Below are 69503 nucleotides of genomic sequence, written 5' to 3' on the forward strand. Positions count from 1 at the left end.
GAGAGAGAGAGAGAGAGAGAGAGAGACGCGATCGAACAGTGGAAACATAAAACATACTCCCTCATTTTGTTCATAGAGGTTATCATTCAACTGCAAAGTGTTTACTTATATTTGTGTAACTTACACTCGCAATAAAACACAACATTGTGCTTTTGTCACACTCTAAACTCTTGTCAAGCTGTAACATACAACTGTCACCCAACCAAACAGTTTTAAAAGCAACATCCAACCCCATTTCAAAACAGTCTGTGGGTTACATCTTTTGGACATTAATCATATCGCATTGGTTTTCATTTCTTTTCTTCAGAGCAGTTACATATTCTACATTGATAAAAAAAAATCAGATGTGTTTTTAATGGTAGTATAATTTTATACGAAAATCAATTATTTACCATTCAGATGAGAATAAAGTTAGGGTTCATTAAAATTAAGGAAAACAAATATATTGATCCGTTCTTAACGGATAATTAAGGTATTTAGCACTTTGAGTCTATTTTCTAGTTTGTTTTGGATGAACTAAGTTAAAGTAGTGGGTAGAATTTTGACGATGGGTCCTGTCTCGACTTTTTTAATCTTTTAGAATCGCCTCTGACCGCTTCAGAGTGAGTGTCTACGAGCATACACAAACATGTCCTTAAAACAACCCGTAATGTTCGTTTTCAAAACTGTACAAGAAGGACTATTGCAGTTTATAACACAGCAGGTAGACGGCATCTTGAACACTGCGTTCTTCCCTCCATGCAATCAAGTCTGGCGCCTTCTGTTTGTGCCGCGGATTCCCAAAATGCTTTGCGTTCACCACTGGTAATACGTCACGATGACGTCACATTAGCAATCTCTATTGGAGTCTATGGAGCTAGAGGGCTAAATATGTCTTTCACCTGATTGCCATTGAGAAATCTCATATGTAGATTTTGCAAGTTCAACATGGGTTATAGGTCGAAAGTTGATTGAATGAGTATTTATGTCCTTTCTATCTTACAGGTTGAGTTGTTGTTGCCCATTACACAGCATTCTGCTAATGAACGCTGATTGGTCAGTGAAGGACTGATTACATCCAGAGATACCGCTTGATTGCATTTGCATCGTGGCATCTGAAGCAGGACCAGAATGTGTGTGTGTGTGTGTGTGTGTATTTTCGGCGTCGTCTTTTAAAACAACAAAACAAAAACTCTTCTAGCACGTGTATTTACCTGTGTCGGCTGTGTTGTCGATGAAAAGAAAGTGCAGAGCACGAAAGCACCAAAGTGACAGAAGGATTGCTGTAAAGCAGCATCTCTGGTGGAACGATGTGTATGACGTCATTGGCATTTTAAAAGACTTTTTAAAGCAAATGAGTGACTCTAAAAAATCTAACACCCATCAATGAGTAATTTCTTTGCATCTCCTTTCGAATACTACATTCAAATTACTAGACAAAAAATTATATCCTGAGAAAAGTGGATTTTGTGGGGTATAGCTCCATTGACCTCCATTCATTCTGCACTCGTCCTGTGAGCGCCTTCATTTGGAACCTGAGTTGAACTGCAACCAGTTCATAAGCCGGAAGTTTACTGAGTGAACCTTCTCTCTCATTATCTTCTATTCGTGAGTTACATATTTGAGTGGTGGGTATTTGTAAACATAACGTTTTATTTAGAAAAAGGTTAAGAAAGTAACTTAAAATCGATACAATAAAGAGTCTGTGGTTTGTTTTAACGATTGTTTTTTTTTCTTTCACTTTCAGCATTGCACGCAATTAAATGGCCACTTCTGACCGATTAATAGGCCTGTGATTAACGTTACTTACATTCAATGAAATAAAATTCGGAGCAAGATCTTGAAACCGGACAGGTGTGTAAATTATATATATGGAGGTGCTTGTATTTGTCTTCTAAACATATTCTGTATTACCAATTGTTTTAACAGCTATAGGCCCTTTGAATACTTATATTTAACTGGTGCCTTAAAAATAAAAAAAACAATTAAAGTTAATTAAAGCAAAAAGTTAATCAAAGCAATTCCAAAGAAAAAACTTTATTTTTACAAACTTTTATATTTACAATTTATATTATATTATATGTTATAATTTATAAGTATGTATTAATATATCTATGTATTAGGTAGTTAAATTGTATTAATATTTGCTTTCAGTAATCTTTAATCTCTCTGTTTTAATACTCATAAAAACATAAGCATGATGTTGAAACTGTGTAAGACACAAATGAATGACTGGAAGTGCTTCCTCAGTCTATCACCCTTTTTGTGGTTAAATAAATTGAATTCTTTTATCTAAATTAAGTCTTATTCTTGTTTTCCCTCGTAGATGCTCCAGTTTAAGAGTCAAACCATGATGCCATTTTTTTATGTACCAGCCCGGAACCCATCAGGCATCCACAGTTATTGTCTTCTATTTCTCTTTGGTAAGATGCCAATTTCTATTCTTTTGTGAAATAATATATCGTGATTTCTCTTGTTGATAACTTTTTAAATAAGTAATGTGGTCTGTCTCCACCTTATTGAGCTCTGTTCAACTTTGTTGCATTGCATCATTACTGATTTTTATAATGAAACGCCAATCTAAAATTAATTTTTAATTCTGTCTTTCCTGCTAGCCTTAGATGTCTGTCTTGGTGGAAAAGTCCCAGATGCGGTGAAAGTTAGGGATACTGCGATTATCCCTTGTAACGAGACATGCAATGGCAATCTTTTATGGGAATTAAAAACAAAAAATGAAAAGTTGGATGTCTTGCAATGTGGGCAAGGGACTTGCACAGAAGGAGACAGCTTTAAGAACAGAGCAAGCTTCTCTGAAAAGTTCAAAGCTGGAAACCTGTCTCTAAAACTGGATCCTGTTCTATACAATGATGAAGGCTGGTACAAGGTCTCGTGTGATTCAAAGTTTCTTTGTAGATTTCACTTGGAAGTTTTTGGTAAGTTCTGTCTTTATAAGATCATTTATTTAATTGTAAAGTTTATCATCCTGGTTTGCTTGCCTCTGTTCGCTGTGATATGCATTGTTTTGTGTCTTTTCATTGTGTAGTCCCCACTACTGTGAATGCCACAATCAGAAGTAACGTCACACTACCCTGCTACGCACGTACAGAGAAACAGCTCGCTGATGATGCTGTGAACGTCTTATGGAAAAAAGATGACCAAACTGTGTTACAAGTTCAAAAAGGAATTACAAGTTATGGTTCAAGTTTCACTGGCAGGGCAACAGTTTCACTACATCACTATAAGGACGGAGATCTATCGCTTACCATATTCTGGGTCACCCCGGCAGATAAGGGATTATACCGGTGCTATCACAATACAGAAGAGGAACATGGGCATCCTGGTGCTGTCACTCTTAATGTTATAGGTTGTTCAATGTTACTTTTTTTTTTCAGTGTTTCTTTTTCTACAAAAAAAGAAAGGCTTATTTTACTAAAATGTGAAATTTTTTCTTCAGCTCATCAAAAGTTCTATGCAAAGAAGTTTGGCGACAATCTCACCCTTGACCTGTTCGGCTCAGACCTTGTGACGGTAACTTTCAGTGGTTCAACTGAGAACCTGGTTTGCCGTGTGAGTGGAAACGATCCTGAGTGTTCACCTGAATACACTAACAGAGTATCTGTCGTGAATTACTCCCTTGTGCTGGGCATGTTGACATCTTCTGATAGAGGGACGTTTACTGTGAAAGACAAAATGGGTGAAGTCATTAGTACCAACACTGTCACTGTGGAGGGTAAGTTTTAAATCAAAGTTTTATCGTTAAAAAAATGTGAAAAATGAAAAATTTGCTAAGATTTCGCATTCCCTTTTCTGTCGTCCACAGGTGTGACCCAGAGATATTACTACGTAGCTCCTCTGTCTGTACTTGCTGTTTTTGTTCTCAGTTGCATTTGTCTGTTCTTTGGGTGTCATAGAAAGTCACAAGCAAATGCAAATGAATCTACTGGGGTTACAGAGCCACTCAGAGAGCCTGCATACATTGGATTGTCCCAACAAGAAACTAGCCCAAATATTCCAGAGGAGTCTGACATTTGTACACACACACCTGTAGAGGAGACCATGCCTGTGATGGTGACCTCTGAGAAGCAGGACAACACTGAAGAGGAGGAATCTCTCTCGTAAGTATTACCTCTGGAATAAGACTAGGAGAAACAATATAGGATACTTTAAGGACTACTCTAAACTTTTAAGCTATGCTGTATGCTATGAGAAAGATGGTATATTTTTTAGGGTACTCTTGGGGTAATTGCATAACTGCTATTGAACAATATGTGAAACACAAAGAGAAAGGAATTATGTTTTTTTTTTTAAGCTCAGGGGTGCCTAATTCAGGGAAAACCTGAACTGCCTTCAAGACATTTGTTGGACCACTGGAATGACTGGGATTTCAGGATACTGATCTGACTGATAAATTCTATTGTACTTTTTTTTTTAAAGAACTGTTCTCTACACATTTCTTTGGGTAAAACATTTTTAATGGTAAATGTTACTAGAAACCATGCAAACAGGAAAGGGCACATGTTTTTAGGTTTTTGCAGTGGCTTCCAGTTATCCACAGAATGTACTGGGGATTCATTCATCTCTTCCAGTTGTCAGATGTGCCCTCACTGCATTAATCTGCACTTCTTCTTGTTGCGCTTTAATACATTGCACTTTTTCTCATATTTAAAAGCTTTATTTTTTTTTATGTCTTTGTTTTTTTGGAATTATTAAACTTTTTTTAACAAAATGTCAAGTGTTTTATTTATTTTACCAGACTTTCTGTAAATGTGCACATTGTTGATAATAATGTTTGTTTCTCTACAATTTGAGAAGATAAAATGATTGAACAATCTGATATTTTTCAGTTATGATCTCTTGTGACTTAAGTCCCAACAAACGTACACAAGCTTAAAAACAAGTACTTGTTCATGTAGGATATAAAAATTCACAATAAAGGTATAGGATTTGCCTATACTCATTTATTTTTTTATTGTTACTGTTTCCCACATTTTAAAATGATAGTAAAATTATCAAAACTGAAATGAAACCCAGTATAGGTGTTATGTCATGATTTAAAAAAAAATGGAAATCAAACGATTTTAGATTCTGCAAAGTAATCAAAAAATGAGGTATGATCATTTCATAAATGATATGTTTGACATGTTTTGCATAACTAATGTAATTAACCTATGGATTACAGCAACCTATGGATTTACAGCACTTATACATAAGTGAAAATCCGCAGCTAAAAACATGTTTTTTTCTTCCAATATTTATATATATATATACAAGTAGACATTGTTTTAAACCATCAGGTCACATTACAGGTTTTCGGTTAGGGCTGCTTTTGTGGTATGGTCTATAGGGCTGGCGTTTGTTGACTACATGACAATGTGAATGATCTAAGACATTGAGACCAGGTTTTCATATAGGTCAAGAGAAAAACTACAGCTGAGACCACATTTTTGTCTGTGCAGGTTACAGTGTATGTGATGTCATGTGACGTATGCACTTATGTACATCTGTGTACATTTAGTCACTCTGAGAACCCAAAATCCTTAAAAACTCAAATGACCACAAATTCTTCCAGAATCCTGGTGGTGAACTTAAAAACATATGAATAACAAAACCATGACTAATGCTTCCCAATACCCTAATGATAAACACATCTGGATTAGTGTTGAACTCTAATTGGTTGAACTAGACCATCCATCTCAATAAAAGACTGGAGATACTGTACTGTACATGACATAGCAAATCACTGCTGGAGGGACAAACAGGTGCCAGCAACATTTTTACCATTAAAATATGATTTGAATATCAAATTCAGACTGCGCAATTAAAAAAATTGCTGTTTGATGATATTTTTCAGATTGTAAGATGAATAACGTTGTTGTCATCTTTATGGTACTGGCCATAATGGCTGATGTGAGTACACTGATTCACTCTAATCCATTTTATCATGTTATATTCTTTTGGTCATTCATGACTGATCAATTCATCCATGCATGCTTTAATCACTCCGATACTTTCTTCTCTTTTAGATCTCCTCAGCCAAGGTAAGATCATTCATATCATCAATATTATCTCGTGTGAAGGTAATATCGACGCTTTAAGCTGCACTTATTTACAGAAGCTGCGTCTGATCAACGGTCTGAATGGTGGTCTGGTTACTGGTGTAAATGGAGTTAACCCTCAACTGGTGGGTGGTCTGAATCCACCCATGTTTTCTGGTGGTGCTGCTGTTATAGGACAGCCTCCGTTTACACAAGTAGGAACTGATGATTTACCACTTAAGCGCGTTGTATATCCCACTGGGATAATGTCCTAGGGGATTAAACTCTTTCATGTCTGACAGTTTCTGCCTGGAGCCGCTCTTTCTCCATATGTGCTTCAGCCGCCGCCTGTGGCCGCAGTTCCCTACGCTCCACCCAACATGGGACCTCAGTTGGCTTATCCTTTCGCTCCCTCTAACGGGGTATTCATTCATGTTCATTCACAATGTTTATGTGTAACAATATACATTTATTTCCAATCTAATCTGAGATGTTGTGTTTCGACCATGTTCTGATAAACAGGGGCTGCCGTATTACATTGGTGGGCCCCAGAATCAACCAGGGTTATTCCCTCCTCAGCAGCAAGTTGCGGTAAACAAAATTCTAGTTGCTAGTAATATGCTAATTCTAAAAATTCAAACATGGACTACAAATGATGTTTCTGGAACTGTAGGCTGGACAAGGCCCTATTGGAAACAATCAAGCTGCAGGCCTAATACCACCAGGTTCACTGACTAGATTTAAGGTAAGTTTTATCACGCGATTTCTCAGTCATAGCATCAAACCTCCGTCCATCATCAGGTATTTCCACAGATTTCAATCATGAGAAGGAAAGATTGCATTTTTTGTTATTATTAATAAAACATACAGGAGAAAAAAAAAACATCTTCTTTTTCAAAACCCTTGTTTTTTCAGGCACTGGTGGTCAATTTTGTAATTTTAATTTTTTATCTTAGACTTGTGGAAAGAAAACACCCAAAATGCATATTTAATTGTTTGTTTTATTACACTATATCTGTTTGTATCTGCTGATTTCAATTACAGTACATAACTTTAAAGGCTGTATTCTCAAAATGAGTTTTGTTTTTCTCATGTACGATAAGCTAGAAATCTCCTCTTCGGGAGCACTTACACCAAACTTTACAGTTTTATTCCTATAATATATTCTTAAGGTATTTATTGTTCATATGTAATTTACCTGATATATATTCAACATTTTAATCCTAAAAACATGCTGATTTATTTTATTTTTTTATTTTTTATTTGTTGACAGTAGTTTCTGATTTATGGAGTGATAAAAAGCGATACCCAAATCTTTAACTTTAATATAGCAAAATGAAACGAATTTTGAACCTGGCTTTTTCCAATATTCAGATTTCTGTGCTGTGCATTTATGCAAATGAGTGCATATTTATTTAGATAATGGCTCATTTGCATATTTTATCAACATTTCAGAAAACTTGTAATACAAAACAACTGTGATTATTCAATGGTTGATGACCACTATTTAGATCCTTTTTTTTTTCAAGTCAAATCATTTCTGTTCTATAAGTTCTTGGTACAAAGTGTACCTGTAACTTCATTGTTTAGCAGTGTTATTCAGCATTCAAAAGGCTGAATTCCTGTCATCCACCGTTCTAACCGTTAAATCATTCTTCATGTTTCTCAGCGCTCCTTCCTCAGAAGGACCACAAGACCGCCTGTCTCAATCACCCAGGCATGTAGAAAAAACATTTTGTATCTATCTGAAATCTAATGGGTTGTACATTGTAATATAATTCTGACTTTATCGTCTGCATACAGATCCCAGCTCAGGTCAGCCCAACTGTGTCTGGGAATTTGAGTGAATGACGTGTTTGAATCGCTGAGGTGTGTTTTACACTTTGCTAGACATATATTTTAATGCACATGAATCATTACCTTTGCTGAGAAGCTGTTTGTTTCTTTTTGCAGATACTTTCAAGATATCTCCAATTCGTTTCTACATTAAATGTCATTTTCTATTTACAATATTACACAATCATTGCTGATAAGTAAACTGTATTCCTTATGCACTTAAGCCATTCTAATTGTTTAACCCTTTGCTTTTTACTGACAAATTATCAGCAGGTGTAATACATGTTTATACCGAATACTTAATAAAAGTCACTAGTTTGTAGCAAGTGTGAATATTTTCTCTTTCGATTTTTACTCTTTTAAAAATATGATAATATAGTTACCACACTGAGTTTGTTTTTGTTATATTGCCATCTACTGTTTTCCTGTAGTTATTGTGAACATTTTTAAAGGGAAAAAAATAACATCATACAGTTAATACTACCAGATGATTATGATCGCCATCATCACTGTTTGAAGATTTTTGTTTTTTTTTAAATCCAGTTGTCTTTGGTTTTTCATTCTCAGTCACTAAATTGTCTCAGTCCCTCACAAAGCAAACATCTCTCCATTAAGGATGTGTATTCTTTGTACTCATTTCTGATGTGGGCACTGACTAGACTAAAGAAAACCATAACACTTATTATGGTTCAGACTAAAAGCATGCCGAAACTGTGGTTGTTTCAGAAAAGATTGTATTACCACAAAATAGCATCAGGACTGAAAAAGACGCAACTCTTCAAATGTTATACAGACATAATAAAGACAGTAAGCTGCTTAGATTTGTTGGTATTTGATCAAAATAATACATTTTGTGGTCAGTAGGCCTAAGATTCTTTTTTTTTTTGCGTTTTTTATTTATGCAACAATCAACAACTTACAGTACACAGTCACATATATATTCCACCACACAACTGATAACCCTACACATGTACAAACATAGAGATTAAAGATAAAAAAAACATGAATCATGGTAAACAATACACAAAGGGGTCAGTAAGATTTTTTTTTTTTTAATGGTTATACTTTGCTTTGGCATGAAATTGATAAAAAAAGGCAGTGAAGACTTATAAAATAAATTCTGTTCTTCTGAACTTTCTATTCATCAAAAAAATAAATATATATTTCCACAAAATATTAAGTGGCACAACTGTTTTCAAAATTAATAATAATAATTTCAGCAGTGTAGGGTGTGAATAAGTACACTCAGAAAAAAAAGGTACAAAAGCTGTCACTGGGACGGTAACCTTTAAAAGGCTACTAATATTATGTAGGCCAATATGTACCTTAGAGGTACTTTATGCACACTTTAGGTACAGAGGTGTAACTTTTGAAAGTGTACCGCCCCAGTGACAGCTTTTGTACCTTTTTTTCTGAGAGTGTAACGCAAGTTACTTTATTTTTCCATTTATTGTCTCACAGCTCTCCTGTCCCCATGTTGAGAGAAATCGTGAGTAATTGCAGAGGCGTTGTGTGTGCTGCGTGTAAACATGATGTTTGTTGTTTTGGAATAAATGTGATCTTTCATTTTACTTGCCCAAAACAGATTCAGTATTCTTCTCAAAATTAATAAAAACAGTGAAATGCAAACCAAGAATATTACACAAACCTGCAATAATTAAATATATTAAATTACACAAATATACTTTATATTTAATCTCACTTTATTAATCAATATCTTTGCTGCTGACCTTCAATGATCCAATTCAACCAGACCAATAAGCACAATGACTTTAGATCAACATCACGTTGTTTTGTAAAAACAAAAACAAATTTCATTTCACTTTTAGAGTGAAAGGGCCTTTACATTTGCCAAAAATAAAAAAATAAATTCCCAACCCAGGAGAGAAAAAGTAACGTGACGTATTACTTTCCATAAAAAGTAACTAAATAATGCAATAAGTTATTGTTTAGTGAGTAGGCTATATCTATTATATTGCAAATTGCAATACTGTAGCACATTCATTTTAAAAGTAACTTTCCCCAACACTGAATTTATGTATGTATGTATGCATATATGTATGCATGTATGTATGTATGCATGTATTCACTCAAAGCCACTTGAGGTTCTTTTTACGGATTTATAGAGAGGGTTTTCTACACTGAATAAACCACTTTTGTGAAGAATTAATTGACTAGACAACCTAGTATCGGCTGAAAAAGAAACAGGGATAAGCACTGATCTAAATATCATTCAATTCAATTACTTAAACCCCCACATGCATGATACTGTTATAGGAAAGACCAAATATCTTACATCCCTTTTTTTTGTTGTTTATTTATAAAGAATTGAGGCCACCCTGGACATTCAGATCGCAAGTGAAAGAAGACAAAGATAATTTTAAAAGATTACAACATGGAATTTTTGAAAGAAACTAAATCTAAATTGATTTGTACTCCCCATGAAATAATCTTTACCAAGTAAACAAATAATACAAAAAAAACAAAAAAAATACAAAAAACTGTGAGTGGGGGAGAAAATGGCTTTGGAATTACTTTTCAATGTTGTAGATGTTTTTTTGTTCTGGTCTTCATATGCACCACAGAAACCGCCAGTAACATTCCCAGTAGGCCAGAACACAACGCTGCTGCAAATACTTGGTAATGCAGAGAGAGTCCATTAAGACCTCCTGACAAATCTGTTTTTTTTTCTTCAGGAAATAAAGTGAATAAGTAATAAACAAGATACAAAAACATATATCAGTAAAAGGACTACAAGTGAGTGTTTCCAAATATATAGAAAGCAGCACTTTTACTCTTACCTTTTACACGATCAAAGGGTTTTTCTTTGCTTTGTTGGTTTGCTAAAAACAACACATAAAAGGTGAGCAGGAAAAAAAACACTAATAATTATAATGTTCACTTATATCTCAAGAAATCCAATGCCCTTGCTTACTGTATAGTTGCACTCCTTTGTCAAAATCCAAGTGTTTTTGATATAATGTTGCACAGTGGTATGTGGAAAGGTCGCTAGTGGAGATTTGGGAAATTCTTAGTCCAGTCAACTGCTCTTCCATAAAACCCTCAAAACGACTTTCATTATAGTTCCAGACAACAGACAGTTCTCCATTATGTTTTAGACTTGTGACCATCAGAGCCACTGGCCGCCCCTCACTTATCTTCAGCCAGTGGATGTCATTGTAGAAAGAGATGTTACACTTTAATACCACTGTGTCTCCAAGGTTAACTTCTTTCAATTGTACTGCTTCCAAATGTTTTAGAGGGAGAATTATGAGAACTGACAGAAAGAAAAGATAATCATGAAGAAACACAATTTCTATACATTTTGTCCTAACTTAATTGCATTGTGTTCAATCCACTCAATGTAAAATTGATGATTACTTAATCCATTTGTGTTGGGAGGACTACATGATTTTTTTTTTTTTGGAAATTAACTTAAATGAATTGTTGGATTGTTAGTTCTCAACATTCTCAGAGAGTAAATGTTGAAATTGTGTTATTTTATGTGTTTTTAATGTTCATTTATGTTTGACATTTAAAATGGTTTCTGTAATGATGACGTTTTTGGGGTTTCCGCAGTGCTGAAGAGTAGAGCTTATGGTTTGGTTCTGTGGCTGCATGTATAAAGACCATTTTGTAGCCTATATCGCTTCACTTTATCAGCGATATACTGCCTGTGCCAGAGTAGAAACAAGTTACTTCCTGGCACTGTTAACTACAGAAAGTCTTTCTAAAGCATAAATTGTGAGGCACTAACAGGACTTTTCCATTTACTCAAAAATCAGACTTGGATATGGGAATCTTCCTAATATAACTGAGCTGTTTTAACTAAAAACCATTGAAGTTTAACTAAAAATAAATGCTTAATGCACAAAAACAATTTGTGTAACCAAAAAAGTATAATCAAAAAGCCTTTATCCCTGTAACATACACTGAATCTTTTTTTTTTTAAATTGAAAAAAAAAACTGATTTAAAAAAACAAGGTATATTTAATTTTAAATCGTACCTGTTATTAAGCATGATAACACCATTGTTGTCAGTCCAGTGTGCGCTTGATTTCTGAAAGACTGCAAGATTTCCAGTCAAAGGAAGTAAAACCGTTCTCTGCCCACTCCAAGGGTTTTTTTTTTATGTTTCCATCCGTGTTGTTATTGGTATAGATTCTTAAATACAGTTAAAGGAAAATACTCAGTGATTTCCAACTAAAACATATTTAGCTTTTAAAGAAGCCAATTGAAGAAATATTTTTTGTTAAGCAGAAAGCAGTCATTTACTTTAGTCAAACAGAAATCAGTCATTTACTTCTTTAGTCAGTGTTAGATTTCTCTTTTACTTGCGATTCAGGTGAAATGAGACATTTCTCTGTTTTCCTTCTCGCTTTCAGTAAGTTCACTGCTAGCTGCTGTAATGGGATCAGTTTTGCCTGTTCACTGAAGGTTATTACCGACAGTTCAGACACCACTGCCTGTTCTGAGACCAGAATCCATACGCATTGCAACAATCTCTTGCAACAGGAAGTTGTTTGGCCAAAGGAAATAGGTTTACTCACACAAACATTGAGTTTCATAGGTGTGAAAGCCACAAGCTACCTACTTATTTGTTCTAAAATACCATATGGGACAAACAGAAAAAAAAAATTCTAAACATTATCGATCAATTTTAGCACCGTATTTTAGCATTGGTTTTTGAAGACTCAGAGGTAGCATTTAATTGTGGTTAGCAGGACAGTTCATGTATTTATTTACAATGCTGATTCTTCTTTTCCCATTTATGCATGTTAGTTTTTACTATTGTTACTATAAACATATCTTGTCTTCTATGATGAGATTTTTTTTCTAGAGTACAGAAACATACAGACAGAGAAATCCGACAGAAAATAGTGGCATGTCACGGATGGGTGAAGTTACAGAGCCTTGCTTAAAAATGGTTTATTCAATTTAATGGGCGTTTCAATACATCTACCACTTTATTTTGCCAGCCTGAAACAACTGTTGCAAAAACCAAACGAATGGCCACATTATAATTCTTTAGTATATCAAGAAGTCCAAAGCAGGTAGAGGAATACGTCTGGATAGGCCTGATAAACGGATATTTAGTGTTAAAAACACAAATCCACAACTATTTTAGTCAATTAATAGAATTTTAAAAAACGACTGCTGGGTATAAAAAGAATCCATCAATATAAGGCTCACCACAAACATCTAAAACACTGCGCAACACCTAACAAAAGGAACCAATCTTAACTACGGATTGCAGAGAGGTAAATATAAACATTCAACACTCAAATACGTCTGAAGTCAAACTAAATTATTAAACAATATGACAAGCTATAAAGCAAAGATTTTGATCTCAGGCACTTAAGACCATGTATTAAAAGTAATGTTACCTATTTAACTTGACTACTCATCTATCTAGGGTAACTGTGTGGAACTGGTTACAACCATAGTATATTGCAGGAAAAACATGGCGTGGAGGGAAAACATTCATTAAATTAACTGCATTGTAAAGCACACATGCTTAGTGTAAACAGAGAATTTCATAAAAGCATTCTGAACAATATACATCATTTCTGATCCTTTTTAGTCTTTCTTTGGCTCTTCATTCTTGTCATCCAAATAGCCTGGAAAGCTTTCAGCTGGTTCCCATGTGTTCTGAAACTTTGCCCCACTGAGAGAAAGGTAAATAAAAAATTAAATTTCAGGGATTTTTAAAAAAAGAAAAAGCTTTAAACCTGTCTGCAATCCAAATGTATTTGAAAATAATTCACTGAGTTTAGCTCTGGGAGCTGCCACCACACCAAAGTGTCTAAATTAAAGGGGTCATTATACTGGAAAACTAAATTCTTAGTCCATGTTAACTTATGTTATGTCCATGTTATGTTAACTTTAGGGCAGGTGTGGCATAATGAGCCTGAAACTAAGATGCCCTTGAGCAAGGCACTTAACCCCAATCGCTCCCCGGCGCCGCAACAAAAATTGCTTCCAAGTGCTCCGGGTGTGTGTTCATGGTGTGTATTCACTACTCACTGTGAACTTGGATGGGGGAAATGCAGAGCACCATACTTGGCTACACATCACGTCACTTTCACTAATGTAGTTAAAGGGTTAGTTCACACAAAAATGAAAATTCTGTCAGTATTTACTCACCCTCATGTTGTTCCAACCCCGTAAGACCTTCGTTCATCTTCGGAACACGAATTAAGATATTTTCGATTAAATCTGAGGGCTGGATCACTCCTCCAAGGCTTCTTAAGGGATTGAACTTGCAGGCCCCGAAAAGTTATTACAGACATCGTTAAAATAGTCCAAGTGACTACAGTGGCTAAATCTTAAGTTTATCAAACGACGAGAATACTTTTTGTGTGCAAAACCCCCCCAAAAATAACGACTTTATTTCAACTATTGATTTCCTTCTCTGTGGGCCTCTAGTCAGGTTACTAGTTTAACAGCTTATGATCTGACCAGCGTCGGCCAATAGTGAGCCTACGTGTGACGTAGCTCTACGCTATTACACTAAGTTAACTGACTAGAGGCCAACAGAGAAGGAAATGAATAGTTGAAATAAAGTCGTTATTTTTGTTTGTTTTTGCGCACAAAAAATATTCTCTTCACTTGATAAACTTAAGATTGAGCCACTGTAGTCACTTGGACTATTTTAAAGATGTCTTTAATAACTTTGAGGCCGGCAAGTTTCAATCCTTTTGAAGCCTATGGAGGAGTATGGAGGAGTGATCCAGATCTCAGATTTCATCAAAAATATCTTAATTCGTGTTCCGAAGATGAACGAAGGTCTTACGAGGTTCGAACAACATGAGGGTGAGTAAATACTGACAGAATTTTCATTTTTGGGTGAACTATCCCTTTAACTAAAGTTCAATAATGAAACCTCATTATTAGGACGTGTTACCTATATATCATAATGAACTCCAGTGACAAACTGACTTACACTTTTATGAACAGAACTAGGTTAAGCTGAATGCTACTGGTGGTTCTCTTTGGTGGTGTGATATCAGATGAGGAAGACTTACCACAGTGTGCAAGGCATCCACTTGACCCGAACTTCATTTCTTCCCTTTAAAAATGAAATGGTTTTCTTTAAGCATGACAACATTTTTTCTTTACAAAATGATTTAAGGGCTCATGGAATGATGCATAAAAGCACTTTATTCCTACCTTATTGTTTCTCCATCTCAGAATATTTTCAACAGGAAACACGCCATTGTATGCGTCATGAGAACAATCTACAGAAAAAAAAATCAGCAATGAGAATTTAACTAACAAATAAATCTGCACGAGAATACTAATAAAACAGTGAATCCAGTCAAGTTCAGCATGTCATTTAATCAACATGTTCTATTTTTGTAATATTACCTGCCATTTTCCGCTTTCGCGGCGGAGTACAGAGTCCAGACTCATCACTTGCACTGGGATTTTTTCCTTCATCTGTTACTTTTTCAGTTTCAAGTGCAGTTGCTGACTCCAATTCATTTGCATCTTCACTAATCTGAATTTGGCAAGAGGCAGATGACATGACGGCATATACTTTCCTGACACTTGACTGTCCAACACCAGAATCCGACATGTTTCCTGGTCTTAAATCGGGGTTTTCTGCTACACTTTGGGGTGACAGTTGTGACGTGCTGGTCTCAGGTACGTTCACCGTCGTGGATTCTGCATCGCGTTTGCATGCAGATCCAGGTGTTGTGCCTGCAGAAGCCGGATTCGGTTCACTCAAAAGATTCTGTTTTGAAGAGTTATTTCGCAAGGGAGAGCTATTTGTGGACAAAGCGGCCTCCAGCTGGGAGTCTGAGATTCTTTCGAGACGAATCTCGAACCTCTTAGCCTTAATTTCATTGGGAACAATAAGGTTGGTGTGGATCCTCTTGTGCACGGTCCAAGCACACTGAGTGGCAAACATTTGCTCACACTGACTACAGCTGAACTGAGGTTGAACTTCCTGACTGTGTGCGGTCAGCCCCTGAAGGGTAGTGAACATCTGCCCACACCTGTTGCAATTCTGAGGCATTGAGCACTTGTGACTCTTGAACAGGAGGTCCGTTTTAAATCTTCTCTCACATTTACGACAGATATACACACTGGGGACCTGGTGCTGGGCTCTAGAGGGGTTATCGCACTCATCCGATGAACAACACAGACATTGTCTCTGCATGCTGAGGTGCTGTCGGTCTCGAAGACCATGAACAACACTAATTTCACTAGCGTGATTCTGCTTTTTGATTATTTTTCTTTTTTTGAATTTTTCAGATGTGGGTTGTGATGTCTTGCTTGATGATGCTTTCTGCCCCTTCACTTGTGAAACCTTGGTGGGTTTTACCACAAACTGTTTGTATTTCGTCTCTTGCCCCTTTTCAGCAGTTGCAAAGCTTTTCTGAACCTTATGGCTTGATGAAGCTACAACAACAAAAAAGCAAAAATTAGGATTGCTAAAATTCAATGAGAGCATATTATTTATAAAAACAAGATGCAAAACGTGCATTGTATAATGGTGTTAATTTAGTATTATCTATATACAATTATAGTATTTAAGATTTTTAAGATTTTTTTTATATTTTCAGTTCTCCTTTAAATTTTTGTTTTAGTAATTTTGCTACATGATTAGCTCTATTTAGTTTTATTGTTATTGCTTCAACTTAAAATTGTATCGTTTCAATTAGTTGCAGAGTCAAGGCAACATTTCTACGTTTTTGTTTTTTTTGTTTTTCAATTAACAAAAAGTATATATTTTTATTAGTTTTAGTTAATACCAACACTGGTTTATACCCCAGCTTATGTGAATCAAAACTGAATTGAAAAAATGCTTTAAAATTTGGGCTGGGTATTGACACAAATTTCACGGTTCGATTTTGATTTCGATTCAATATTTGCAACACTATCCCGATTTTGATTACATTCGATATTGATTCATATCAGGTACAGTACAGTACATGACAAAGTGATTCAAGGAAAAAAAACTCAACCAATGCTGTAAACTTACAGGGAGTCAAACACACATTTAACACAAATAAATTACACACAAAGAAGTTTTTATAGTAATAACGTTATAATTACATGATTATGTTTCTAATATAATTCATTTTTTGTAATATAAACATTTAAATGGTGGCCGTCATAAAAACTTGTTTTCATGACTTGTTTTGAAGAACAGTAAAAAAAAATGACAGAACATTTTTACAGAAATGTAAAACTTTTTTTTTTTCAAAAAAAAAAGATTTTTACACACTTACAGAACACTGTACAGTTCTTTATGGAAGCTTGTTTCCGCCACTAAATAAATAAATAATAATAGCGACTTTATATCTCACAATTCTAACTTTTTTTCTCACAATTGCGAGTTTTCCTCTCGCAATTCTGACTTTATTTCTCAGAATTGCGAGATATAAAGTCAGAATTGCGAGATATAAAGTCAGAATTGCGTGATATAAAGTCGCAATTGCGTGTTACAAAGTCAGAATTGTGAGATATAAAGTCAGAATTGCGTGATATAAAGTCGCAATTGCGTGTTACAAAGTCAGAATTGCGAGATATAAAGTCAGAATTGCGTGATATAAAGTCGCAATTGCGTGTTACAAAGTCAGAATTGCGAGATATAAAGTCAGAATTACGTGATATAAAGTCGCAATTGCGTGTTACAAAGTCAGAATTGTGAGATATAAAGTCGCAATTGCGTGTTATAAAATCAGAATTGCGAGAGAGAAAACTAAGAATTCTTAAAAAAAAGACTTTTTCTCGTAATTCCGACTTTATATCATGCAATTCTGACAGCACATAATTGCGACTTTATATCTCGCAATTCTGACAAGACATAATTGCGACTTTATATCTCGCAATTCTGACATATTTTCACAGAATTGTGAGATGTTAACTCGCAATTGCGAGTTATAAAGTCCAATTCTATGGGGGGGACTGACTTTTTTCCTCTCAGAATAGTGTATATCTCACAATTCTGACTTTATAACACGCAATTGCGACTTTATATCATGCAATTCTGACTTTATAACACGCAATTGCGACTTTATAACATGCAATTCTGACTTTATAACACGCAATTGCGACTTTATAACATGCAATTCTGACTTTATAACACGCAATTGCGACTTTATATCATGCAATTCTGACTTTATAACACGCAATTGCGACTTTATAACATGCAATTCTGACTTTATAACACGCAATTGCAACTTTATAACTCACAATTCTGACTTTATAACACGCAATTGCGACTTTATATCACGCAATTCTGACTTTATATCTAGCAATTCTGACTTTATAACACGCAATTGCGACTTTATATCACGCAATTCTGACTTTATATCTCGCAATTCTGACTTTATATCTCCCAATTCTGACGTTATAACACGCAACTGCGACTTTATTTCACGCAATTCTGACTTTATATCTCGCAATTCTGACTTTATAACACGCAATTGCGACTTTATATCACGCAATTCTGACTTTATATCTCGCAAATCTGACGTTATAACACGCAACTGCGACTTTATTTCACGCAATTCTGACTTTATATCTCGCAATTCTGAGAAATAAAGTCAGAATTGTGGGATAAAATGTTGCAATTACCTTTTTTATTTTTCATTCTGTGGCGGAAACAAGCTTCCATAGTTCTTTATTTCCACTTTTTTTTATTTAGCATTCATTTATATTTTGTAGTGGATCTTTTCTGTAATTTGTTTATTGCTGTTCATTAACTTAAAAATGAGTACCTGATTTGATTGACCGTGCTGTCTTTGGTCCACTGGCTTTAGCATTCCCCAGACTGAGACCTCTCCTCCCAACTGAGACATTATCTGCTCTTTCTTCAGGTCCCTGCAACAGAATTTTTTTTTTATATATATTATATATATATATATATATATATATATATATATATATATATATCATCAAATGAGCATAAATGATTCAACAGAATAATCTACAAACAAAAACAAACAAACATTAAATAAGTAAATAAAATTTCAGTGAGGTGTCAGTAAAATGGCAAGATGGTGAGAGTGGCCAACAAGAAGCACTAACTTAACTAGGGCTGCAACTAACGATTATTTTGATAATCGATTAATCGGACGATTATTTTTTCGATTAATCGATTAATCGGATAGAAATTAAATTCGATTTTTTTTTTATTATAACTAAATAAAACCGTAAATCAGGGTATTTATGTGTAAAAGTGTACTTTAAAAAGTGCTAAAGCCACACATTGAGTTTTACTAATATCAATATTTGCATTGTTTTTAATGATAATTGCTGATGGCAAGTTGACAAACATGATTATTGTTAAAAAAATGATATCCAACATATTATGTTTTAACACAATTTTTGTTAACACAAATTTACACAGACATGTTGTTCAGATGTGAATATCTGAACTAAAAACAAACTTAAAACATCTAAAATATATAATTCATTTAATTTTTATTTAAAATTAATTATACATAAGGAATATAAGGATAAAGAATATAATATATATTATATATAATATATAAAAGAATAATATAAGGATAAATTGATTAAATAAATATAGAAACACTGAAAACAATTGTGTGAACGTAGAGCCGCAGTAGATCGCGTTTGAAAAACAATTAAAACTTAGTAGACAAATGCTATAAAAAGAGAACGGAATGGAGGTAACGTTACCCAGCAAGCTAACAGGCTTGAGTAAAGGACAGGAGAAATTATGCATTAGTGCACAAGCATTCGCTGAAAACCACCGAGTACAGTGACTAAAAAACAATATTTTACTGCTGCTGTTATTAACTGCCTTTATATTTAGTGCTTCGCTTTGTAAAGACCGTTTTAATTTAACCTATTTCTGCGGTAGCGCTATTTTAATCCATCACTTACGTTGCGAGCGAACTGATTGCGCAACCTGATGCTCGAGACAAAATACAGACATCCCAAGATCCCGGAAGTCCCGGGAGTCTCCCGCATATTGATTGCGGCTCCCTGATGCCCGCGGGCGCAAGCAAGAGCGCGCATGCGAGACATAAGAGACTGCTCCAAACCGTGTAGCGCGCGCGCTCGGCAGAGCCCCTGAGGGAGAGAGACCTTGCGTGTGTGTGCGCATAGATATCATATAGAGACTATATGCCCTATTGGTCGCTGAGCACCGAGAAATCCGGCCGCCATCTTGAACCGGTCATACTCCTAGTTTCGTTGCGTGGCAGCAGATAAGATGCCAGAGCATTGTGGAGCATTTTCCTGTTCTAATCGCCGGACCATCGAAAATAGGGCTTTTCACAAGTAAGTCTTAACATTACTGTACTATTGGTTGTATTTTGTGAATAGAATATTACCAGATAATCGAGAAGGAGCAAGGATATTTGCTATTACTGTACTGAAATCGTTGCGAAATGCTGTTTAACTTACTGCATCAGCCGGTGTTCACCCGGCATGGAGAGGTGGGGTAACGTTAACTGTTAAAGTAATAATCACAAGAGCTTCTAAGTTATCAGATAAGCATTCAACTGCCCTGTTGAATAGGTTATTTGTGTTTGCGCACAAGATATCAGGAAGCAATGTAATACACGCATGACAGCGATGCGCAAATTGAGTTAGCCCTCCAACTTCTAGTGTTATTGATAACCTATATCTTATCACAAGCGATTTGGCTATTGATATTACAGAAGTCCTGTGGTAAAATTACATTATTAACTTACTCCATCTACCCTTGTAAAATTAATCCGAATAGGGCTTTAGTCTCGACATTTTCCCCTCCCACATCCACATACAATAAAAAAGGTATAGGCTTAATGTTGTCCGAAATTAATTTTTAAAAATTTCTGATGCAAACACGTTGAAAATCTTCTTCTCAATTTTTATTACAGGTGGCTGCGTTCGGTGGATTCGGTGGCTGCGTTCTGTGTGAGAGAGAGAGAGAGAGAGAGAGAGAGAGAGAGAGAGAGAGAGAGAGAGAGAGAGAGAGAGAGAGAGAGAGAGAGAGAGAGAGAGAGAGAGAGAGAGAGTGTGTGTGTGTGTGTGTGTGTGTGTGTGTGTGTGTGTGTGTGTGTGTGTGTGTGTGTGTGTGTGTGTCTGTCTGTTCGTGTTTGTTTGTGTGTCTGTTCGTGTGTATGTGCGTGTCACAAATCATAAATTGTTTCTTCAACTTATTAAAATATCTTACTTTACTGCAACTATCTGTTTCTGCTTCTTTATTATATTTATAGTGTGTGATTTATAAAATACATTATATCCTTCATCACACATAATGTGTCTGGTCACTTATATCTTATATCAGAATATTATATTACTGTTAAGCCTACTATGGATATTAAAATACGCCGAACCATGTGCCCTGTATCATAGCTACATGAATGACCTTTGCAGCAAAAAAAAACGCGTGAAAATCAGTTCAGTATTCAGTGAGATATGATTAATTTAATGCGCTGACAGCTCATTTCACCTGCCATTCAGATTACACTGAGCGGAGCGGGTGACCGATTTAAGATGGCGGCTCCAATTCTCGTCCGTGCCAATAGGCAGTAGCGGTCGATAGGGCGTCTACCTATATGATGTCTATGGTGTGTGCGTACCAGTAAACGCTCCCCGTGACGTAAGCAGGCCAACTAATCGATAATGACATTCGTTGACAACGATTTTCATAATCGATTATAATCGATTTTATCGATTAGTTGTTGCAGCCCTAAACTTAACCAAAATTGGACAGATCTTAGCCAAAGAAATAAAATGCTTCTGTTTTGTTTCTTGGAAACACTGCATGAATCAATATAGACTCAGCGCAGATTTATACTGCACAAGTGGAAAAACTGACACACATGCCCACTCACCACATCCCCTGGCCTGAAAGTGTTTGAGCTCTGTATGTCAAGCAGAGAATTATGACGTGACACTTCCATCTCGTCATCTTCTCTTTTGAAGTCACCCCTCTGAACCCTGAAGATGGCCTCTGTCTTTTGCTGCTCACTTTCCTCCAAATGCTGCTTCAACAAGTCGATCTCCCTCCAGCTCCGGGTGATCTCCACTCTGGTCTCCAGCAGCACTTTGCTAAATATTTTGACTATCTCTGAGGTTGTCGTCACCATGAGTCCTTCAATAAGAGTCCTGAACTTGGCAGATAATGGATCTTCCACTTCCATTGTGTGTGGCTGGCTGGTGGTGGATTTCTTACACAGAGCTTCCCAAAACCCTTCTATTGTGCAACTATACAGAGTAAATTTGAGAAACAGCTGTCCAGGTTCAGGTTACCTTTCAACAGAGGAGATATATACAGATACAGAAGTTGTTTATGCCAGTAACACATACTAAATGTTCCTGTGTGACCTCTACTGATTTTAGTGTTATTTAATAGTATCTAGCTGCCTTCATTGTGAATATCTTGGAAGCATAAAAAAAACACAATTTTTTGCACAATATGCCATTTTGTATGTCAAAGTGTGTATGAAATCAGAGCTTTCAGTTTAAAATATTTACAGACAGATTTAGCGATAAAATAAAAGTTTTGTATCGTGTTTAGATGCTTCTGTTTCTATAATTTTCTCACATATATTATTATTGCCAGATAGAAACACATAATACATATAGAATATTGACAAATCTATTATTAATGACATTGACAATAAATAAATGACTTGTATGGTTTGTATCATGTATTTGGTGAACACCATAATATTTTGCAGTGACCATTTTGTTTATCTGATTTGAATTGTGGAAAGTTACAAAACGATCTACAAGAAAATCTAAAAATGATTATTTTTTAAAAGGCAATTGCAGGTAAAGTTGCACGTTTTGTTAAATATCTCATCAATTCTGTTGCATTTTGGGGGGGGGGGGGGGGGGACGTGGAAGGGGGCATTTCTCGCGTTTAAAGGGACAGGTCTGCTAAAGCAGGGAAGCTAATTACGAGTAAAACAGATTTATCTAAACAAGTTACCTAAGAAAAAGATTTGTTCGGGAAAAATATTTCACGCTCTCTTTAAGCTAACAAAGATGACGTGGTGACGCTCTTTTCATAATAAATTTCACCGTTACAAGAAAATCTGCATGTTCTCCTCACATCATCAATAATATGAAGCGGGAATCATGTAATCATGCAAATTCTGGAAACGAAAACCACAAGTAAAACATGTATATTCTCAATGCTCCATGAGAGCAACTTACCTTCAATAAAAATCAAAGGTTTTGCCTGAGACAGACGCTCTGACTCCCACTGTCGCTGCGTGGAATGTGAAGCGTAACCGCATAACGGGCCGACAGGAAACAAGGATCGATGGGAGCTGATTCCACAATATCCCGAACAAACTATTCATTTTTACCTTTATTATTGTTGGCATGTGTCGAAACAACCCTTTTTTGTTAATGTAGACAAAAAATAGAACAACATAGCAACCCATTTGTGTACGTAAGAAAATAGGTAAACGTGTGTAAAAAAAAGAAAACAAAATCTATGCAATTATATTGTTGAGACGAGCGTTTCATGTTTCACTGAGTGTTTCATGTTTATCAGACAGCTTCGGGATTGAACGGAATGATGATGACCAAATAAAATTAATTCACCCCATCTACTTTTTTTTAAACAATTCTCTTCAATCATTAGCTACTATACAATCTTGTCTCATGTCATGTGCAGTCCTTTCCCACACAATAGTTTTCATGAAGGTTACAAAATCTGTCGGACTGTATCCGTTTGTTAAAGCAAAACATGTAAAACTGCACATAAAAACAACAGAGCACAATTTCACACATAACTATATTTTATTCAAAAATTTACATTTTGAACATCACCTCTTTGAAGTTGTACAATATATCTCTGACCCATAGGTAAAAGATTTCTTTCCACAGCAGTTTCCTGCAGCAAAAAAAAAGAGAGAACATCTTACAATACTGTTTCACATCAATTTATTTTCAAATTTAACATTTGCAACTGGGAATTGTAAAGCTTGCAATCATGGCTATATATTACACCACAAACAGCTGTCATTATAAAACAGAAAATGCATCGCTCCATTTTGTCTGCTTTACAGTAATGTGCATTTTGTCTGCTTTACAGTAATGTGTGAAGAGTCTATTTGGTCAACAGACAAAAGTAGTTTCACTCTGGGAGATTTTCAGTTGTATGCTTCATTTACATATGCAAGAGCAAGTCAGGCCGCATTTCACAGTGGGTGTTAAAACACCCAATGGCCCTGTTGACTTGAAAAGTGTAATCAAGCACCATTGCATATTTAAATGACTAATGAAATAAAAGAGCTGATGCAGCTCTTAGCAACAAATATGCTATATGTCTTTATTGAATGTTCACTAATGTTCAAAAGTTTGGGGTTAAGATTTTTTTTATGTTTTTGAAAGCAATGTTGAAAGCAATTTGAATGTTTTTACCAAGGCTGCATTTTACAGTAAAAACTGCAATACTGTGAAATATTAGTACAATTTAAAATGGCTTTTTTTCTGTTTTCATAAAATGTCATGTAAGCCTTTGAAGACAAAGCTGAATTTTCAGCAGCCATTACTCCAGTCTTCAGTGTCACATGATCATTCAGAAATCATCAGAAAACACATGATCATTCAGAAATCATGGGTGCTGAAGGATTATTATCAAGGTTGAAAACATTTTGCTGCTTAATTTTTTTTTCAAGATTCTTTGATGCATAGAAAGCTCAACAAAACAGCACACATTCGATATAGAAATATTTAATAATACATTTACTGATCAATTTAATGCATCCAAGCTGAATAAAAGTATTCCTTAATTCCTTTAAAATAATACAAATAAAAATCCGATCCCTAACTATTGAACTGACCCTTTTAACTCTTCAGTTTAACTCTTCTTGCTGCAGTCTGTAGCATGATGACGTACTTGTAAATATAACCCACTACATCATGGATTTTGGCAACGCTTTTAATATCCATGTGCACACATTTTAATATTTTGCATTTTTAACAGTTTTTTTAAAGCTGTTACATAAGCAATGAGTCAAGTAATGTTATAAGTCAAGCTGTTTTTAAATTCAACCCGATGTTTTTGAGTACTGAAAGTTTGTCAGAACTTTCATGTGTTCAGTGTTTATATAAAATCTTTAATATGCAATGTTTAGAATTTTATCTCCACAATACCGTGCTCGTCAAGACATTGTATTACGTATATGGACGGGAAAAATTGTGGGTCAAGTTATTGAAGAAATCCATGGAAATAAAGCTAAGTTTTATAATCCTTATTTTGTCTCACTAGTGGTGAAATGAAAAATAAGTGTAGTAAATATAGATGTTTCAGATCTTACACAGCACTTCACAGTTCTGAAAGAACAAGCGGATACTTTTTAAATAAATGTTTATTTCCATAGAACTTCATCCATCAAATACTACAATTCCGAATAACCTGTAACCAACAGGGAAGCAATAACTTGTGAAACCCTTTAAAAACTAGTGAACAACACTGAAATAAAAGAGAAAACAATAATAACAAAACTACTCATGTTTAGGACTTCCATCAAGTGAGCAGTTTTCTTCAAATTCCTCCTCAGCAGTTAACTTCTGGATGCAGTTTGAGAGATGAATCTGTAATTGTGCTTTCCGCAGAATGGTGGCAGAGCAGTAGCAGCAATGAAAATGTGCATTTTCCCTGCATTTTAAGTTACACCTGATAATACTGAAATCTGAAAGAAGTAAAACAAGTGTGAATTGATATGCCTTGACAAAATCATTTGAATGGATGTGGAAGCACTACTATACACACCATGAAGCTGGACAGCCAACTTCAGATGATTCTGGACGTGGTTAGTAACGCTCCCTAACCCTCTTGGCTTGTAGACCCAGGTCTCACAAAATGGGCAGTGATACTCGTCACAACACTGAGTGCACTTAGAGATGCAGGGCATTTCTCCTTTTTTAAGGATGGTAATATGCATCTAGAAATGGATATTTACAATTAAATAATGGTTAACTTCATTCAACATTTTTTTGTGTGAATATTATCAATTTGTAATAAATCGCGATTACAGCTTGAGTTTGACACTTGACTTTGTCACTATAAAGTTGCCCTTGACAACCTATTAAAAACAATAATTATTATTATTATTATTATTATTATTACATGCCCAATTTAAGGGTCGTGAGAACCCAGCGTGATGCTAGGAAAATAATTACTCCGTTTCAAAAGGGATAATGTAAAATGCAAGTGTCATCAAAATTAATTGACAATATAATGACAACATAAATTATGCTCAATTCACTTACGGTCTCACTTCTTGGTGTTGAGTCCATCCTTGTCATGGAGTATAGTGACAAATGATTACATTAAAGACATCCAGTGCATCATCGAAATCCTCTATGGCGCATTTGATTAAAAACTTGACTATGTCAACCAAATTCCCTATGTAGTGGATTATATGAACTACTTCATTATGCTACAGTCTGCAGAGACTGAAAACCCTCTCTAACAATCAGGCAGTGATCATTATGTTGACAATATTTAAAGGTGCAGTATGTAATATTGACAGATAGTGATTGAAATGGGTACTGCAGTCCATACTCAAAATATTGGAGTTATTTGCCCCGCACCCTCCTCCTCAGGCTCAACGCTCACGCGGGTTGCTAGATTGAAGACACGCAACGGGAGCAAGTACAATTTACAATGGAAGACGAAGAGCTGTTGATCAGCTAATGTATATGTGTTTAAATATGCCTTATAGAGCTTTTTAGATGGATGGCAGTACTTTTTATTTCATGTAAAATCTGCGATCTCTGACCCAGTTCGTTTGCTTGCGTCAATGGCTGGTTTGTTGTCCGCCAACTGGCAACCCGGGGTGTCAAAATACTATTGGTTAAATTGGCAGTGGGCGGGATCACACAAACCATAACAAAAACAGACAGTCCGACACTCTTAAATTAGAATAACTGGCTGTAGATATGTTTTTCGGAGAAACAAGTCTGTTAACTTAGCATGTTTCCTAAATATCTACAAACATATAATGGTATTTTTATGCTTAAGTAGGCTACAGTAAAAAAAAAAAAAAGGATATATGTATACTCAAAGCACCTTTAACTGAAGCTGTTATTTGTAGGATTAAACTTAGATTTAAAAGATATTTGTGAATGTGTTAACAAGACCAGAGGAGTGAATGTGCTTGTTCCTGTGAAACTTTTGTGTCTTATAATAATTGTATATTATTAATCAGGGCTCGACATTAAGGCTTGTCCGCTTGTCCGGGACAAGTGGATTTTTTTTGTAGGACAAGTGGAAAAGAAAATTAGTTGTCCCACTGGACAAGTTAAATTTCAAACAAAATAAAATGGCATGTTACTTCACGTTGTGTGTCACTCATTACGTTAATTTTACAGATTTAATTTTACCGATTTGAAACGAACACATTTTTTCCCCCACAATCCGTCGAACCAACGTCCAGCTCAGAATGCTTTGATTGGCCAATCAGGAGTTTAAACATTTTTACCTGACTCAAGAACAGTGGAGACTGGAGTGGAGAGTGATGTTTCTTCAGGCTCCGGAGCCCAGCTAAGCGCCTGGAAAAGCTCCAAAAACAAGTCACCTTACACCAACAGCACCATACGAATTAAAACGGGATTATTTAAATTAAAATTATAGGTTAAAATTATTTATGGAGACGGAGTTATGCTCTGTGGCGTCTGTCGGGGGCAACCCAACCTGGCTGACAAGTAAGTGACGTTAGCTAGCTAGCCGTGTAACATACTGTAAACAAGCATTAACAGCATTTGTATTAGGGCTGCACGACATTGGTAAAAAATGACATTGCGATATTTAAAATAAATATATTTTTTTTATTTTTCTGCGATATATAACTTATGTAACGTTAAGGGATAATGTAGAGCGAGCTTCGATTCGCGTCGGGGTCCTTATCAGCCTGAAGGGGTTGTATTCGCTATAACAACCGCCTCGCTCTAAATTATCCCGCTTATTACATGGCTACCTACCAAATAAATCAATAATTTTACACAAAATATTGATTTAAAAAGGAGTTTATTGATTTAAAAATGATTGTATTGCTTCCGCTAAAGGAAATAGTCCGTTCCGTCTCTACGGTTAGAATCCATGGCAACGGTCTGGTTTTCATGGCAACGGTGTGTTATATTTAAGTTAGCAGCGGTCCGTTATCAAGAAATAACAGGCCGCATTCTACATTAGAATTCAACTTTGTATAGTGTTTCCGATTCCGATGTCTCTTGAGTTCAGTGTTTGACAGATGAGTTGTTTTAACCATTCATTAAAGTGAGTCGGTTTAAAGGAGTCCTTAACGTTAGTTCGCGAATCGGACGTGTCATTAACAGACCAAGCCACACGTTGTGTGATTATACAGGAAGTTTAGGACATCACACAAGATTTGTGTCAACACAGAAAACATTTCATCACTGGATAGATTTTTTTTGTTTATTGAAAGTGTGGTTTATGTCATCTGAATGTTCGAAACGCTTTTCAGAGAAGATAAGGCAACGTTATTTTAGCACAATTCACAACCAGTGGTAGTTCAGAAAAAAAAAAACTTCGGTCTTCCGACCTTTTACCACCGTGTATTCTTAAAGATATTCAGTCAACTCAATTAATTAATATGCGTGAGGGAGGGAGGGAGAGAGAGCAAGATGAAGACGGTGTGAGAGTGCGCACGCGCCACTGGGGCTTTCACTCTCTCTGCTCGTTCTCTCAGTAAACAAGCGCAGCAGTCAGTCATCTACATCACTCATCTACATCGCTCACCGGTCAAATAAGGCTTTGGCTTGACAAAAATAGGGTTTAGAAAGGCTGACAAAAAACAGGGCGCAAGTTCCAGTTTTCTTGCGCTTGATGTTTAAACTGACAGGACTTGAAAATTGATTACCCGGACAAGTGACTTTTGTGCATGGACAAGTAAAACATAAATTTACTTGTCCGAAGGACAAGTGCCTCAAAAAGTTAATGTCGAGCCCTGATTATAAAACATTTTTGTGAACATAATATATTTAATAAATTCAATACAAATTCATAATTAGTTATTTTATAGCCTTCCTATTTAACAGTGTGCAGGATGTGGCACAATTTGTTTTTGTTTGTCAATATATGTTGTCCATTCAATCTATTAAATTACATTTTGCATTGTCAGTGCAGACAAGCATAAACAACTTAAAACACTGTCAGTGTAGATCATCCTGCGCTAATGGATTTTCAGAACACCTATGCAAATACATTTCTTTTAAATAATTATTCATATTATTTTACTAATCTAAATGTGTTATGTTAAACATAATGTAAATCTTAAAAGTTTTTTTTTAATTGCAATTTTTTTTTCTTTTGATTTTTTTTTTGTGATAATTGTTAAAATAATTTGCTTTCATCCATGATAAGCAATATAATGTTATTTGTTTATCATACAGCAGATCGAATTGTGGAGCCCTATGGAAAATTGCCTTCATCCACACAATTATGTGCCATATACATGATGACTTAAAATGTATGATTCATCATCATACAAGCAATAAGGTTATGAAATGATTTTAAATGTGAAGTTAAATGAAATTAAATCTTTAAACCTATGAAGTCTGTCTAACCTTTGCTCTCCTTCGAAGGTAATCCCTGCGGTTGTGTAGCATCTTAGTACATCTCACGATCACCTCTGCCTCCCGCCCATACAACTGCGGCAGTGCAGATATGATCTGTTCAAGTGTAAACAACAAAGATGTAAAATCACTCTCTGAAAACATGCCCTTTTCTGCATACATTTCATTAATCGAAATCGAACAAATGAAGAGAACTGGACCTTCGCTGTGATCGGGCCCCAATCAATGTTCCTGCTATAGCAAGCCTTCTGCCACACCTGAAAATGAGTCAGGATCTCCCTGGCCACAATCTGTTGAAGACACAAGAAACACATAAACTTGGTAAGCATTCAAAAGCCTAAAAATTATTTCAAATTAATTCTGTATAATTTCTTACGCTGAATGTTCTTTGCCTGTTTACGGGGAGTGAATTCCCTTGTTCTGTGGAAGGGTGCTCTGCAAACCTTCGGCCAATCTAAAACATACACAACAACAAATTAGTAAACCAGTTTTTGCGTTGTTCATTTCACATCAATTTGGATGCATTTAGAAGCATTTCTATACAATATTCTGCTCATTAATATTAATTCATTCTGCTTATGTTCTGTGTGTAGTGTGTTTGTTTATCATAATAGACATGAAGTAAAGTCTGCAACACCAATTTCATTTGAAATTATATTTCATATGGAGTGCTGAAATATCTGCATATGTGTCTTTATATCTCATATCTGTCTTGCATTAGTTTACAAAGTCAGAAGGAACAAAAACAAGTATCAAATAACAAATATCAAATTAATTATTCTAAACAAGTCTTGCTAGAATAATTTACTGATTTTGTTGGGAAAAAGTATACAAATCCATCAGATAATGACCTGTATGTAGGGGTTAATGGTTGTCCGATTACAATCACTCCAGGAGAGGCAGGAATCAAGACACAATGCTGCAGGAGATCACAGAACTCTTGTGTAAATGGCTGAGGAGGAGGAAGTCTTGCATTGTCCAACATCAGTGTTCATCAAATCCACAGCATATAAATACAAAATAGAAAACACTGAAAAGAAGACTTGATGTCTGAATGGAAGACTAAAGTAAAGGAAATGGAGCATTTTTGGACTAACCGACTTGCTGAGGTGAGATAGAGGTGTTACCAGTCGCTACATCTGATGGTTCATTTACTTTTTCCAACAAAATGCCATGAAAGTTGAAACGACAGAGACATTACACAGTTTAACTGAAGGCCGGAGTATCTTTTTAGTGAAATTATAAATTCTTAAGTTAAAAAGATCCACAAACATTCTCAGGAGAGAGGATACGCTGCATCATACTGCATCTTTACTGTTGTTGAAGGGAATACATAAAAACATCAAATACATATTCTATACCAGCTATTACACATTAATCGCACAACAGCAAAATTCCTTTGGGAGTAAATCTGTCATTTCAATTTCTATATGCATGTATTAGATCTACAAGGAAACCTAAGTTTCCTTGTCTTTCTGTAATGCAAAGGTTTAGTTTAAAATGATTCCATGCACAACAATTTGTCCAGGTCCTGTTCAGCTGTCTTTAAGGTGGCAATGATGGGACAGCGGGTCTTCTTGAGTTCTAACAGTACAGACCATTTATAGTATGTAAACATGAATTGATCAAACAACGTGTGAAAATTAGATTCATTTATTTCCCTCCTCTCCCATGGGCTTTCAATAAATGAGTCTTCATTTGCCTGGGATTCAGATAGCTCTTTCCACAATAAGGGCAATTGCAAGACTTCCCAGCATGGCTGTGTCGTCTGATGTGAACTCGCAGGTTGGTGGCTCGATTGAATCGCATCCCGCATTGAGTGCAGCTGAAGAGTTTCTCCCGCGTGTGGATGTTCTGATGCTGCCTGAAGTTACTCATCCGAGCGAAGGCCTTGCCGCAGTGCGGACAGACGTGAGGTCGCTCTCCTGAGTGGTTTCGCTGGTGAACCTTGAGCTCGAAGTTGTACGAAAACGTCTGCTCACACAGCGAACAGCTCAGAGGTTTCTTGCCCTTGTGGATCTGCGCATGAGCCTTGAGGTCACATGCTCTCGCAAACATTTTACCACATTGGAGGCAATGGTGGGGTCTTCCCTCATGGATCTGTTCGGGCGTCCCATGTTTGTCCTGGGAGAAACACTTTGGGTATTGCGCGTGACTGGCTGTTTTCTCGCCTGGACAAACATCGTTGTGAGAATAGCGGACAGAACTTTCTGAACCAGGATAACTTTGTTCATTTTCTGGTTTGACAAATGAATTTGACCTCTCTGGTACGCTAGATAGCATCAGCTCTGTCGTGCATAAATGATTATATTGTGCCCTAATACCTTGATGTGCCAATGTGTTCACTGAATAAGGTGTGAAATATGAGGTGGCGTCTGGCATGTCGAGAGAGTTTAGACCTGGAAAGCTTTCTACCTGTATCTCCTCCTGATCACAAGATCCTCTGAGCTCTCCCTGACTCGGATCAGACATTTCTGCCTGGCAACCGTCATCTCTGTTGACGCTATCCCACACTGGAACCATCTCTTCCTCTTCCTTGACAGGTAAAAGATCCAGCTCTGACTCTGATTTTACTCTATCGTTTGGTGAAGACGATGGCAAATCCTCGAGTGCATCCTGAGCCGAAGGGCTTTGTATCACTCTTGAGTGGTTTGAGTCCATTTCCTTATCAAGAGTAAAGTCCGTTTCGGATTGGTCTAAATCATTCCCTTTGGCTTTGAAGACACTAGTGGACTCGCTCTGGATTGCTGAATTTCCCAGAAGCCTCTGCAGAAAATCCTGAGGAATTGGTGCACTGGAGTTAGGTGAGATGATCTCTTTTGCACTATGCCTGTGTACATCGTTCTTCTCTTTAGAGTGCGAGTTTGTTGTTGTTTGTTTGTTAGACTCCAGGCGTTGTCTTGTACTCCACATTTCTTCCGTCAATGTAGGCTGATTGGTAGACTGCTCCCTCAGGCTTAGGCCTAAACAAAGGGTGTTTGCTCCTGCACCTGAAGAACAGATACAAAATTAAAGAACAGCACAAAAAGTATTTGATAATATGAAGAACATATATTGACATCTGATTTTCTTAACAATTATTCATTCTTATTCAATTAAAGAATACTGTTTTTTTTTTTTGCAAGACAGAACTGTCATCCTTGCGGGTAAAGAAAGTATTTTGTAACTCAGGACGAAAATCTTCTCTTAAACATCCTGTGATAATGTCAAATATAAAAGTGTTAAAAATCACCTATTATCTCCTGCTGGTGAAAATGGAAAAAAGTTCTACAGTACACACTGTTATATATATTATTTATGTGTGTGTGTGTTAATTGCCATGTATGTGTGTGTGTTTGTGTGTGCGCAATTTGGTCCAGTTCTAGATATGTTGTAACCAGTGATATTTATAAACTACTAGTATTCATTCTGAATTTGCTTTTTTATATTTTAAGTTTTAAGTTTAGTAATTTTGTTACTTGCTTTGGTTTTTTTATTTCACTTTAACCAATGTGAAATTTTAGAGATTCAATAGTAATTTTATTAATTCAACTTAAACTTAATTTATTTCTATTAATTAAAAACTGTTTTTAATTATTTGCCTTGGTGTGTGTGTGTGTGTGTGTGTGTGTGTGTGTGTGTGTGTGTGTGTGTGTGTGTGTGTGTGTGTGTGTGTACTAGTGGTCACAATTGAAATGCATACTAGTCAGAACTGAATAGTTGATATCTGAATGACAGATCCCCATAGAAGTCAATGGCAAAAAATGTAATTTGTTACTAGTGACAAAAGAATAGTTACTAGTCACTATTGAAATAAGTACTAGTATCTAATGAATAAGTACTAGTACCAATTAAATAGGCACTTAATCTAATGCATAGTACTAGTAACTAATGAATCAGCACTAGTATCTAATAAATAAGGACTAGTAACTAATGAATAAGCACTAGTATCTTTAAAAAGGTACTAGTACTCAAATAATAAGCACTAGTAGATAATGAATAAGTACTAGTCGCATGAAAATAGAGACTAGTAGGTTTAAATGATTAAATGGTAAAACGGCTTGCCATAGCCCCGGCCCTCCCACGACCATACAGAGGATAAGCAGTATGGCAATGTATGGATCATGAGTGGATTTGTAATAGTTTTGAATTAGCATTAACAATCACAACACTAACTTAAGCTAGTTGTAACTCACCCCGGACTGTCCCTACCGGCTGGCTCTCATCTCTGCTGCTGGAATCTCCTGTTCGGCCGCAGTCAGAGCACCTTATCTTCCTCCCCCGTTCCCATTCCCTCTCCCTCAGTTTACTCTCAGACAACTGCAGCCTTCGTTTCAATACTTCCACCTCTTGTTTACGATGACCCACTTCCTCGAGGAAGCTGTCTTCCACCAGCCTGGTTATTTCAAACATGGCTGATTTGAGGACTGTCTCCATGACAACGGAGAGCTGAGACTGGAATGTGAGGAAAAGGGCTTCCGACATCGTCCTGATGTCGCCTTGAGGACGCCTTGATGCAATGGAAATAATCACCCTGAAAAGGCATAAAGACTTATAAAAATGTGTTATAACTGCAATTATGACCAGCTAAAAAAAACATGTTTGCCTGTTCGAAAACAAAAAAACATTTTTTTCCTCTCTCGTTTCTGTCACCAGGTGGGCGATTTGTTATTGTTGTTTGTGCAGCCACGTGCATGATACAGCATACAATCACATTATTAGGGCAACACTACCAACACTATGTTATTAGAAATGCGAGTATATTTGTATATGATTATATTCACTTGGTTTTCTATATAAAATAAGCTCGCTAGTCACCCTCTCTTCGGGCCTTTTGTGTAAAAAGTAAAAGAAATGAACTGGACAAAGGCAAATAATAACAGTCACGCTATTCAGGAGGTACATACCTTATAAAAACGATCCTCGCACCCAGATTTCTCAGATGAAACCGCGAAATAACGGGAATAGACACGTTATTACTGCAGTGTAACCACCGTTTAGTTGACAGTCGTCTTAAGCGGATGCAAAAAATGTTGAAGGTTTTCTGTTACTGCCCTCCAGTGGACTGGAAGATGCCACTCATCATATGGATTGTGTACTGAGGGAACCACATTTATTTTTGTGTAAAATTTTATGGCCCGGTTTTACAGAGACGGGGCTTGGATTAAGCCAGAATTAGGCCTTAGTTCAATTAGGACATATATGCTTTTATGAACGTGCCTTAGAAAAACACGTTACTGGTGTGCATCTTGAGACAGAACAATGGCACTGACATATTTTAAAGGGGTGATGACATGAGAAACCAAATTTGCCTTGATCTTTTGGCATGGCATATAAAAGGTCAGTGCAAGACTTTGAGTTAAAACAGCTCAAGCATGAATTTTAGGAATTTTGTCTGTGAAACTGGGGGCAAATTATTATATTTTATTATTATTATTATTTTATGATTACCTGCTTTACGGAATGTAAATGGCTCTTCATTAATCAATGAAGAGCCATTATTCTATTTTAGACTACTGTAATTAAAGTCACCAAAATTGACCATTCTTATTTTTATGGAATATTGCAGTATTTATTGGAAATTATAAACTGAACAAAAACAGTGTAATGTTTGTTTTTAAATGAAATTAATGTCCTATATATTTTTTAATAATACTTTTTCTTTAATACTTTGTATTATGTATCATAGTACTAGACATTATGCACCTCTAGATTATGCACTATTTCCATATAAAAAATTATAGAAATATTAGAACAAATATTTCATATTGTTTTCAATTAAGTTGAAGGTTAAAAATAGAGCAAAGGTATTTAAAATCCAAAGCTTAGATTGATGCCACCTGGTGGAAGAAATAAAGAGAAAATCACAGATGACAATCACTAGATGCTTGTGTAGACTTCTATAAATATTTGTATTTTCAGACATTATTATGTAATAGGAGTGTAACGATACCTTCATTTCACGATCCGATACATATTCCGATACTGAACTCACAATACCATATTATAGCGATACTTCAAGACATATGGTAAAAGTTTGGTTAACAAAAAAATGTACTGTTTATCAAAAAGCTAAATTTGGTTTTACATTGGGAGTGGAAATGAATAGGCTTGAATACAGAATATTATTAAAATGTCGGCCACTTTTTACTGGAAACAAAAGACATTTAACATTATCAGGACCCACAAATATTCCCCCATTTGAGTATTATACATTATATTCAACATTGTGTATAGTAGTTTAATGTATTACTGACACTAAAACTCTGTAAACTTGAACTTTTCCTCACACAGAAATGTTCATTTTGGGTGAATTATACACAATACATATTGATGCATTTTATTATTGTGATATTGTGTTATATTATTGTGCAACGATACATTGTTTCACCCCTATTATATGATGAAATACTATTTTGTCATGGATAATCTGTAGGTTGTACCACAATAAAAAATAGCTTTGCATTTTTGTTTGTTTTTGTATTTCCCATTCATTTCCTATGGTGGTAATTTTATATCACAAGTGTGACTATTTTTGTAAAGACTGTTTAGACTTTTCTAATCATCTCCATTATTTTTTTTTTCTTGTTCATATAGCAACCGTCACAAAAGTCACCAGGTTTTGTAATTTAGATGAAGTAAAAAAAATATATATATATATTTTTTAATTCAGTCAAAAATTAGTGAAGACCCCTAGAGGGTTACCTGTGATGTAGGACAAGTTGTTTCACTGGACCAATGTTTTTGAAAAGTCATATTTCGATGGCGGACAGAAATAGTTAGGATATTTTATAAAATATAGATAATGTAGTCTAGTGTATCAGTTTTACTTGTGTTTAATTGTTTTAGAAACCGTAAAAGTGCCACAGCTTTGCCCTACAAAGGCCTAAAGTTTTGTTTCATCATGTGTTGTAATCACAAAGTATTATTTTAAAGCGCAATAGGAAAGGAAAATGTGTCAGTTATAATAAAAAAATAAAATAAAATAAAAAAATAGGGAACACATGTACATACTGTATGTTAGTACTCTACCAAAGAGCTGGAGAACTATTTAATTTTGTTGACATAAACATTACAAAACAACATATATATGACTAAAATAGAGACATGAACTTCCTGCACTTTAGCCATTTGGTCCATTTCAAATGTAACATCATTATTCAGATTTGTCATTTTCACAGAAAAAAAAAAGAAGGAAGTAATTTGAATTACAGTCATTGAGCTGTAATGTACATGGCTTACTGTGGTGTGCCTGAATCACCAATAGTCTGTTTGCCTGCATTACTGGAAGAGTTTAATCAGTGTGTAATTTAACACAGTGTGTGGCATTTTATCAGCAAAAGATATTAAACTAAAAACAGATGGGATGGTAGTGTGAATGTTCCAGCTATACAGTCACTCTTTGTTTACTTTAAAGAATATCGCAGTCATCTAAATGTGAACACGTAACCCACAGCAGCAAGTGCACATCAAATTGTTCAGCAAAGTTTCCTGTCTATCTTGTAAAAAACACACTAATGCTGTTGCAATAGTGAGTACATGCACCATTTGAAAGAGCTAATGCTACACATTTGAATATACAAACAAATCAAAGGGATCTGATTTAACAGAACAACATTGCGTAGTTGTGTTTTATTCATCTTATTCAAGGCTTGTAAAACTCCAATTTGAAATGAATTAAACACTTTAAACAAAGAGAGAAAATTTCCAAAGCATGGATGAAACGGTCCGGGTCATATTTCACCCCAAAATCAAAAGAATAAATGAAAATCATACTTTTTGCATATAGAAACTAAAGTCTATTTATAAAAAAAAAAAAAAAAAAAAAACTTATTTATTGACTGATTTGCATCGGCATTATAATATAGTTAAGTACATATCTCCCAAGCCTACCAATCAAAATTTTGGGTCGCAAGGTTAAAAAAAAAAATCTCTATTATATATTAAAGCGTGATTTTTTCCTGTGACGATACAGAAGATTTTTCAGCATCGTTACTCCAGTGTCACATGATTCTTCCGAAATCATTCTATGCTGATTTGCAGCTCAAGAAACATTATTATTATTGTCAATGTTGAATATAGTGGTGCTGCTTAATATTTTTGTGGAAATCATGATACTTTTTTTATTCTTTGAATATAAAACAGAAATGAAACAGAAATCTTTTCTAGCATTGTAAATGTCTTTGCTGTCACTTTTGATACATTTAAAGAATCCATGCTGAAAAAAAGTATTAATTTCTTTCAAAATATATATCTAACTGACCCAATTCTTACCTGTATATACATATATACTCAATTAGGTATGTTGTGTATATACATACCTAACTGAAATATTAATGTACATGTGTACCATTCTAAGTATATTCCATGGTTGTATTTTGCTGAATTTAATTTATACTGAAATAAAAATAATGAATAACAATCGTAAAGGTTTTTCCAGGTCTTCAAGGAAAATATAATTGCATAAATGTTCTTTTGATCTTAAGGTGAAAGAAAACATTTATTTGTGAGACAAACTCACCCACTCCCTTCAATAGCCTGTAACATCAAGAGAGAGTGGAAAAGTCCTCTGCTTTTTATATAAAATGATATAATCTGCATTTTCCCCTCAGTCACGTCACTGCAAAAGAAATTTTTCAGAACAATGTTGGAAAATTTCGGTGTAGTACAGCTTTCAATATGATGCATGATATTAAAAATAATTTAAGCCAGTCAGCGAAACAGCATCAACTAATATGTGTAATGTAACAGATTCTACCACTATTACAGCTCCACGGCTCGTCATTTACTGGAGTGTGAGAGTTCAGAGTGAATTCTCTGATGTCTCTTCAAGTTGCATTTCTGGGTAAACCTTTTCCCACAGTCTGAGCAGATGTAAGGTCTCTCGCCAGTGTGAACCCTGCGGTGTGCTTTCAGGTTACTCAGTTTGGTGAAACTCCGTCCACAGATGGTGCAGCAGAACTGCCTCTCTCCTGTGTGAATCTGTTGGTGAGCTCTGAGGTGACACAGATGAGAGAAGCCTTTCCCACACTGGTTGCAATTGTGCGTCGTCCTTGCCGAATGGTGGCGCGTGTCCCCTTGAACCCTCACGCTGACCATCTGCGGCAGACTTCTTCCTGGATGTACGGTACTGAAACTTCTTTCCCCTGTAGCGGCTCCTTCAGGATACTGACGGACATGAGAGGGTTTTGGAGTAGAAAGGCCTTTGCAAATGGATTGTGCTCGGTTTACATCACTGGCGCTGTGATCTGGCACAACCGCGTTGGGATGTAAAACATTTTTCGCGTTCTTCCTAACGGGTGGTCTGAGATGCTGCATGGCTTGTGGTGCAAGGCTCTGAACCTTGACGGGAGGCGCGGGATAGGAGACTCGCTCCTGTACTTCAGATCTAACGGCGAGAGGATCTCCGGGCTGAAGGTCCAACGGCGTCTTCTTAGCGCTGTTGTGAGCAGAAACCATCTGAGGCCTGATTCTCTCCATTTCCTCCCAGTCTGGTGGAAGCATCACTATAACTTCCTGTTTAACAGAGCCTGAGTCTATGCTGCTTACCTGGGGTCTCAAACCCGGAGACTCTGAAGATACTGAGGTCCTGACTGGCTCTGGCTGTGAAACAGATGACCGTGCTGAAGGGTCTGTTTTAGAGTCAAACCATTTCGGGGGGGTCCTGTGTCTGACCGCATCCTCGTCCCCGGGTCTTTCAGTGCAGGACGGTCCACTTGGTTTGTGGTCAGGATCTGTATTGTGGAGTCCATTGGTCTCTTCCACACGGCTCTGAGGATCGTTTTGGTTGTGTATTTGAGAGTGTATTACTAGATAAGCTTGCGTGTCTCTAGCCTCTGTTGTTTCCTCTTTCACTTCTCCTCCAGGATTATGCTCACCCCCTTGAACAGCCTGTCATGGACAAAGCGTGCATGAATTAGAAACCACTCAAAAACGATAGTTACCATCTTAGAAAACTGCAGCTTTTTGACACTTAATGAATTTTATTGCATTACAAAACGAAATGGCATGAGTAAACAAATGCCTCTCTCAGTTCATTACATTTTTAGAGAACGTACACTGGTGGTCAATAGTTTGGAATAACAACGATTTTGTTGAATTATGCTCAGCAAGACTGCATTTATATGATGAAAAGAACAGCAAAAAACCCCAGCAAAAACAGTAATATTGTTAAATTGTATTACAATTTAAAATAGATTTTTTAATAAAATGTTATTTAATCCTGTGATGAAAAAGTTGAATTTTCAGCATCATTACTCAGTCTTCAGTGTCACATTATCCTAGAAATCATTCGAATATGCTGATTTGGTCTGAAAGAAACATTTCTTATTATTATCAACGTTGAAAAACAGTTATTCTGCATAACATTTGTGGAAATTATTACACTTTTTTGAGGATTCTTTGTTGAATAGAAAGTTTAAATTAACATTTATCCAATTTATCAAAGCATTTAAAGCTTTTGTAACATTTTAAATATCTTCACTGTCGCTTTTGATGAATTGAATGCATCTTTGAGGAGTAATCATTTCTCTCTTTTTTTTAATCTTACCACAAACTTTGAATGATCTCATTGTTTCCACAAATATGTTAACCAAAAACTGTTTTCAACATTGATAATAATAATATAATAGTTTCTTGAGCAAGAAGTCAGCATATTAGAATGATTTCTGAAGGATGATGTGACACTGATAAATAGAGTAATGGCGCTGAAAATTCAGCCGTCATAACAGGAATGAATTACATTTAAAAATATATTAAAGTAGAAAAAGAGTTATTTTAAAATGTAATAATATTTCACAACTTTACTGTATTTTTGATTAAACAAATTCAGCCTTGGTGAGTAGAAGAAACTTCTTAAAAAAAATCAAAAAATAATTATTCAAAACTTTGTACAGCCAGTGTAAGATATCAGTTCCCCTCAAGTTCACTCAGATGCCCTTTGGCAACGTACTGTCCAGATACTTTTTGTATTCTCTGCCAACACATATTACCATTAAATGCCAATGGCATAAACACATAATGTTTAGTTACCAGAGTTGCTGGAGGCTTCTCCTGATTTGCACTTCCCTTGGGACTGCACCTCCAACTACTGTCAGAAGCATTTTCCTGCTTAACAAGTGGATTGTCCAAACCTTAAAAAAAAAAAAAAAAAACACACGAGCATTCAGTGAGCAGATTCCAGTACATCTTTGGACTTAAACCAAGTTTATTAATTTGACTAAGCATAAAAATATCACAGTGATGTAATGTGGTAAATGGGTCAATGACGTGACATTTAGTACGGATCTATCAAAATCGGCATGAAACGGAAGTTGCAACGGCTTTTCTTCCCTATTGAATGTACATCCAATTGAAACGACTTCTTGAACAAGAAAAACGTCATCAGACAAGAAAAAAGATGTCGTTGCAAGAGGGAGGGGAAGTTATTTTGATTAAAGATTAGGAGGGCACTTTTTTTTTTATTGAACATGGATAAATAATTTATAAAAAAATACTGAAATATTGCATAAAAAATAAAATATTTCATTGTGACATTATTAAAAATAAAATGTATATATTTTATAAAAATAAAAATGAATTTCAATCTTTCTTTGTTTTTAACTGCTGAAATTCTTGAAAGAAATGGTAGTACTTTACAATAATGTTTCATTTATTAATATTAGTAATCGTATTAACTAACATTAACTAACAATGACCAATACATTTATTAAAGTATTTATTAATCTTTGTTAATGTTAGATAATGAAAATGCAGTCATTCATTGTTTGTTCATTTTATTTCACAGTGCATTAATTAATGTAAACGAATACAACTTTTGATTTCAATAATGTGTTATAAATGTTAAAATTAACATTAACTAAGATTAATAAATGCTGTAGAAGCACTGTTCATTCATAGTTCATGTTAAATAGATGGCAAAAAAATAGATGCTGGCAGTCTCTTTTATTACCGTTTTGTCATTTTCTTTTATATATTTGGAAAACGTCCACTAAATGAAAGTGTAGCATAACCAACACGCAGGAAACCACTTTGTTGTCATGTGACAAGAAAACCATGAAAATGACAGAGGACCGTTTTAGACCCTCATTATGATGTCAATGTATGCAGATATATACGTTTATATATAGAAAATATTTTACTTTCATGGAAAATTATGACAAGGAAATTACTTTTGTTATTTTTAAACCATTTGACATTTTGGTTTGATATAACCAAGGAAGCCACTCACACAATGCACAGTTGGAGGAAATGCTCCCTGGTTTTTCATTCCCAGCTTATTATTCGAAAAACTTTGTTTAAAAAATGCAATAATATTCATATAAGAAAAAATATTAATCTCTATGAGCAGTAATGCTCCTAAAGCAATGGCTTAATGGAAACAGATTTATCCTTCCTTATCTTTGTTTAACATATGGTCTGCTTATAATAACTTTATAATACCAAATAAGATTAAATAAATTCATATTAAAATCCTTCACACTTTTACCCCTGTAAGTTATTTTTATCTAAGTTTATGGATATTCAACCAGAAGGTTCTTTTTGTGGATCTGAAAATGAATCTGTGCTTCATTTGGTTTTAAGATGTCCCTTCACAGTATCCTTTTGGACAGATATTTCAGTTCTGATTTTTAGATCATTTTTGATATTACAGAAGAAATGGTCTTATTTTTGTTTTCTAACGCTGGTTCTGTTCTTTTAGATTACGCAGTCAAAATCCTGTACATGCTTGGAAAAGGTCATACCCACAAATCTAAATTTACAGCTTCGAAACCAAATTGTATTGTCTTTTGCTCTGAATTAAAAAGTCTCACTGATTCCTTATGTAAAAAAAAAAAAAAAAAAAAATTTTTTAAACATCCCAGATATTAAATAAGATTATAAAGTCACATGTGAACAGAGATAACATGTTTAAATGATATCTTTCTATCCCCCTACTTGAGTCAGAATGAAAGGATGCAAATTCATTTATTTGCCTTCTTTTTATTTATTTTATTTTGTTTGCTTATTTAAAATAATTGTATGTATTATTCCAAATGTCAGTAGGATTTATGTTAATGGAATGAATGTTAATTGTTGTTACTTGCAAAATGTTAATAAAAACAAACAAACAAGGAAGGAAGCCATTGTGTGATCATGTGACAGAACAATCATGAAACACCCCTTGATCAGTGGATCTCAATCAGGGTGAGAAGTATGTAAATATATAAAATATAATACCTTGAAATATGTCTGGAAACAGGAGGAAATTACTTTTGTACTTTAAAGTCATTTGTAAGTTAGTTAAATTATTATTATCGAAAATGGCATAAACATTTCGTATAAACGGATGAAACTAACAAAACCCAAAATACACCCCATTCTAATGTGCCATCTACTCGCGTAAGCACAAGCACTGCATAAATGGTGAAAGTCCTTTGGAAAGTCATGTGTTTCTACTCACTGCTCTGTGTTTCGGGGCCTCTGTGTAGTAACGTTACCCTCCTCCTGGACACTGCTGTCCGCCCACAGTCCACACACCTCACCCTCTTAAACCTCTCCCGTTCTCTCAGCTTGGCCTCCGACATTATCAGCCTCCGTTTTAACACCTCCGACTCTCGTTTGCCTCGATCCATCTGCTCCAAGAAGCTCTCCTCCACTAACCTGGTGATCTCGTACATGGTGGTCTTGAGAATAGTTTCCATGACCGCAGACAGCCGAGTCTGGAAGGAGATGACCAGCGTGCCCGTCATCCTGTATCGGATCTACTCGAGCTTGTTCTTATAGAGAAGAATTGATTGCTGAATGCATAGACACAACAGTGATCGTGACATTAATGACCACCCATGCTGATTTCTATCTCAAATGTTTTATTTCTTATTAAGTCCACACATCAGCATTTTGGGAAACTCAGTTTCAAAATTCACAGTAAATGTTGCACTTCACACTTTTACGGCCAGGTAATCATCATAAAATCCCGAATACACAACCTCGCACTGTTAGCATCGAGCTCATTACATCTCTGATTGACAGACTATGAACCGCGAACCGAAATAAAGATCCTTTAGGCGCAAGGCGGAATGCGTCGCATCATGTCCAGCTGACTGTAGTTCATTTTACATATTTTATTTTGTTAATGTATGAACTACACGTTTTACTAATGCTTCATTCAGTATGTCAAGAGGAAGCGCAGCTAAGAAAACGGACAATAATGTTGTTAGTGTGACGTCACATATTGTACGGTGGCCTTGTTGGGCTAAAATAAAACAAAACAATTACATCAAGTTACACTAAATGAAAATGTTGCCTTGGTAAATAGCCCATATTGAAAAACACATTAACTAAAATTGAGCAGTTTCACAAGACATATACTATGTAAAATATAACACTTCAGGCACAGCTAAATATCTTTTTAATCTTTACATTATCATTTTAATATTCTTTAATTTTAGTTAGATCCTTAGTCTCATAACAAGTTACATTATATGCAGAAATATTCAACTGTTTTAATGTTTTATTCCAGAGGGGCCGTTAAATGCTTGATTCTGATTGGTTGATAGACATTCTAAGCAAGGTGTGCAATAATTTTTTAGCAAATGCACAGCTATGAAGTAGTTCCCGGTCATTACAGTTCCTCTTCACATTGTGGCAATATTAACGTCTAATATGTGCCTTATCTATATTTTATTCCATAATTCAATAGCCCGTTGTCAATTATTCCTTACATGAGTTCTGAAGAGCCAAGAATATGTTTCAGAATTATTATCAAAGTGTTTGTAATAAACAGCTAAATCAACTGACAACCAAATTAATGTTTAAAATTAGATTTGAAGGTGTAATGCTGAAGCAGAGAGCTGAAAAAAAGACTGATATTGCATGTGACCTACATTGTGTATTTGAAACTATATAAGGTACGCTTAAAATAAACTTTAATAAACTGAAATCACTCCACCTACATTTTCAAAATTAGCACTGTAGACAATAAGATTCTAAAGATCGTGAAAGTGACAATGTCTTACCACATAGAAAATACTGTACAATATTTACATCAGATGCAAAGATGGCCACATTAACCAACACAGTGTTACTTAAAGGCGGTCTAATCAAAAATGTATATTCTGTCATCATTTACTCACCCTCAAAACTGCATGACTTTATTTCTTCTGCTAAACACAGAATAAAGTATTTTGCAGAATGCTGGAAACCAAACAGATTATACGAACAAAAAAAAATCTCAAAATATCTTTTTTATGTTCCACAGAAAAAAGTCTTACAGGTTTTAAATGACATAAGGGTGAGTAAATGATGATTTTTTAAGTGAACCATCCCTTTAAAGTGGGCGTACATGGTGCGTTTTTTGCTGTCGTACTAGCTTGCAGGCGATTTTTTTTCTCTCTGTAGATATCGCTTGGAAATCTCTGATGCTTGTATGGTCGCGGCTCGTATTATGTGAGAGGAATTACAAGCCAAGCCGTGTACGTAACAATCACCTCCCGTACTCACAATAATTTTCATAAATTTGAGGAGTCCAGTTAACCAGTGTCCCCTATTGCCAAATCATACGCAATCGTGTCAGATAGGCTAGATCTATGAATATTATTATAGCCCAGAGGCTGCAACCCTTCAGTGAGTGCATACACTGACACACACGAATACTCTCTAGTTGTTTTTGTTGAGAGGAATGGCTGTGTTGTTTTCTCTGCTTTTCACAAAATCATTTGCACACTTCTCTTTTTATTCTCTTTCTTTTTTCAATACGAAGCTACAGAAGCAACATTGAAAGCTCCAGTCTCCATGTTTAGCGCGAATGCTCATGTGAATGCTCAAGTCGTGCCGTGTACCAGCTGTTTTTACGCCATTATCAGGTTAATTGACTCATAATGTGTGCATTGACGTACGACCATCCCGGGTGTCCAAACTCGCACAGTGCCCGCCCGCCTTTACAAAAACAAAATTGAATTATACAGAAAACATAATGACTAAAATGCGAGGTTCTACAGTAACAGTGTAACGCTTTATGGGAAACAAGTCCAGTCAAGATTTATGGCCTTCCAACAATTTAAAAGTCAAACCAACTCTGTATGGTTGTAGGGTGAATTTTTTCGTCATTGATTATTTGGGTCAGCACTATGTTTGCGGTGATGTGACCTGAGATGGTCCATTCGTTTGAAGCTCAGTCCACAGATACCACAGCAGTACGGTCTTTCTCCTGTATGGGTACGTTGATGGACTTTCAAGATGTCGGCCCGGGTAAAGCTCTTACTGCACAGAGTGCACTTGTGTGGTTTCTCCTGCGTGTGAATGCGTTGATGCAGCTTGAGATTCCATAGTCGGCTGAATTTGTTCCCACAAAGTGTGCAGGTGTAGGGTTTGTCTCCGCTCTGGCTGCATCTGTGTCTACGCAGGTCACTGAAGGACGAGTAGCCTTTCCCACAGTGGCTGCACAAATGGAGACCGTCCCGCTGGTGGACACGCTGGTGGACTTTTAGGTTGCAGGCCTGAGTGAACTTCTTACCGCACTGGTTACAAGTATATCCAGCATTTGAAACGACTCGATGGGAGACTGGGTAGCCTTTCACAGAAGTCCTGCTGTCACTTAATGCTTGTCCAACATTAGACTTCAGAGATTGATTCAATGAATGTCCCTTATAAGGTGCACTACTAGCTGTGTCCCCAGTGTAAAGTGAGTGTCCTCTATGTCCAGCACCATCTGCAATCCCACTGTGAACTTCCGTGAGGGCACTTGTGTCTTGTATGTGGCCATCTGCATTAATAAGTATACAGTCTCTATCCACGTCTTCTGTCTCAGGGTTGATTTGTGCAGGTAAAGATGCTTTGTTTCCTCTTTTACTCCTAATGGAAGAGCTGTAACGTCTCCCACCTTCCTCAACCAGGTCCTTTTGATCAGTCCCAACTGCAACTGATACTGCATGACCTAATGTGTCTTGAGTTTTTCCTCCAAGACTGTCTAGGTTTCCCATGTCCAGTTCATGTACACTGTAGCTCGCCAGTTCTTCTGCATTGTAATGTGAGCGGTATGGCAAGCCCTGAACGTCTACGATATTTGCGTAAGTCTCACTGTCAGCGGTCTGTTCAAGTCCGGAGCTCCAGTCTTCCTGAATCTGTTGCAGCTCTTGCTCACTGTAACTGTGAGCTGAGAAATCCATCCTCTCAGCTCCTGGAAAACCAAACATTGAAAGAAAAAGTAAAAACATTTTAATCTTCAAACGCAGTAAGGTTTGCAGTAATCAGATGTTTAAAGGGATAGTTCACCCAAAAATTGTAATTCTGTCATCATTACTCACTCTTCTGTCATTCCAAACCCATTAGACTTTTATTTATCTTCGTAACAAAAAAGAAGATATTTTTAATTAAATTTGTGAGATTTCTGTCCCTCCATTTAAAGTCTATTCACCCAAAATTCGACAGTCCAAATTAATAAATATCCAATAAATAAATCAAATAAATATAAATAAAGAGATCGTGAAAAAAATCCAAATGAATAGAGTGGTTTAATCCAAGTCTTCTGAAGAAACATGATCACTTTATATGACAAACTGATTTAATTTAGGCTTTTATTCGCATAGAAACATTGATCAACAAGTGTACAAAGAGCACTCATATATAGTAAACAGAAGCTAAAGCGTACAACCATCCTCATTGGTTCTTGTGAAAGCTCAAATGTGCTGGTGTAGCACACGAGAATGAACCTCATTGGTAATCACGCGTCAAGCAAACATACTTGAGCTTCCATTTACCAAATTTGAGTGCTCTATGTATGTACGTTTATATGTGAATAAAAGCCTGAATTAAATCTGTTCGTCATATTAAGCGATCATGTTTCTTCAGAAGACTTGGGTTAAACTGCTCGATTAATATGCATTTATTTTATGATCTCTTTATGAACCGTCAAGAGTTTTGAGTGAATAGACTTTCAATGGAGGGACAGAAATCTCTCAGACTTGATGAAAAATATCTTCATTTGAGTTCCGAAGATGAACGAAAGTCTTATGGGTTTGGAATGGCATAAGAGATGACAGAATTGATCTCTTTAAATCACACCTTCAGGATTTAGTGTCCACCCATCCTGAAGCTCCTTATTATCAGCAGTGACATAGAGGGCCTCCTCTTTCAACACGCAGTCCAGTTTCCTGTCCTCTGTACAAGCAGACTACAGAGAACACAAACACAGAACATGCACATAATGTTAAAGTTGATGATTGGATGGGGGTAGATCTGAATGAAAGCTTGTAGTCGACTGTAAGGGACTAAATTATTGGAGAAGTCCAGCATACGTCACCAGAGGTTGTTTCACTGGAAGATCAAGTTAGTAATTAAGAATTACAAGGTCATTTTTTTAAATGTTACATGCACAGATTTATTGTTCACAATAAAATTAATAACATGCACTTACAAAATAGAGTGATTTTTTAAGGTCATTGTGAAACACTGCTGTAAAAGCAACTTATCAAGGTTAGAGGTCATCAGTAAAGTGGTTTATCCATTCGGCTACTCACCTCTGTTGTGTTACTGGGTCTGGTTTGATCTTCTAATCTCTCTTTTCCCAATTGTGTGTCGGTCTCCAACTCACAGCTTCCCCAGTTCCCAACTGGAACTCTCTCCTGTTTGAGACTGCGTTCGTTTTCTACATGTGGTCATCAAGGGTGAAAGCAACTGTGAGGGCATTGATTATACAGTCTTTTAATGGTCTTTAAAGGGACGGAAGAAAAATGTAATTTGGTCTGGAATGACATGATGGTCTTTAAACTATTCCTTTATATTATGCTGCAGGGCAATTTGACAACGTGGATCTTTGAGTTGGAGAAAACCAATCATGGTTAAACAATTTTCCTTGAAGATGAAAATTTATTTTACATTTTTACATAAATTTATTTTATGTTTAATGAATGTTTGCTGTTTTTATCTGCTGGGTTTTTTCCATCGTGTGATTTTTGGTAAATTGTACTAAATCCAATTAGGGTCACTATGAACCCTACCTTAACTATCGATTTATGTTTAATCTGGGTTAAGTGTCCAGTATGTCAACATGCATGATTCATAGACACTTGACAATAAATTGCTGTTCTTTTCTAATTACTAAGTGTATATATGATATTCCAACAGATTATACAATCATCACATTTCATTTTTGTACAACATCACAAATAGTATCAACACGGAGTTTGAGTTGAAATTAGGTGAACAAACAAACCTGATTGTGGTAACAATTCTTCTCTTTCACTGTTACACACACGAGCTTTGTCACCACACTCTGCACACCTCAGGACGCGCATCTCCTGGTTTTTCCTTCTGCTCTCGCTCCACTGCAGCCTCTTCTTGAGAGCCTCCACCTGCTCTCGACTGCGGGACACTTCCTTCACGAAACTGTCCTCCACGAGCCGGGTGATCTCAAACATGGCAGCTTTGAAAACGGTCTCCATGACCCCGGATAGCTGTGACTGAAACGAGTGTATGGCTTCGGACATAATGACGAGTATTTGGATGGGGGAAAACCTAGTCTAGCTACACGCGGTGATTATAAACAACCCGGCAATTTATCCTCTAGCTTTTCGTTAGACTTTTCAATATCGTTGGTGTGCAACTGTTTCACTGTTTTTATTGAACCTTCTTGTAGTTTTGTCAAATGTGTAGTCCAAATGCTAGCGATGACTGTTCATGCGCTAGCAACTGTTTACGCTAACTATCGTTTATTACACTCTCATTCGTCTCACAATTAAACATTGTAACATAAACGATACGCTGATAATCAATGCTGATCCAGCTAGGAACATTCTCTCGTTCTACAGTGTGGGACCGGAAGTACATCAGCAAACATGGGGGGTAGTACTGTTTTAAAGGGGCAGTACAATCGAAAATGTAAGAAAGTTAAATGGTTAAAAAGTTTACTCGTCGTTTACTGTGTAATTTTACTCAAAACCGTGTGCTCATCTTCATGTTGTTGCAAACGTGCGTGAATTTCTTCTGTGCGACGGAAAAGTAGATGTTTGTCAGAATGACAGCCCTAGTCATCATTCGCCTTCACTACACAACGTTACGTTATAGTTTGTCTATATATAATGCAATTGAAACGTGACTAAGGCAAAGGTGAGGTCGCATTAAAAACTGTACACCTTTTGTATTCCAGGGTCGGCTTTGACCCGGTCGAACGCAGCCTATAGCTTATAAAACTATCATAACTGATTTTTTTTAAATAAAATAAAACCATCTCTCATTACTGAGTAAATCCACTAAAGTTTTGAATGTTACCTTGTTTTTACAATGCTATCAGTTAATTTAGGCCACTTTTATTAGTTAAGAAATTAGAAATTTCAATATTTTCAAGAACATACAGCAAAAAACAGTTAGCGGCACCCAGGGACTGACTTTGCTATTCCCTGCCATAGAAGAACAATTTTGGGTTCCCCCAAAAACAATTTTGTGAATAGTTCTTAAAATAATATTTTTTATTAATGTAAAAAAACTTAAATATATTTATCAAATACAGATACTTTATAATTCCACCTGAATTATATGGAGTAGGCCTACCACTCTATGGCAATGGTTCGTAACCAGGGTGCCTCAGCAAACTTCCAGGGGGCCCAAATAAGTCTTCAAATCATTTAAATGTAGTAATATTGACATAATCTTAATTATAATGCTAAAAATTAAGATGAACAGAATTAAACTGACATATTTTGAAATATGCAATTTTTAAAAAGCCTAAAATTCACTTGTGACATCAATTTTGCATAGGATAGTAACAAGAATTTCCTTTCAATGCCTATTTATATTTAATATAGGTAATGCATTTTCATTGATTGATTCATAGACTTGACCACTTAAGATGATGGACTTATTCACAAATAATGCATATCAATACGTGTTGTGGGAATTCTTTTGACGAAATTTACATACGGTGTGCAGTGCTTCAGAATGTGTCACAGTGTCATTTTAAAAGCAGACCGCAAACCTTTTCTGCAGTCTATAAATAAAAGTTTTTAACATTCAGTGCGGAAGTATACCGCCCTCCCCTGGACGTGTAATCCTCGTTGATTCTGTCAAAGGAACCATATAACGTCTGCTCCATACAATTCAACTAATCCGAATTGCGCCATGCCTGAGGCGAGCCATGAAGATTATGACGGGTTTCAGACCCAGCTCACACACATAATGGAAACACTATTACTGACCGCTGTCAGTGAAGCGACAAAACTTTATGAGGGCACTTTGCAGCGCTTGAAAGCTGAATTGGTGCAGCTGAGACAAGAGAATGTCAAAACGAAAACAGGTGATTCATCCAGCCAAGACACAAAGAGATTCAATGAAAATAGGAGTCAGAAGAGTGCCAATGTCCCTAAACATCGTGATATTGGCGTGCAGTGCGGTAGGTCTTTTTCTTGTAACGATGTGTGGCGTTATGGCGTTCAATAAACACTTCCTGGAAAATTATAACGACTTTTAACGGCTTAGACGAAGTCAAATGGTAAATGCATAAAAGCCAGAATACTTTTTTAACTCTCTGGAAATATATTATATAATTATTTGTAATGTATGTCCTGCTAAAAAAATAAAATCTAGAAGAAAAAAACTTGACTAAGATGGTTTGACTATGTGTTTTGTGCACTTTTCTATAGTGTTCTTCAAAATGGTTTATAGTTTCCAAATAATTACTTTTTTGCTGGTCTTTTTTCTCATTTTCATTTGTTAGAAAAGCCCATTTTGGTTGACCAGGGATGCAGCCCTCCTCATTTTATAGGGCAACATCTTAGTGTGGGAGACATTACGAGTGATAAACTCACAGATCTTTGTGCCAGTGAGGATGGGAGCAGACAGCTTGCATTGCTCCTCATCAAACAAGAGGTAAGAAACGATAGACTAGTGTTTACTCATTCTGGTTCTCTTTCACTTCCTTCCTCCCACTTTTCTGTTTTGCATATCGAATCAATTTCACACAGACTGAGATCATATTCCTTCTCTGTAAGAGTTTAATTGAATATCAAAATGTTAAGTGAGGTGAGACTTAATTCTTTGTCACTTAGAGTTTAGGAGTTTAATTTAATTTCTAAATCTTGTGTTAATATGTGATCTTTAGAAAGTGGATAATATTTTAATGCTGGCCCTTTTATGCATTATGATTTTATGTTCTGTGTCTTCAGCCTCATGAGACTGAATGCGCCAACTACGCACCAGGATACTTTCTATTGAAGCAGGAAGGTGCTGAGCCGATACTGGTGCGCAAAGAGCCAAATAAGGACACCGTGGAAAGAGGTAAAAGAGTCATTCACAAATTTGACCGAACAATGAGAAAATATTCTCATACGTTACTAATTTAGCAGCAGTTGATAGAACAGAATAAAAACGTTAGGCTATACACAGCATTATACACTTTTTTTTAAACTTGAATGAAAATGAATTTTTTAAATGTTCCATTTATATATAATATATATTTATATATTTAAATGTGTGTATGTATGTGTATATATATATATATATATATATATATATATATATATATATATATATATATATATATGTACATATGTATATAGAACCCCAAAACCAGAAAAGTTGGGACATAAAATCAAGAATATGTGATTTGTGAACTGACAAAACTATAAAGAAAAGATTTTCAAAGTTTTCACTGACCAACTTAAGTATATTTTCTAATTATAATTACTTTGTTCTAAATATCACGAGAGAATAGTAAAACAATTAAAAAAATCACATTTTTAAATGCAAGATTGCAAAGAATTGAAAATGTCTTTCACCTTCTACCATACATAATATTATGAAAAGATTCAGGGAATCCAGAGAAATCGCAGTACATTTAGGGCAAGACAGTAAAGCTCTGTTAATTGTGCATGACCTTTGAGCCCTCAGATGGCACTGCATGAGAAACCGTTATGCTACTGTGTTAAATACAGCCATGTGTGCTCGGGAGTACTTTGGAAAACCATTGTCACTTAACAGTCTGCATCAAGAAATGTCACTTGAATCTCTGTTACGCACTGAGAAAGCTATATATCAGTTCTTTGCAGAGATGCTGCCGAGTTCTCTTGAGCTCATCTCAGATAATCTAAAAAAGTGGTTCTCAAAGTGAGTTCCGCGACCCGTTGCCAGGGGGTCCACGAAATAATTTTAGAGCACTATGAACGGAATCGCGGAATCCAGTCAGACCATCGGGTAAATTCTTGGCAGAGCGCACCTGCTCTCTCTTTCTCTCCCCCCACAAACATGCGCGCATATCCAGAGAGAAGAGTGAATCCATGTATATACAGTAGCCTAGCCTAGGTGTAAAATCAAAGTGAAGAGGCTAGGTTTAAATTTTTCCGTTGTTTTTTTTTCATCTGTCAGTTTATTTAAAATGTTTTAAATTAATATTGTAGCTTGCCTATGTCATTTGTAATGGAAGCCCGTTTCCGCCACTGAATACAGAAAAGAAAAGAAAAGGTAATTGTGACTTTAAATGGTTAGTTCACCCAAAAATGAAAATGATGTCATTAATGACTCACCCTCATGTCGCTCCAAGCACGTAAGACCTCCGTTCATCTTCAGAACACAGTTTAAGATATTTTAGATTTAGTCCGAAAGCTTTCTGTTCCTCCATTGAAAATGTATGTACGGTATACTGTCCTTGTCCAGAAAGGAAATAAAGACATCATCAAAGTAGTCCATGTGACATCAGTGGGTTAGTTAGAATGTTTTGAAGCATCGGAAATACATTTTGGTCCAAAAATAACAAAAACTACGACTTTATTCAGCATTGCATTGTCTTCCGGTTCTGTTGGGGATCCGCGTTCACGAGTCCGCAGTGACGCTGATGACGTAAGACGCTGCTGACGTGTATCTGGTGCGTCCGTGTATTCGGGTTCAAATAAATATGGCTGGGCAAAAAAATGCAAGTCTTCCTCTATGTGGAAATCCTTAGACATGTTTGTGAAGATTGTTTTGTTTCCAGCGTGCATCTCCCTCAGACTGTTAACGAAGTTCGGGCGCACCAGACACACGTCAGCAGCATCTTACGTCAGCAGCGTCACTGAACGCGGATCCCCAACAGAACTGGAAGAGAATACAATGCTGAATAAAGTCCTAGTTTTTGTTATTTTTGGACCAAAATGTATTTCCGATGCTTCAAAACATTCTAACTAACTCACTGATGTCACATGGACGACTTTGATGATGTCTTTATTTCCTTTCTGGACAAGGACAGTATACCATACATAGATTTTCAATGGAAGGACAAAAAGCTCTCGGACTAAATCTAAAATATCTTAAACTGTGTTCTGAAGATGAACGGAGGTCTTACGGGCTTGGAGCGACATGAGGGTGAGTCATTAATGACATCATTTTCATTTTTGGGCGACACTAACCCTTTAAAGTCAGAATTGTGAGATTAAAAAGTCACAATTAGCCTACCTTTTTTATAGTTTTATATGGCAGACACGGGCTTTCATTTTCTTTGATAGGCCTACATGAGTAAAAATGTATGAGACTTTACACAAGAGCGTCATCTCCAGAGCTGCTATGAGTCACTTTGAGAACGTTTCAGCATTTAATTTGAAACAAACATGGGCACAGGGGCGGTTCTAAGGTCAGTGGATATTCGGGGCTTTAGCCCAAACTAAAATTGGATATTTTTATTTCAATTAATGAATTAATTATAAAAGCGATTTAAGTGAATAATGAAAAAGAAAGGCTTATTTTATTAGTGAAATAATTTAAAGTATTTGCAAATAATCTTTTATTTTTAAGTATGCATAATTCTTTCTACATGAATCAAGGAAATTATAGCATATTTTCAATTCAAAAAGGCAAAATAGAATAAAAAAAATCAAAGTTCAGTAATTTGCATCACCGTATACTGTCGGTAGTTCAACATTTCTATTGTAAAACAGTTGTCAAATATTAAATCTTTATCTACTTACATTTTACCAGGCATTCGTTCACTGTTAACATCCTTCTGTGAACGGTAAGCCCTGCCTTTTTTAATCATTTTGACATTGATGAGCTAGACCGCTGAACTTTTAGTCATCCTAACAACACACAGAGCGGTGCGTAATGGAGTGCATCAGAGCAGCATCAAGAATATAAAATACAATGCAGTGAATCTCTTAGTTGCATCTTAAGTATATTGACAATAATAATGACAGGTTTGCGAAAAATTATAGAACTCTGTGAGCTCGCACAAAAACACATCTTCAGCACAGCAACTCTTTTAAACGCCTCTGATTGGCCGATGCGTTCAACAGACATGTCTGTGATTGACTACAATGCTCAATGCTGCAAAAGCACATTGTAAGTACCTTTAATGCAAAGGAAAAAATATAAATAAAGTGTAATATGCACTTTTCATGCTAAGGGAATCATGGCAGCTGTAATCTTATTCACAATTTTTTTTCTGATTAATTGTTTTGCTCTATGAGAAAGACAAGGTAGCAAAATATTCTTGGCTTTACAAAAAACATTCGGGGCTTAAGCCCCCTTATCCCAGCCCTAGCGCCGCCCCTGGGCCTAAATAAATAATATCAATACAAAACTTTTATTCACTACAACCCACCAGAATAAAAGTTTGGTTTAACTTAATTACTAGGATGTGTTCTGCAACAGTGTTAATTGTTTTATGATTCGTTGATTGTTCTGCCAATGATATAAGGTACAATGAGTTCATTATTTTAAAGTTGATGCACGTAAAGTAACAGTACATCATTTAAATGTTATTTTAAAGGGATGGTTCACCCCAAAAAAATGAAAAGTGTGTCATCATTTGCTAACCCTCAAGTTTTTCCAAACCTGAATGAGTTTCTTAACTTTTATTAACATAAAATGTTAATGTTTTAATTTTAATTTAGGGAATTTTAATGTTTGGGTTTACTAGAACAAGCTGTCGTGCTGTTGATTTTATGAAAGCTTTAAAGATGAATTACTTGGTGTAAATGCTATTGAGTCCAAATGCAATTTGAATAAAAGACCCACTGTTTACAAGTATATACAGGTGCTGGTCATATAATTAGAATATCATCAAAAAGTTAATTTATTTCAGTAATTCCATTCAAAAAGTGAAATTTGGATATTATATTCATTCATTACACACAGACTGATATATTTCAAATGTTTATTTTATTTACTTGTGATGATTAAAACTGACAACTAATGAAAATCCCAAATTCACTATCTCCGAAAATTAGAATATTACTTAAGACCAATACAAAAAATTGATTTTTAGAAATGTTGGCCAACTGAAAAGTATGAACATGAAAAGTATGAGCATGTACAGCACTCAATACTTAGTTTGAGTATTAGTTTTCTGAATACTCAGTTTGCTGAATTACTGCAGCAATGCGGCGTGGCATGGAGTCGATCAGTCTGTGGCAAAGCGCCATAAAGCACAGTGGAAATGTGTGCTGTGGTCCGATGAGTCCATGTTTCAGCTTGTTTGGAGAAAAACAGATATCGAGTTCTCAGTCCCGAAGATAAAAAGGACGATCCAAACTTTCATCAGCAACGGGTACAAAAGAACAGTCACAAAAATTGTAGGTACAAAGATTCCACTTGCAAAACTTCAACAATTAGTATCCTCAATTCCCAAACATTTAAAAAAATGTAATTAAAAGGAGGGGTGATGTTGACATATTGATAAACATGCCTCATTCCCAACAGTAAAAACTTTGAAAATCTTTTCTTTGTTCTTTAGTCAGTTAAAGGAGCCATATGTAAGAATGTGGCCAAAACTGGTACTGCAATCACTTTCAAATTACTGTAGAACGGTGTATCCCCTTTCCCTCCTCCCTGACTCGAGGTTGCCAGATAGGCTGCAGGATACAGCAGGAACGTAGGCTGCTACAAGAAGCTTTTTCTGTTAATTATGTTTATGCTTCAAATGAGAGATGTTTTGCAAAGTAATTATATATCTCAAAAATGTACTAATGGCGATTAGTCAAATATAATCGTAAAGATATATTTCAGCCCCCCACAGTCAGTAAAACTGCACATTTTAGAGTGGCCTTTTATTGTGGCCACCCTAAGGCACACCTGTGCAATAATCATGCTGTCTAATCAGCATCTTGATATGCCATACCTGTGAGGTGGATGGATTCTCTCAGCAAGGGAGAAGTGCTCACTAACACAGATTAGACAGATTTGTGAACCATATTTGAGAGGAATAGGCATTTTGTGTACATAGAAAAAGTCTTAGATCTTTGAGTTCAGCTCATGAAAAATGGGGGCAAAAACAAGTGTTGCGTTTATAATTTTGTTCAGTGTGTATATATATCACAAAATAGCCAAATCTTCTCAAATAACAAAAATATGAATAAATATGTATGTGCTGTATTTCATTTTTTGTTTTTAAGTTGAAAAACAAACTTTTTATGTTTGGTGCCTAGACCAATGTAGACTAAATATTTGAAAATATTATGAAATCACCCCATCCCACCACAAGCACTCATCTCAAATACACATCACAAAGTATCTGAGAATTCAAGAATTCACATCACAAAGTATCTGAGAATTCAAGAATTCACGCACTCCAAATAGCCAAAATGCACATCACAAATTTCCATATACATTATGTTCTTAATGTTAATTTCTTGCATCTTCACCTCTCTGTATTCACAGTTGTGATTCCACCATCATTTCAAACAATGACCAGGCACCATAGCAACATTAGAGAAAAGTCTCCAACATCAGTGATTCCTACCTCCTGTAGTCGCAGAGTGGATTCCTGTAGTCACAAACCTAATCAAACTATACCATACATCCAAGGTACATCTAAAAGAACATCAGAAATCAATGCAGACTTGTCTCCCCAAAACAAAAGACAAAATGTCAGTGCACCAGCACAGACATCCACTACTTCTGTACTTGCTAATTCAGCCCAGACTACTGCTCGTACTGTTAACTTGTCTGTGCCAATGATCGAGCTGTCTGGTGCTCCATCAATTCCTCAAGCCAAGTCAACAGCATCATCAGTTCACACACAACCAAACCCAAATCCTCAAACATCTAAAAAGACAGTAGTCCCTCAGAAAGTGGGGTCAAATATCTGTCATCAACTTCAAAACACCTTTCTTTCCCCTGTTCCTCCAAGTCAAGTCTTTGCAATGGAGCCTCATTCCTCCAAACAATGGCCTCAGGCATTGGTTACAAATACAGAAAAAAGTATTTCAACCTTTGCCTGGCTAAACCAAGCCAATGAGCCATTAACCCAATCTCAGCTTAAACAATCACAATTATTTCCACCACAAACCATCAAAACACCAGACCCGGAGGTTCCTCCACAAGTACATGCTGCCTTGCCATCAGGCCGTATTTCTGTTTCACCAAATAAACCTTCAGCAGTTCAGGATCGGATTCTCTCAACCAGCCCTGCTCGACCTCAAACCCAAGTTTTTGCATCACTACAAGTAATACCAGCACATTCTGCGACTTCAAGTCCATCATTCCAGTTACCTTTGGCGGTCCCACATAATCCGACTCAACCGACACCACCTTCTTACCTTCCAACACACATTCCATTTACTTCTCCCCTCCTTCCAGTTAATGCAATTCAGGGGTCTGTCTCCCTAAACCCACCTCAACCTCCACATACACATTCTCAATATCCAACACAATCCAATCAGTTCTCCTGTTCTTCAGAACAGATGTTTCCTCCACCCGATAATACACCAGGTTTGCTTGAATCTCTTGAAACTTTGCATTTGCACTCGTCCATTGTGATGAGCCCACAAGAGGCCACGGAGCAGGCACCCATGCACCATTTTCCGCCATCTGGGCAGCTTGCGCCTCTGCTGACACTTAAGGAGCAACAAGCTGCCGCTTCCGCAAGCGTTGTTTTAGGCCGAGTGCCAGTTCTATCTTCAGAGACCTCTGTGTCCCCAGTTGACAACTTTGAAGGTGACGCACCACTTTCCCCATGTTTCAGTGCAGAAACCACAGATATAAATGATAAAGACCTCTCGGAAGATGAAGACACTCCCACACTCCAGTCTAGACTGAGAAAACAGAGAAAGATGTTCTCTAAATCCAGACAAGATGAGGACGGCACAGTCAAGGTCAATGATAAGAGGGTGGATCGGGTGCAGAACAACTTGATTAGTGAAACACCACATTATGGCTCCAGTAGCGAAAGTCACGTCTTATCGAAACCTTCAAGTAAAACATTTCAGAAAAATACTGAGTGTCCTGAGTGTGGAAGGGTCCTCAGCAACGCTTCTGCCTTGGAGAACCACATGAGACTTCATACAGGAGAGAGACCTTATACTTGCTCCCAGTGTGGAAAGGCATTCCCTAGCGTACGAGGCCTTAACCGGCACATGAAGGTCCATGCAGAGGAGAAACGGTATCAGTGTGAACAATGTGGGAAGAGTTTTGTGTACCACTTTACCCTTACCAAACATCAGCTCATTCACTCAGGAGAAAGGCCTTTTCCTTGTAAAGTTTGTGGAAAGAGGTTTTTGGCCAAGGCAGACCGGTCTACCCATATGCGCATGCACACCGGAGAGAAGCCATTCTCGTGCACGCTGTGTGGGAAGAAGTTTAAACATAGGGTTGCTCTGAATATGCATATGCAGGGGCATAGAGGAGAGAAACGCTACATTTGCCCACACTGTGAAAAAGGATTTGTGGATCTAGGTAACTTCAAAAGACACAAGCTCATCCATACAGGGGAAAGGCCGTTTGAGTGCAAAGAATGTGGGAAACGTTTCACTCAGTCAGCCCATCTCAAGAAACATGTCAACACTCAACATGTTACATAAAGTAATTGGGTTGTTTAACAAAGCAGTTGATATATGGTTGATGAATATTCTGTTACAGAAAATATAGTGGTATTAGGCCTGATTACAAATTAATTTATGGAAATGCTATTTTTAAAAGAGAAAAGTAAATAAAAGATTATATTTCTATATTTTAACTGCATACATTTTGTACAGTGCTTAAATTGTTTTTTTTTTTTTTTTAAATGTGAAGTAAAACGTTATTTTTCCTATTAATTTCTCAACCAGCTGTAACTCTTGTAACAGTTGTAATTGAAATTATTCAACCCCTATTGCAAATCAGGTTTATTTGCAAAATGTACAGACTTTCAGCTGTTTGCAATGTGCTGTTTGCCCCAAAAAGCAGTTTCCCCAAATTCAACTGAAAATGCAACTTTTAATGACTTCTGCAGTCTCAAAACTTTTCAACCCCTTCATGGCAAGCATCTTTAGTACTTAGTAGAACACCCCTTTTTCTGTTATGACCTGCTGCAAACAAAATGTATAACCAGACACCAACTTCTGGCAGCGTTTCTGAGGAAATGGAATCTTAGCCCATTCCTCAATGGCCTCCAGTTCAGTATACTTGGGTCTGCGTGCTTCAAATGCCTTCAAATCCCACCAGAGATTTTCTTTGGGGTTCAAGTCAAGTGACTGTGATGGTCACTGTAAAATCTTCCAGGACTTCTTCTGTAACCAAGCCTTGGTTGAATTTGAGGTATGCTTGGGATTATTGTCCTGTTGGAAGGTCCTATGACACAAAAGCTTCAGCTTCATCACAGAATGCATGATGGTTTCCAGTGTCAGAGGATGCAAAGCAGCCCCAGAGCATCACCGAGCACCACCATGCTTAACTATAGGCAGTGTGTTCTTTTCAGCACATGCTTCATTCTTCTTTCTCCAGACATACCACTGATCCATAGGGCCAAAAAGTTTTGTTTCATCGCTCCACAGAACAGAATCCCAAAACTTCTGTGGCTTATTTATATGATTTTGAGTAAATTGGAGCTGACTTGGAGCGACCAAAAACCTCCACGTTTTCCCAATTTAAATACAATTACTCGAGTACTGTAACTCGACCTAGGACGGTGACACAAAATAAAACGTTGCGCTTTTCTAAGCGTGTAAAATGGATAACTAAATGTATGGCGGAATACCATAGCAAGTGCTTGGGAGCACTTCGACTTGGCGCAGTAATATCATCACTCGTGAAAAATCCTCTCACCGCCCCGAGTGATGATATTACAACAGTTGTAAGTGCTAACAAAGTTTCGGCCCAAGACAGAGCGATTTAGTGCACGCACTGAGATGAGAGAGGTATGTATCAACTTGTCTTAGTTAAGGGAATAAATAGTTTAATATGAAAACACGGTGGAGTATCCCTTTAACTTTGAACATGCAGACTATGTTTCCAATGGTGTCTCTGGGAACATTTAGTGCCTAAGCTATATTTTTGTAACCTGTTCTTTGTTTGTGAAGGGCGATGAAATCTTCTCTTAACTTTTTTTAACCATTCAAACATGAATCAACAAACCCAGCCAGGTCAGATATTTCATGTTGTAGCTCAAGCTCACCTGGTGCAACTAATGAACCCCCTGAGTTTCTGCATCGGGTGTGCTTGAGACAACACCTGTTTTGCAGGTTTGTGCTATTATGAGGGATTCTATTCAGGGGGTTGTATAATTTTGAAACTGCAGAAATAAAATGTTGCATTTTCAGTTGATTTTAGGGAAACCACTTGAAACATTTGTTGTGTTAAGCCATTTCAATGACTTTTGTTTGATTTTTTCATTGCAAACAGCTGAAAGTCTGTAAATGTTGCCAATAAACATGATTTGCTATGGGAGTTAAATAATAAACTGTGTGTATATGTGTATATATATATATATATATATATATATATATATATATATATATATATATATATATATATATATATATATATATATATATATATATATAATAAAATAAACACCCCAAATTGAAAACGTGGAGTTCATTTGAATTTTTTAATTGTACGAGGGTCATATTTTACTGTTTGCATGACAAATTTGTGTCCTAAAAATTGATAATCCAATAAAAATGATCAAAGTTTGTTTGCTCCACAGTTTCTCTTGAAATTGTATCAGATCTATTTGATTCATGTGAATGTATGATGCAGACAAGAAAGAAAAATGTTGCAAATCATATCAACCACTGGGTGGTGGTGTAATAATATGTGATACACAGACTGCCTAAAAAGCCTTTTGCAAACCTCAAGATTGAAATAGGTTCAAATAACTGACATTTATTGCAAGTGAGACATAAACCAAGATAAAATGTAGAAAAATCAGCATCACTTTAAAATGCGTATCTTTTCATTTTAGGCAATTATACAAGCATTCATTTTAGGCAATTATACAAGCATATGTTGAGCAGAGTAGCCTGCTTAAAAAAGTCTCAAAGCCATATGCGAGTACAACTCATATGTGTGTTCCGGTTTATGTAAAATTATGTAAACAACTCTGGTATGCATTTTAACATGGGAATAGCTGCTTGAAATCTTCTAGAGATTAAATGTTCATGTTGCAACATGTACTACATTCAATTACAAAAAAAGAACAAGACAAGTTATTTAACATATGACTCTGTTTATGGTCCATAATAATGCTTCACAAAGTATAAATGTCATTGAAATAAATGTCACATTTTGAAAAGTTGTACATTAGAGTAACTGGGTCATAAAATAACATTTTGTTTAATGTGTGTTTAGAAGTCATTGCAGATATTTGTAAAATTATATTGATATTTATTATATTGGTAACATAATGGTTACACAATTTCCTCCTATATTTGGACAGAAAAAAATGTAATATTGTAGATCAGAAAACTTTTTTTTTTTTTACTTTTGTTTGCAACATCCATTTGTATTTTAGTCATACTGATATTTCACTAAACTAGTAAGAAATATGACAATCCTAGCTGTCAAAATTAAATTCATGATAAGACTTCCATCGTTTCTTATTTACAGTTCTACATGTCAGATGAGGTCACATAAAACTTTAATCTATGTTTAGGTTCAGCATGGTTCTTCATTAGTAGCCCTAATTGGGATGAAATGCTTTGCTTTACACAAACTCACAGCTCTGAGAAATCTGAGAAAAAAGGATGGGATGAGAAAGAATGATAGGATGGTTGTGTATTTGGTTGATGGATTCCATATCATTACAGAGGTAATGTGTCACATAGAAAAACGTAGAAAAGCAGAGATGTCCACAGAGGGAGGGACATGCTTATGAGGCGAGAGCCTGCGCTAGACTTCATAGTGTAACTGCACCTGCCCACATTCCCAACCTTGTCAACTGCAGACAAAGTCACGGAAGTTGAACAACAGGAGGCCTCATATAGACCCATCACACTGTCTTCCTCTTCCTTCTTGGTTAAATTTCCACTGCCTTGCTGGATGGAAATGCTCTCGATGCCTGTGCCTTTACCATCTGTGATGTTGACGGACAGGTCCCAGTTTGATGAGCTGCAAGAGGAGGAGTAGCAAGTACCCTGTACATCGACAATTTCACATTTTGGAGGTGTCAAGTCAGTCACCTGGACGGAACAGTAAAAGACGAGTTAAAACAGCTTAATGAAGAAGAACTTGGCATATTTTATATATATATATATATAAATATCCATGTATTTGATTTAAAACACAGTAAAAACGATAAAATTCTGAACTATTATAGCAATTTAAAATAAATTGTAAATTATTACAGTGATGGCAAAGCGGAATTTTTAGCATCATTATCCAGTTTTCAGTGTCACATGATCCTTCGTGCATCAATCTAATATGCTGATTTGGTGCAGCATTTCTTATCAATGTTGAAAACAGTTGTGCTGCTTAATATTTTTGTGGATTCTTTGAAGAAAAGTTTAGCATTGAACAGTGTTTATTTTAAATAGAAATATTTTGTAACAATGTAAAAAAAACTTTTGATCAATTTAATGCTTCCTTGCAGAATAAAATAATTTCTTTAAAAAGAAATCATACTTACCACACACTTTTGAACGGTATATTAAATATAGGTCAACCACAATTTGTTTTGTGTGGGAAATTATTTGCTGCCATTGAAATTTTGATCTAAATGATCAATTTTCCTATTAATTCTGTCATGTTAAGAATTTTGCATTTTGGTGGGTCCGAAATGTAATTGTTTGATATTATTGTTTGTTTTCTTTTTTCTACAGCAAAATCAGTGCGTTTTGTTGAAAAATAACATTTCACAAATAAATATAGTCTTTCTGAAACCATGTGAGGTTACCTTGGAGAGAACAGAAAGGCGAAGGACAGCATAGTTAGAATCACTTCCTCCAGGTCCCTCTGCCTCGATTGTTAGCGTAATATCTGTGCCTGAGACCGTATCAGCAGGAGGTGTGAGAGACACTGTCCCTTGAGCACTGCCGCCACTCTCAAGATTGAGTCTGTGATGACAAAGAAACAGAACTGTGGCACAGAGTTTTGCTCTTAATAAGAAAAGCTATAAAAACTTGTACGTCAATCATCACTGATTGATTTGAGAAGTGGAGAAATTACGTTGAAGGATGTGTCATAGGGATGGTTTTGTCATTCCTTGCACGAATTGTGTAGGTACCGCTTGATCCATTGGTTGTAACAGTAAAATTTAGTTTAAATACTTGTCCTGGCAACATGGAGCTGTCTGCTATTGCCTATAGATCGAGGTAAAACAAAAGAAGATATTAAATTCCAGAAAATAGCATTATAATTAAAATAGATTTGTTCAAACAACTAGAGTGCTGCCTACTGCCTTCTAAAGGAAGTATTCTAACCTTTATGGAACCTTAGAAGCGACCGATTTCCAAACGACCACACGACTTGACCACAATAGATTTCAATAGATTGTTTTATGTTAGCATGTTGCTAAGCTAACAAAACAGTTCTCAAAGTTGGCATGAAACACAAGTTGCAATAGTCTTTTCTTCCTTATTGTGACCCGCGTAAAATGGCTTTTCGAAAGAGAATAAATGTAGGGCGGGACTTGATTTTGTCCTTCAGGAATTGGTCGAATCTGTGGATGTTTGTGGTTTGCTATAGCTATGATCTCTCACGCCAGTAAACACGTCTTCAGAGAAGAGAAGTTATTTAGATAAAAGATTACAAACGTGAAAAATAAAAAATATGAAAAATCCATGCAATTATTAGTGAATGCAACCAAGTTTTCCACTCATACACCATGGATTTATTGGATTTTTTTTTCACTGAACTTGCAATGCATTATGGGAATGTCATGCCATTCTCTGTGAAGAATATATGCAGTAATTCCTTCAAATCTAGATGAAAAGAGTTATCTTAGGAAGCAGCATATCTGAAGATACTGTATCTACCTTTTGGTTAAGCTCACTATGTTTTGGAACAGAGGGAATGTCATAATAGATCAAATAACAGTTAAAATAATAACAGTAAAAAATAAGTGTCATGTTCCAAAAAAAATGCAGTTTGTACCTTGACAGTGACTTTGGACTGAGACATCTGTGTGGTGGTCTGCCTTTGGAACAGGCTGGAGAAGGTCTTGTCTTTTCCTTTCAGCAATACCACAAACTCTCCTTCTGGAACTTCTTTCACAGTAACTAGGAAATCTCCACCACCCATTTTCTCTATGGTGCCTTTAGACACTTTGTCCCCAGACACCTTCATGAGAGCGACCTCATGCACCTCTAGAACGTCTGGACCTTTCTCTCCACTCAGTGTTAGTAACAGTTTAGCCGGTGAGCCTGAACAAAGAGCATATCATCTTTTAACACTGCCATTCAAATAATTTTATAAGAATCGATTCATAGCTGAACACAACAGTGGTTCAAACCTGCTGACGGCCGCCCATCAATGACAGCATATCCAGGATGAGGTCCTTTGAATTCCTCCACAAAGTCATAGATGAATGTAATCGCACTCTGACCTGAAGAATGCAGATTCTTTTCATTTTAAATGCTTTTTTTTACTGTCCTCATTACAAAGGCCTAAAGACAGGTTGGCAAAGACTTCAGTCTTTTGTATTGCATTGGTTTATTAAATGTGTACATGATGGCTCACCAATCACTTTTATGTTGTAGGCCTGAGTTGTCGTCATGTCAATGTGCCACAGGCCCATCTCAGTTTCATTTAATTGGATCCGTTGAAGGTTTCCTACTTTCTGAATTGTTCCCAGAGGTCCGTTGGAAACAGTGTTAGATTGAGAGACACCTGAAAGCAAGTGCATTACAATAGATAAAAGTGGAGGAACTTACTTTTATATCTTATATTGAAGCTGTGCATAATAACAATCGACAATCAATCAAATGAGTAAAGCACAATATAATATCAATTTGCAAGTTATTATAGTTTTACATTTTTACATTTTTATTTAGTGTTTATTTCTATTTAATTTTTCAATAACTTCTAACATTTCACTCTAACATTGCTACTTTTCATTTAGTTTTCAGAGTTTTATAGATTTTACTAGCTATTGCCGTCCTTAACATTAGGAGAGATTATATATAGTCAGTGCAAAGTACTGTTGCTGCCACCACACTTTCATCTTCTGGTACAGATTTCATGTTTAGAGTTATTTGCAGCCTGGTAAAACTTGCATAACAGTATGACTTATCCTTGACTAAGATGAAATGAAGATCATCTAATTTTGTTGGGATAGCTGAAATTCAAAATGTTTGACAGCTTGTCTTAATTTAACAGCTAATGGGGCCTGTAAATTGTAAAATAAATGTATTGTCAATTAGTTAATTGTTACATTTGCATTCTAAAGTGCCTCTGAATTTACCCGTCGGGCTCCGTATGTTGAATGTGAGGCTATTTCCTGTTATGTAGATGGTAGTGTTGGACACAGACTCATCCAGTAGGAAGGAGAAACTCTTCACACTTCCTGCATGCATGCACTGAAAAATTGTCACCTGACAGGAGAAGAAAGAGTGTGCAAACATTAGCAAGCAAAACACTTTGGCTTTTCATAATTTATACTTGTAAGCTGTTATAACTTTTTTGTTTGTGAGATGTTCACAATTTCAAAATGACTCTAAAATGCTGATCATACCAGGGCTGAAGTAGAGGTATCAACAATGATATCAGTGGCTTGAGAGATGCTGGACTTGGGGACCTCAATGGCTTGACCTCCAGAGGCCAAGGCCACGTCATAATACACCTGAAACTGTGACGATGCCTTCAATGCCCTTCTCCTCCTCCTTGATTTTGTCATGAAGAACGACACCTGAAAAGAGAGGGGGAGATATGTTAAAGTGGGAAACTAATGGAGGCCTGGTTAAAATGTTGATGGCAAAGACTGAAACTAAAACAACGTTAAAGAGATTACCGTAGACTTGGTGCTGCGGATGAGGGCGGTGATGGTTTTCTCCAGGTATATATCCTTTGGTGGAGCATCGGTGAACACATATATATGCGAGGAGGAGGGAGCGCCTGTCAGAGCCAACTGTGGGAGAGACAGAAAGTTAGAAAGGAGAAGAATATTATATTCTCTATAATATTCTTCATAATATTTAATATGCTAATATTTATTAGTTCTAACTAGAGACTATTGTGGTTGCTAATCAGATATGACGATTGAGCTGATTGGCTAAAAGGCCACACAACACAGTACCTGAAGTCCTGACAGGCACATTTCTGGGGTGTCTCCTCCCCCATCAGCTTTAAGCTTGGAGATCTCTGACTTCATTATATCTGGGTCCGTGGTTCTTATTAGTGGTCCAAAATCTGCGAATACACACAAAATTCATACAAATAGTATCTGTAAAAAAATGTTTTTTCACTTTTGCCATAGTAAGAGTAAAAAAACTACATCATTACTCTTTTCCAAATTCATAGCGAACTACCTACATAGACAACAATTTAAGGCACTATATAGGCACATTATCAAAATGATGGCTGTTCCAAAAAGTACTGGTTACACTTTAGTTCAGGGTCCAATTCTCACTTTTAACTAGTTTAATTTTAAAAGACACTCACAAGCAGTGCTTTGGCAGAATGCTACTTGTTAACTGTTTTAGCCACAGAATCCGGCACCCCTCAGGGGCATGCGCACAAGCATGACTTTACAACATTATTACGACAACAAATGACAATGAAGGGCTGGTCACCAAAGCAGACAAGGTGTGCAGTCACGTACAAGAGCTTCTAGCTCTCTATCCCTGGCCACCAAACCTCTCTGTCTTTAAATCTCTGTTTCAGGTTGATTATCCCCACATGAACCTCGTGTGCCATTGACAGAACCCGACAGAACCCGAGGAATGACTGCTTGGTGCCCCCTTGCAATGCATGACTCACCCCAACATGTCAGTTCTGTCTTAACTTGTGAGTTGGGGATCAGGTCAGAGCTCACCTGAGCTGGCCATCCTGCCCGAATGTAGGTGTTAAGGGTAATGAAGAGTGGGTCTGCTGCGGACTCACGCTGAAGTTTCTTAAGAGACACTGAGATCTGTAAGGGCTCAAACACTAACTGCACAAGGTCACTCTCTATGTCTGACTCCGGCTGCCTGGCTATGGTGGTTGACTCCACAGCTGAAAGAGACAGTAAATCTGCAACCACGTTGTCTTTTCCAGGGGTAAACTGCAAAGCGCCTGGTGGTCTGTTCTGAGAGTAAAGGATCATCCATAGAAGTACATGTGCCAGCGCTCACATGCCCAAATGCACGGCAGTGTCTCTCTCTCACCCACTGAGTACTTCTGCTTCGCAATATTCAGTGCCCACAAAGCAAAAGCAATAGACCTTCAATATAGGCCCTCAAAATAGGCCCTCAATTATGCAGCGGTGGGATACCCAAGCTGGACACCTGAAGGCCAACAAAGTCTATTGCTGGGGCTGCAAACTCATTTTTCTTTGTTCAACATCAGATTGTGTCTAGACAGAGCTGTGAACACCTGTTTCAGGCATTCATTGTGAGTGGCCACATCCTATCCATGTACAACAGTATCATCCAAGTACACAGCCATACCCGGGAGCCCTGCTAGGACAGTGGCCATGATTTTCTGAAAGCAGCTAGGTGCTGAACTAAGGCCAAAAGGAATTCTCTTGAAACGGAACACCCCCATGTGAGTCATGAATGCAGTCAGGTTTCTACTGTCTTTGTGCAGGGGTATCTGCATGTAACCTTGCTCAAGGTCCAGCTTCATGAACACTGAGGAGCCATGGAAAAGTGTTGTGAGGCAGCGGGTATTTGTCTCGTACCACTGCCTTATTAGGGCCCCGAAGGTCAATGCAGAGACGTCTGCCCCCAGACTTTTTTTCACAATTACAAGATTTGAGACCTGAGAAGTGGCATCAATGGCCTCAATGAGATCTGCTGTTAGCCCTGCAGTTCAGTGGTGACCTGGTCACGCACAGCAGAAAGGCAGCCTAAACCACTGAAACTGTCCAGATTGGGAAACTGTGTGTGCCATGGAGAAACCAACTGAAGGATAGTCACTCCGCTGTAGTCATGCAGAGAAAAACCAAGACTACTGAACAGGTCCAGACCCAGAATATTAGCACTGTGTGATGTAGAACGGGAACTCTACCAAATGTTTTTTTCCTGTATTGTAGCGGCAGCTTAATTAATCCAGTCACTGCAATGATGGCTTGACCATAACCACAGAGTTTCAGAGGTGATGGTTGTAACTCCACAGCAGAGAACAATTTCTTGTAGGTGGCCATATTAAGCAATGACATTTTAGCTCCTGTGTCAAGAAGCAGTGGAATGCAACAGCACGTCTCTGAGTCCAATTTTAAATCTCTGTGTGTTAAACAAGCACCTACGGAAGCATTCATTCAAAATGTTGACACACAAAACACTTTGTCGATCCATCTGCCAGAACAATTGGTTTGTGATGATCGATCTGTCAGAAGCGTATTTTCACATAGATGTTTACCCGTCTCACAGAAAATATCTTAGGTTTGCATTCCGAGGCACTGCTTACAAGTTTCAAACCATGCCATTTGGTCTATCTTTAGCGCCAAGAGTTTTCAGCAAATGTGTGAAAGCAGCACTTTTCCGTTGAGAAACAAGGGGATAAGAATATTATCGTACATAGACGATTATCTGATATGCGCCTCGTCGAAAGAGCAAGCGATCAAAGACGCAGACATGGTGTTAATTCATCTTGAAAGCTTGGGATTCAGAATAAACATGGAAAAGAGCCGCTTAGAGCCAGCTTAGCACACAGAATATCTAGGACCCGGTACAAACTCCCTCTCTTATCGAGTCACTCTGACAGAGGGGAGGATCACGTCCTTCACTCCCGTTTTTAGACGGGGAAAATTATCCCGTTCAGACTGTGCCTATGAATGCTGGGTTTAATGGCTTCAGCGATTTCTGTAGTATGGCTGGGGCTACTCATAATGAGAGACTTTCAGTGCTGGGTCGCACATCT

The 69503-nt window shown here is 36.5% G+C and overlaps 9 protein-coding genes across 15 annotated transcripts in view; 3 read left to right on the forward strand and 6 right to left on the reverse strand.

Moving 5' to 3' along the window:
* The first annotated feature begins 1516 nt into the window (after positions 1 to 1516).
* LOC143753751 (uncharacterized) lies at positions 1517 to 4705 on the forward strand. Its single transcript, XM_077246434.1, has 8 exons — positions 1517 to 1607; positions 1727 to 1833; positions 2306 to 2402; positions 2595 to 2912; positions 3023 to 3343; positions 3434 to 3709; positions 3800 to 4094; positions 4289 to 4705. The coding sequence occupies exons 3-8, from the start codon at positions 2306 to 2308 to the stop codon at positions 4317 to 4319; spliced, it is 1338 nt and encodes a 445-aa protein (XP_077102549.1). The 5' UTR covers positions 1517 to 1607; positions 1727 to 1833; the 3' UTR covers positions 4320 to 4705.
* A 541-nt stretch (positions 4706 to 5246) lies between these two features.
* On the forward strand, positions 5247 to 8110 carry scpp9 (secretory calcium-binding phosphoprotein 9). Its single transcript, XM_077246436.1, has 10 exons — positions 5247 to 5738; positions 5831 to 5886; positions 6003 to 6017; positions 6092 to 6229; positions 6317 to 6436; positions 6537 to 6605; positions 6688 to 6759; positions 7684 to 7731; positions 7818 to 7883; positions 7968 to 8110. Exons 2-9 carry the CDS (start codon positions 5839 to 5841, stop codon positions 7863 to 7865), a joined length of 558 nt encoding a protein of 185 aa, XP_077102551.1. The 5' UTR covers positions 5247 to 5738; positions 5831 to 5838; the 3' UTR covers positions 7866 to 7883; positions 7968 to 8110.
* A 2160-nt stretch (positions 8111 to 10270) lies between these two features.
* Positions 10271 to 12014, reverse strand: LOC143753755 (uncharacterized). Its single transcript, XM_077246439.1, has 4 exons — positions 11858 to 12014; positions 10786 to 11127; positions 10652 to 10693; positions 10271 to 10528 (listed from the first exon to the last, which is right to left on the reverse strand). The coding sequence occupies exons 1-4, from the start codon at positions 11880 to 11882 to the stop codon at positions 10389 to 10391; spliced, it is 549 nt and encodes a 182-aa protein (XP_077102554.1). The 5' UTR covers positions 11883 to 12014; the 3' UTR covers positions 10271 to 10388.
* Positions 12015 to 12764: 750 nt separating this feature from the next.
* Positions 12765 to 23091, reverse strand: LOC143753753 (uncharacterized). Its single transcript, XM_077246437.1, has 7 exons — positions 22998 to 23091; positions 21668 to 22085; positions 18590 to 18692; positions 15222 to 16262; positions 15024 to 15091; positions 14879 to 14922; positions 12765 to 13518 (listed from the first exon to the last, which is right to left on the reverse strand). Exons 2-7 carry the CDS (start codon positions 21974 to 21976, stop codon positions 13431 to 13433), a joined length of 1653 nt encoding a protein of 550 aa, XP_077102552.1. The 5' UTR covers positions 21977 to 22085; positions 22998 to 23091; the 3' UTR covers positions 12765 to 13430.
* Positions 23092 to 25150: 2059 nt separating this feature from the next.
* Positions 25151 to 34399, reverse strand: LOC143753754 (uncharacterized). Its single transcript, XM_077246438.1, has 8 exons — positions 34283 to 34399; positions 33572 to 33909; positions 31812 to 32380; positions 29773 to 29850; positions 29597 to 29686; positions 29388 to 29492; positions 25570 to 25741; positions 25151 to 25489 (listed from the first exon to the last, which is right to left on the reverse strand). Exons 2-8 carry the CDS (start codon positions 33858 to 33860, stop codon positions 25302 to 25304), a joined length of 1491 nt encoding a protein of 496 aa, XP_077102553.1. The 5' UTR covers positions 33861 to 33909; positions 34283 to 34399; the 3' UTR covers positions 25151 to 25301.
* Positions 34400 to 36388: 1989 nt separating this feature from the next.
* On the reverse strand, positions 36389 to 43589 carry LOC143753758 (uncharacterized). 2 transcript variants are annotated; one of them, XM_077246443.1, is made up of 3 exons: positions 42817 to 43589; positions 40407 to 40507; positions 36389 to 39266 (listed from the first exon to the last, which is right to left on the reverse strand). In XM_077246443.1, exons 1-3 carry the CDS (start codon positions 43103 to 43105, stop codon positions 38157 to 38159), a joined length of 1500 nt encoding a protein of 499 aa, XP_077102558.1. In that variant the 5' UTR covers positions 43106 to 43589; the 3' UTR covers positions 36389 to 38156. The 2 variants fall into 2 exon arrangements, with proteins under 2 accessions (XP_077102558.1, XP_077102557.1); XM_077246442.1 differs by having other exon boundaries at positions 40392 to 40507; positions 42817 to 43105.
* Positions 43206 to 49160, reverse strand: LOC143753757 (uncharacterized). The gene is made up of 4 exons (XM_077246441.1): positions 48565 to 49160; positions 47870 to 47997; positions 47415 to 47523; positions 43206 to 46530 (listed from the first exon to the last, which is right to left on the reverse strand). The coding sequence occupies exons 1-4, from the start codon at positions 48836 to 48838 to the stop codon at positions 45458 to 45460; spliced, it is 1584 nt and encodes a 527-aa protein (XP_077102556.1). The 5' UTR covers positions 48839 to 49160; the 3' UTR covers positions 43206 to 45457.
* On the forward strand, positions 48894 to 59894 carry LOC143753756 (uncharacterized). The gene is made up of 4 exons (XM_077246440.1): positions 48894 to 50736; positions 51061 to 51212; positions 51509 to 51620; positions 56967 to 59894. The coding sequence occupies exons 1-4, from the start codon at positions 50466 to 50468 to the stop codon at positions 59105 to 59107; spliced, it is 2676 nt and encodes an 891-aa protein (XP_077102555.1). The 5' UTR covers positions 48894 to 50465; the 3' UTR covers positions 59108 to 59894.
* Positions 59895 to 61717: 1823 nt separating this feature from the next.
* vwa11 (von Willebrand factor A domain containing 11) overlaps positions 61718 to 69503 on the reverse strand; it is a 26237-nt gene continuing 18451 nt past the window's right edge. For all 6 annotated transcript variants that reach the window (XM_077246446.1, XM_077246450.1, XM_077246449.1 and 3 more), the window contains 10 exons: positions 66739 to 66851; positions 66454 to 66570; positions 66178 to 66351; positions 65908 to 66037; positions 65184 to 65333; positions 64957 to 65049; positions 64599 to 64867; positions 63672 to 63805; positions 63400 to 63559; positions 61718 to 62686 (listed from right to left, as the gene is read on the reverse strand). In XM_077246446.1, the coding sequence (XP_077102561.1) occupies positions 62309 to 62686; positions 63400 to 63559; positions 63672 to 63805; positions 64599 to 64867; positions 64957 to 65049; positions 65184 to 65333; positions 65908 to 66037; positions 66178 to 66351; positions 66454 to 66570; positions 66739 to 66851 (1718 nt within the window). In that variant the 3' untranslated portion in view covers positions 61718 to 62308. The remainder of the gene's footprint in view (positions 62687 to 63399; positions 63560 to 63671; positions 63806 to 64598; positions 64868 to 64956; positions 65050 to 65183; positions 65334 to 65907; positions 66038 to 66177; positions 66352 to 66453; positions 66571 to 66738; positions 66852 to 69503) is intronic.

This window comes from Siphateles boraxobius, unplaced genomic scaffold, assembly GCF_051911475.1.
Source record: "Siphateles boraxobius isolate OS27281-9 unplaced genomic scaffold, OSU_SipBor_1 29, whole genome shotgun sequence".
NCBI classification, from domain to species: Eukaryota; Metazoa; Chordata; class Actinopteri; order Cypriniformes; family Leuciscidae; genus Siphateles; species Siphateles boraxobius.

Bases quoted from the DNA above. Each gene is read 5' to 3' on its own strand.
- LOC143753751 (XM_077246434.1), top strand. From the start codon at position 2,306: ATGCTCCAGTTTAAGAGTCAAACCATGATGCCATTTTTTTATGTACCA. The intron at 2,403-2,594 runs GTAAGATGCCAA...CTTTCCTGCTAG, and splicing joins TTGTCTTCTATTTCTCTTTG to CCTTAGATGTCTGTCTTGGT. The intron at 4,095-4,288 runs GTAAGTATTACC...TTTTTTTTTAAG, and splicing joins GAAGAGGAGGAATCTCTCTC to CTCAGGGGTGCCTAATTCAG.
- scpp9 (XM_077246436.1), top strand. From the start codon at position 5,839: ATGAATAACGTTGTTGTCATCTTTATGGTACTGGCCATAATGGCTGAT. The intron at 6,606-6,687 runs GTAAACAAAATT...CTGGAACTGTAG, and splicing joins CTCCTCAGCAGCAAGTTGCG to GCTGGACAAGGCCCTATTGG. The intron at 6,760-7,683 runs GTAAGTTTTATC...CATGTTTCTCAG, and splicing joins GTTCACTGACTAGATTTAAG to CGCTCCTTCCTCAGAAGGAC.
- LOC143753755 (XM_077246439.1), bottom strand. From the start codon at position 11,882: ATGGTGTTATCATGCTTAATAACAG. The intron at 11,128-11,857 runs GTACGATTTAAA...TCTTTCTGTCAG, and splicing joins GTTATCATGCTTAATAACAG to TTCTCATAATTCTCCCTCTA. The intron at 10,529-10,651 runs GTAAGAGTAAAA...AAAAAAAAACAG, and splicing joins ACCCTTTGATCGTGTAAAAG to ATTTGTCAGGAGGTCTTAAT.
- LOC143753753 (XM_077246437.1), bottom strand. From the start codon at position 21,976: ATGGAAGTGGAAGATCCATTATCTGCCAAGTTCAGGACTCTTATTGAA. The intron at 16,263-18,589 runs GTACTCATTTTT...TTGTTGTTGTAG, and splicing joins AGCACGGTCAATCAAATCAG to CTTCATCAAGCCATAAGGTT. The intron at 14,923-15,023 runs GTAGGAATAAAG...TCATTTTTAAAG, and splicing joins TGAGATGGAGAAACAATAAG to GGAAGAAATGAAGTTCGGGT.
- LOC143753754 (XM_077246438.1), bottom strand. From the start codon at position 33,860: ATGTCGGAAGCCCTTTTCCTCACATTCCAGTCTCAGCTCTCCGTTGTC. The intron at 29,493-29,596 runs GTCCAGTTCTCT...ACACTTGAACAG, and splicing joins GGGGCCCGATCACAGCGAAG to ATCATATCTGCACTGCCGCA. The intron at 25,742-29,387 runs GTTAGACAGACT...ATCCATTTCTAG, and splicing joins ACCTTCGAAGGAGAGCAAAG to ATGCATATTACCATCCTTAA.
- LOC143753758 (XM_077246442.1), bottom strand. From the start codon at position 43,105: ATGACGGGCACGCTGGTCATCTCCTTCCAGACTCGGCTGTCTGCGGTC. The intron at 40,508-42,816 runs GTGAGTAGAAAC...TTTTTTTTTAAG, and splicing joins AGGCCCCGAAACACAGAGCA to GTTTGGACAATCCACTTGTT. The intron at 39,267-40,391 runs GTGTTTATGCCA...TGTCCATGACAG, and splicing joins CTCTGGTAACTAAACATTAT to GCTGTTCAAGGGGGTGAGCA.
- LOC143753757 (XM_077246441.1), bottom strand. From the start codon at position 48,838: ATGTCCGAAGCCATACACTCGTTTCAGTCACAGCTATCCGGGGTCATG. The intron at 47,998-48,564 runs GTTTGTTTGTTC...GACCACATGTAG, and splicing joins AGAATTGTTACCACAATCAG to AAAACGAACGCAGTCTCAAA. The intron at 46,531-47,414 runs GTGTGATTTAAA...TTGGTTTTCCAG, and splicing joins GTGGACACTAAATCCTGAAG to GAGCTGAGAGGATGGATTTC.
- LOC143753756 (XM_077246440.1), top strand. From the start codon at position 50,466: ATGCCTGAGGCGAGCCATGAAGATTATGACGGGTTTCAGACCCAGCTC. The intron at 50,737-51,060 runs GTAGGTCTTTTT...TTCATTTGTTAG, and splicing joins TGATATTGGCGTGCAGTGCG to AAAAGCCCATTTTGGTTGAC. The intron at 51,621-56,966 runs GTAAAAGAGTCA...CTGTATTCACAG, and splicing joins TAAGGACACCGTGGAAAGAG to TTGTGATTCCACCATCATTT.